Below are 65346 nucleotides of genomic sequence, written 5' to 3' on the forward strand. Positions count from 1 at the left end.
TAGGGGTAAGTGGCTTCTGGAGGCAAAGGTGCATAAGCCACCTCCCCCATTGCAGAAACCAGCTGTGGCACCATGAAGGTGAAGGCAGGTTCCCTGGGTTGCAGACTGGCAGCTCTTAATCAGAAGCACTTTGACTACTGGAAACAGCACAAGATGCCAACTGGAATACGACGTGGCTTTGCTTCCCTGGCATTATAAACATTTCTAAGAGAATATTGAAACACACAATGAATATGTCCTTTCCCTAGGGGAAATTGTACTTCATCAGGATGTGGCTTGAATAAATAATCTTTTATTTAAAAATCTGGGTAGATACATAATGTCCCCTTAGAACAGGAAAAATAACAGAATTGGCAGCTCCATTTTCCTCATGAAATGTTAAGTGGTCCTACATAATGTCTTGTTTTGTTAGGCAGATAAATAGACAGCTTATCATGGAACAGGGGTAATGGACAGGGAAAGTTAAACATTATGAGCACTGGCCTTTTCTAGAATAGTCTAGAAACTTCTGCCTACTTCTGCCTACTTCTATTATTTTCATGCCCTAAAAACTGCATTGTTTAGTGTTGGTCTGGAGGGCTTTTAAGACATTACTTAGAAGCAAGTGCTTACAATTTCAAAAAGATTTAAGATCTCTTCCAGTTCTGCAACTCTTGGTCCTTGATATTTTCAGCAAGTAGAGTTGGAGGCAAACTTTTCAGAAACCTGACAATAGGTATCTAACTGATGGTTAGTAACATCCTGATGATATGTTTCATTGAAGGTTGGCATGGATCATGAAAGCTGTAGGTGATAGACAAAGATGACTAATCTTTCTTCTCATCCCCAAGGGATGTGCTGATGGAGACTTGGGTAACTACTGCTACATGGTCAAGTAATACGCAGTCATTATGGTACAGGAAATGAGTCCTTAGTTTCCTTCTGATTCTCAAAAGGATCCACAATCCTGAAAGAATTCAGATCCATTGTGCTTGACTGAACGAGAACTCTGCTCCCTAGGCTGCTCTTAAGAGATGGATCCTCTTTAGTTGTTCATAGCTTTGAGTTGTATTTCAGAGTGGCAGGAAAGAGGAGCTTCCATTACAACATGAATGCACAATTCTCAGACTGCAAGATTAATGGATTTAATCAGAAGATTTCTCAGTGACAGTGGTGAATGTTAATTTTAATTGGTGAAGGCAGATTATAATGAGCATGTCCTTATTTCTCTAGCTATTAAACTAGAGAAATTGACATTATTATTATTATTATTATTATTAACCTTTATTTATAAAGCGCTGTAAATTTACACAGCGCTGTACATACAATCTTTTTAATTAGACGGTTCCCTGCCCTCAGGCTTACAATCTAAAAAGACATGACATAAAAGGAGAAGGGAAAGGTGGTGGGGCTAGTAGGCTAATACATATAAAGTACATAGCAATACAAGAAATGGTTCGATAAAACAGGCATCAAAAGAACATCAAATAGCAAGCGACAATTATGCAATGCCTTTCCTTCTAATACATAGTGGTGACAGTTGTCTATTAAGATGGAAATAATCTTATACTGTTTCTAGTCTATCAGGACAATATGGAGAATTTGACAATAAGCAATTTGACTTTAAATTCAGCTGATTTATTTATTTTCTGATTAATCAGTGATTTATTGATCTGTTGATAATCCTGTATAAAGGATACTGTATGCTTATTATTTCAACATGCCTCAATGATAGCCCAGATGCCTAGAACTGAAATATCAACTCAGATTGACTGCAGTGGTGCAGTAGGCATAATGCTTGTCCTTGATTCGTGCAACCTTGTTTTGCTGCCTTAATGTTGGTTAACACATAAGGAAATAGAACTAGTTCAGAAACAAAATTTACAAGAACGGTCAAATGAATCCACAAAAATGTCTTGAATTATATCTGGTTTATGTAGGCTTGCCATATCCCGCCTGTGGGCGGGACTTTCCCGGTTTTGGGCGGGTCCACACGGTCCCGCCCTGGGTTGGCCCCGCCCCCGGGATTTCCCCCGCCCCCGGGCTTTGTTGCAAAGTGTGCAACAGTGGTGGCGGGGGAAAGAGAGAGGCCTCTGTAGGCCTCTCTCCTTTGGTGGGGGGGGGGCTTCCCTCCCCTCTTTAGCTTCGCTGGAGCCGAGGGAGGGAAAGAAGCCTCGCCTGCCGAGGCCAGACTTCTTTCCCTGCCTGAGCTCCGCCAGCAAAAACGGAGCCCAGGCGGGGAAAAGAAAGCCTCCCTGGGTGCGGAGAAGGAATCCTCCCCTCAGCGAGGATTCTTTTCCCCCTGGGCTCCATTGGCAAAAACGGAGCCCAGGGGGAAAAGAAAGCCTCCCTGGGGGAGGATTCCTTCTCCGCCTGTGCTGCGTCCAACGGAGCCCAGACGGAGAAGGAATCCTCCTCTCAGCGAGGCTCTTTTTCAAATGTAGGACCAAAAACAAAAAGTCCTACATTTGAAAATTTTGTCCTACATTTGTCCCGGTTTGGAGGTCCTGACTAATGGTAACCCTAGGTTTATGGCAAATATAAAGTGAACCTGCCACGGGGTTTTCTTAGCAAGATTTATGCATCAGAGGTTTACCATTGTCTTCCTCTGAGGCTGAGAGAGTGTGACATTCCCAAGATGACCCAGTGGGTTTCCATGTTTGAACAGAGATTCCATGGCTGAACATAACTATGAACCTTGCTTAAAGGAAATAAATTACCATTAAATTTTATTTTAGTACGACCTCCTCGATTTTGTACAATCACCACTGAATATTTTGAATTTGACATATGATACATGAAATTATGCCCTTGGCACACAATGTCAATATAATACATTGAGCCCTTGGTATCTACTGGTATTTGGTTCCAGGACTCCCTGTGGATACCAAACTCCATGGATGGGAAAATGGTGTTGCTTATATAAAATGGCAAAAGCAAGGCTTGCTTTTTAGAATTTATGTATTTTTGAACATTTTCAAGCTATGGATGCTTGAATCTGGGGATAAAGAATCCATGGATACAGAGGGCCAACTGTAATATTATTGGTGACTAAGCTAAGATTCCAAATATTGGCTGATTTGGCAGCACACAAGGCTTTGATTTATTCCTTAAGATAAGCAACATTCAATTCTTTCTTTCCCATTTACTGACTCGCCATGTTAGCCAAGTGGGCTTTGGAAAACTATTATATATTTCCCAGCTTGTAGTTTTTGCCTTGTCAGGATCAAAGATGGCAAGTTTTGCAGAAAGATTTTAAATCACATTATTTAAACATAATTGCAGCTATATTTAATAAGTGGCTGCTTCAGAAAGAACAGTGATCCATCTGCCTAGTGTATTCCCTCTCTCTCCCAAATCTGCTACATGTAGTTGAGAAAGACTCTGGGGTATATTTCCAAGTCAGTAGGGGCACAGGGAAAAGTAGAGAGAAAAAGAAAATTCTCTTTCATGAGTAGAAGTCTGCTTTTGCTAGGGAGTAAGCTGTTTTCTGATGGTCAGTTTGCAACTGAGGTCCAAAACACATTGCAGAAATAATCCAGCTTGAGATAGCTTTAACTGCCCTGGCTCAGTGCTATGGGAACTGTAGTTTTGTGAGACATTTAGCCTTCTCTGTCAGAGAGCTCTGGTGCCACAATAAACTATAATGCCCAGGATTCCCTATATTACCCAAAATGCTGGGGTGCTGGGAGGGCACCCATAAATTAATATGTTCAAGGGGAATTTTAATAGCTCAAAGAAGATTATATTTTGGGTGGGGCAACAGTCAGCATTGGCCTCAATCCTATTTATATCAGTTCCAAATCAAACAGAACTCCAGAGGCAATTCCAAATAGGTTGTCTGTAGTTTTATTAAGGAGATGATCAGCACACACACAAGCATACACTCATGTACACACACAAGAACTAACAAATCAAAGGTGGGAGAAGGTGAATAGTGGAGGCCTTGCTAATGGTAATATGTTACCACTTTTGAAGCGTGGTTCAAATCGATGGACGTCCGGAACAGAGAAAGCTCAGTAGCTGCTGAGGCAAGTGGGATGGGTGGCTTATTGAAGTGCCTAGTAGCACCATAGAGTATCTGCCTGGTTACAAACTGGACCAAAACACTAGAGTGCAGGCACTGGTATCAAAATCATATCTTGGGTAAGTAATCAAGGAATGAATGGATTAACTCACTGCTAGTTGGTTTTCCAGAAGAGAAGAATGGTTAAAAGAGCGATGGAAATGTTCAGGTGATTTGTGTGAATATCTCAGACAATGGAAAACCCCTTGATGCTGGAGAAGCATCTTTTGTCTGTCTATGTACAGTCGCCTTCTTTGGCCAGAATCCCATCATTGCCCTCCGTAGACAAAAGAGATTATGCTGAGGTCTTTGGGAGATCTCATTATGATGAGTGCCTGTGCTTACTCCCTTGGTAGAGTCAACTGGATTTCCAAATATGGTATGGCCATGCTTTCACAGTGGAGTTACCTTTCCCAATTACTCACCTCAGCATCCATTTTGATATTAAATTGATATCAAATAGGAGGGTTGATCAGAGGCCTGGTCTTGGGGTAACACCTAGCACTGAGACAGGGCAGTTAAAGTGGTCTCAAACTAGATTATTTCTGCAGTGTGTTTTGGATCTGGGTTTTGTATTGGACATGTAAATCAGATAATCTTGACAGCATAAACTAGAGGTGACAATATAATATCATTTTTGATATGTTTTATTTTAAACATCAGATTGGTACAATGCATATTCAATAAAAAATGTATAAGACAAAATACTTAATAATATATAAAATGAGAACTATATGTGGCTTGAATCCTATTGGTAGTTCTAAATAAAGTAGACCCATTGAATCCATGGGATTTACCTATGTGTTGACTCACTATTCAACAATTTATTCAGTGAGTTTACTCTAGTTATGTCTAACCAATAGGCATCGGGCCAATATCTTAATACATTTTAATAAAACACTGCATTTTTTCAATAAATGTACATGAGTATTAATTTTGTATTGAGATTCAGACTGCAATGGGCCCTTAGTATCTGCTTGAGTTTGGTTCCAGGTCTCCCCATGGATACCATAATCCATGGATGCTCAAGTCCTTTTATATACAGTGGTGTAGTAAAATGGCATACCTTATATAAAATGTCAAAATCAAAGTTTGTCTTTTGGGGTAGACTTTTTTAAAAAAAAAAAAAATTATTTGAATCCATGGATGGTGGAATCCATGGATGCAGAATCTGTGGATATAGGGAGTCATACTTAAAAAGGCAATGGACAAATTAGGATTAAGTTACATCCCTTTGATTTAATAGAATCTTAGATTTTAAAGAGGCCACAAGGGCTTTTAGTCCAACCCCCTGCCATGCAGAAATAGATAATTACAGCATTCCCCAAAGATGCCATTCAACCTCTGTTTAAAGACCTCCAGAGAAGAATAGTCCACCACCCACCAAGTCGGGGGATCATTAGGGGTGCAAGAGCTGCAGGCTTCACCAGGTGACATCACTATTCCCCTGACAGTTGCCTTTTAGCAGAAACCGGCTGTGGCATTCATCTGCATCCCTTTTTACCACTGAAGAGATGGTGTGAGTGGGGCAAGGCCCAGTGAGAGGAGAAAGAAGAGGCCCTCCTTTCAAAAAAGAAAAAAAGCTACATAATAAAATTGGATTTTCTTTAAAAACATTAAATTTTTAATTTTTCAATTTATTTTTAATTGTTTATTATTTTAAAATTTCCTTTAAAAACCTCTCATCTTACAAAATTTTCACTTTAACCTCATGAAACTATATACATATAAATACATTTAGGCTGTGCATATGATATTGTAATTGAAAGACATAATTTTAATATTGCTAGTTGTCTATGTCACAACTATTACCATAACATTCATGGATCTACAGGACTTACAATTTATGAGTAACATTAGCACAAAAAACATTACTAAAGATTTTGTATGGTGTGGTATGGGAGGAAGTCAATGGGTGGGTGGGTAGTGACACCATGAGTTACTGCACTGGATGATGCCAACCCCAGTGATGGCACTGCAAGGTAGTCTATTGTAGTCTTAAACAGCTCTTATAGTAAAAACATTCTTCCAAACGTTTATGTGAAATCTCTTTTCTTGTAATGTGGGTCTGTTCTAAGGACACTTTCACACAAGGCACTTACCGTGCTGGAATCGTTCAGAACTTCAGAGGTTGGATAGCCGATCGAGCTTCTAAGGCATCCCGCTCTTCTCACATTGATGAATCGTTCACGGAGCAGCCATTTTGTAATAACGGAAGTTCTCATTATTACAGAAATGGTTGCTCCGCAAAGGATTTGGCGATGGAAGAAGAGCGGGATGCACTTCAGTGACGATTCAGAAGGATGACCGGCTATCCCATCACTGCGCTTCTGAAGCGTTTGGTCAACGATTCCAGCGTGGTAAGTGCCTCGTGTGATAATCCCCTTTAGTCTGAAGGGACTACAGATCTAGCCCAATGAATTATGTATAAAGAACAAGCCTCTCAATATATTTATTTAGTTTTGTTTACAGTGTATCCCCCTTTTCTTTTGACATAGGACTCAAGGCAGCTTTGTTGTTGTTATGTCCCTTCGGGTTGACTCTGACCTGTGGCAACCCTATCATTGGGTACTTTTGACAGTTTACAATTTTTAAAAAAATGTAAAATCTCATTAATATAATCAAAACAAAACCACAAACTAACAATTCCTGCCCCAACTCCTCTCAAACAAGCTTACCAACAGATGGAGGTCCACCAGCTGATGATGAGGGCACAGGAGGAGGATGTTTCCAGCTGCTCCCACCAGGAAGAAAAGCTGTGACAACATGGAAACAAAATTGTGGTATTACAGCACTTTAAACTGAAGAGGTTTGAAAAGGAGATTGACAAACTGGAATGTGTCCAGAGAAGGGCAGCCAAGATCATAAAATGTTTGGAAACCAAACTTTATGAGGAATGACTTGGGGAGATGGGTATGTTTAGCTTGGGGAAGAGAAGAGTGAGAAGTGACATGATAGTCTTTGCTGCTCCAAGAGACCAGAAAAATGAACCAGTATATGCAAATTACAAGAAACGAAATACCAGCTAAACATTAGAAAGAATTTCTTTAGTATAAGAGCTCTTCAACAGTGAAATGGTCTGCATTGGAGGTCCTCACTGGAGGTCCTCAAACGGAATTTGAATGGGCAACTTTCAGGAATGTTTTAGTTGTATATTTCTGTGTGATGGCAGTTAGACTAGGTGGCCCTTCTGATCACTTCCAGTTCTATGATTCTAGGTTCCTTTCATTTGTTGTTGTTGTGTGCCTTCGAGTCATTTCTGCCATGCGGTTCTCTTGGCAAGATTTGTTAAGAGGGGAGTTTGCCCTTGCCTTCCCCTGTGGCTGAGAAAGTGTGGTTCACACAGTGGGTTTCCATGTCTAAGCGGGGATTCAAACACTGGTCTCTGGAGTCATAATCCAATGCTGGACCTCTTCCTTTCATTTGGTGAGTCATACATCCTAGAATGCTTTTCCGCAACACAATGTTCTACTCTTCCCCCACCCTTCTTGGTTAGGAATTTCCTGCAGGATGGAATGTAAAATAAAATGTTGTTTCCTCAAAAATAAAAAAATAAAAACCAGCAGCTATGCAGGAACAGTGATTGGGTAAGTTACTTCTTTAGACTACAGCTTTAAGTGACCCCAGCCAACGTGGTCAGTTCTGTGAGTTACTTTTACAAACTATGCCAAGGTTATAGTGTGAAACAACAACAACAACAACAATAATAGGATTTATTTATATGCCGCCCAATCACTGGGAATCCGGGCAGCTTACAACAGAGGGGATAATAGAGGGTTCCCTGCCCGCAGGCTTACAATCTAAAAAGACACGACACAAAAGGAGAAGGGAATGATGAGGGAGGGAGGGGATCAGGTCCAGCATTCTTCTCTCCCTCAGAGGCCTGGACCAAGGCAGATGGACTGGAGGGAGGGCTCTTTTTCTTAATCAAGGCCGGGCCCGATGGCATTGGGCCTGTCCTTTCGCTCCTTCCCAGGCCAGAAGATGACAGTTGGCAAGGAGGGAGGGCCTTCTTCTTCAGGCCTGATGGCGTTGGGCCTGTCCTTTCGCTCACTCTAAGGCCAGAAGATGACAGTTGGAAAGAGGGAGGGCCTTCTTCTTCAGGCCCGATGGCATTGGGCCTGTCCTTTCACTCCCCCCCGGACCAGAAGATGACAGTTGGAGGGACTGATAGTGGGACGATAATATGAATGGCTTTTAAAGTAAAGAAAAGGAGTACATGTTTGTGATGTTTTGCCAAATCCAAAGAAGTTTCTTCAGACAGGGTTGCCATTGCCATCCTCTGAGGTTGAGAGCATGTGACTTGCCCAAGGTCACCCAGTGTGTTTCATGGCTGAGCTGGGAGTCGAACCCTGTTCTCCAGAGTCTTAGTCCATACTCAAACCACTATGCCATGCTGGCTCTCTTGCAAGCAAATTAGCAATGGGGGAAAATTCACTCCCCAGTCTGTTCCCATCCTTTAATACAGGCCCTATCAGGCTGCTAGATGGAATTTGGAAATACTACCTTTTGGGGACTACAGATCCCTAGAATGTTCTGTTCATTATGCTTGCTATGATGTGGTCAATCCTCCCACAACCTTTTCCAAGTTTTGATGCTGGGACTCTGGCAGCTGCCCCAGGATGCCAGGTGGTGACACCTGCTGTGATCACATGTTGAGGGTGAAAGGAGAGATGAATGATAGGGATTTCCATGCTGCATGCATATCTTCAACTGCTGGCTTCCAGGCTGGTTCTTCTTTGTTTCCAGGACAATTGGCAAATCTAGCTATTCCACTCATTTCATTGGGACTGTGGGAAGTTCCCACCCTAAGATAATTTGCAATAGAAACATGAGCTTTGTAACAATATATGCTGGCATGTCTTCTCCCCCTTCTGATTTCCAAGTAGCATTTAACTATTCTCCCTGCTTCTAAAAGCAAGCATCCATTGCATTTCATTCAAATGAATTTCAACAGTACATCAAATATATTTTCATAGGTCACCCAGAGTGAATATTTTCTCTATGATTTAAATCATGACTAGGTATGCTGTGTCTAAGAACTAAATCAAGTCAAGATAGTCTTAAGAGATTCCCTAATTTAAAGGACTCTATGGAGAGCCAGCCTGGTGTAGTGGTTTGGGCATCTGACTATGACTCTGGAGACCAGGGTTCAAATCCTGGCTTAGCCATCAAACCCACTGTGTGACCCTGGGCAAGTCACACTCTGTCAGTCTCAGAGGATGGCAATGGCAAATCCTCTCTGAAGAAACTTGTCAAGAAAACCCTATGATAGGTCCCTCTTAGGACTGCCTTGAAAGCAAACAGCAACAACAAGTTGAGATGTAATGATTCTTGACAGGCAGAAAACCTAACATAGTTTGATTTGTCCTTTCGATAGGTGGAAATAAATAGGTGTTACCTCATGCTTAGATTCATCTCTTCTTTTCATGTTTTGCCCTCAACCAAAGAAAAGGTCAGTTCTGAAAGCTTGAGCTATCTGTCTTACACAGCAGATATTTTTCACTTTTTCACTCTGTGCCCCATTTCTGTGGTTACTTAAAGGAACGGCACTTTTCACAAGCAAATTATAAATGAATAATAATCCAGGGGAAAAAAGGCTTTGTTTCTAAGAAACCAAGTCCAGAGTCCCCAAGATAATTGTTAGGACTGAACATGGCTGCTAAACAATTGTGAACAAGCTCTGAGGTTTCCAGACATGTAGGCGCGGTACACATGGGCAGCGAAACACTGTTCCTCTTTGCTGCAGAACTGTGCAGCAGCAGCCACATGCTGCTGCACAGATGCATACTCATTTGCGGCACCATACGCACCCCTATGATGCTGCTTCTATCTGTACACAGCGCCCCAGCTGCGCAGCTGTGCTGGCTGCCGTGTGGACGGGTGCTCACACCTGTGATGTCACTAGGACTGGGTGCATCTGGACGCCCAGCCCCAACGAGCCCTAATAGTGCTGCAATGTGCCCGTCTGTACCGGGCCTTAGAGACCCTGGGTGGTTTCTCATTTGCATTTGCTGAGTCCTAATTTTGCTGTTTTTCAGGACTCGTAGCCAAATTTATTCACTCTAAGGGTTTCTTCTTTCCTGTTGAAGTTGTCCAGGTGTTTGTGGATTGCAATGGCTTTTCTGTACATTCTGACCAGATAGTTGTTGGCATGGTCCAGAATTTCAATGTTTTCAAACAGCATTTTGTGCCCAGGATACAACTGATTTTTCTGGCTGACAATGGGGCTATACATACAGGTGGTGAGACGCCTCCCCTTTTGGCCTCAGATGGAGGCCATGGCAACTGCACATCACAACCTCCAGAGGGAGCAAAAAGAAGCCTTGAAAGGGTTTTGTTTTTGTTTTTGTTTTTTTGCATTCTGCTGGCGCACCATGATGGCACCCCTTCCACACTGTCCCATTTGGGCACTGCACTTGGCATCATGGTGCACGCCATATGGATGAGTGTGTGCCAAAATGGGGCCCGGGTGGCACATTAAGGGCTTCAAGTGTGTGGATGTTCAGCCCTCAACACGTGTACAGGCCAGCACAAAGTTTTGGTTTGTACAGCCCCTCAGTCTGCAATGTCTCTCATGTTACTTGATTTGTATTTGAATACTGCATTTGGTGGTCCCTATGTAGGCTTGTCCGCAGCTGCATGGCAACCATAATAGCAATATCCTATGGAATCCTGGGATTTGTAGTTTGGTGAGGCTGTAGAGTTCTGAGTGCAAATTCTAATTGAAATAATGTGCTATATTTGTGTAGTGTGAATGAGCCCCTGTTCTCGCTCTGGCACTTTTTTCTGGTGCTAGTCTCATCAGTATCTGAAATAGTATCAGACAACCAAAACAACAATATTGTCAGATCCAAGAGTATCTGACAACCAACATTTATTTGTTTTCTCAACAGAGGTTATTACACACAGATTTTATATTTTTTGAAGAGGGAAAGATGAGTCTTCATTTCCTTCAGGTCTCACAGAGGAGTTTTTGCATGGAGGAGTCTTTGCAATTCCTTTATTCAATATATTTTCTCCCCCTTTCCAAATAATATTTATTACATTTAAAACATGACAAAGACACAAAGAAAAAACAGTAAACACACACACACATATAATCACACAACACCAACACAACCAAACATAATATTATATAAAACAACAAATGAAACAAGAGATCTAATTTTCTATATGTAATCTTCTGAGTTTGTCTTGCAATCTTCTATGTGAACAGGAAATTAATCTGATTTCCACCAAGTAGCAGCACTAAGAAAAAATACTGGGCTGGGGGCAGAGTGCATGGATGTACGAGGGAAGACTTTGCCTCACATGTTCCGTTTCTTAAAATTAGGGAAAGGAGGGAGGAAAAATTCCAGTCGCAAGATTTTTTAAAAATGCATTTAGCATCATCTGAAGTTTGAACTTCTGATAATTTGGGGCATACAAGTGTCTTCTTTTTGGACTAATGGGCTGTTTGGGAATTAAGCATAAGATGATTCCAGACTTCATGTAACACTAGTTTGTGGCCCTGGCAGCACTCCTTAAAAATGTCAATAACATTCCTAGAGTTCCAGCAAAAATTCCTCAAATTTGTGAGGGGAGGACGATAGGTAATGCAAAGCTGGCCATAGATATTTAGCTGTCTGAAACAGAATATAAATGATGCCTACAGGTGCTCCTTAAAGGGTGTACAATACCCAAAGGTGACCATATTATTTTGGCACCTAAAACAGTAAATCCCACAAGGTCCTTTCCCTAGAAATAAAAATGCATCATCGTCATCAACAACAATAACAACATAATGATTAATATCAAATACCCTTGCATCACCCAACAAGAGGAATTCAAAGAGAGAGCTGTGTTAGTCTGTACAATTAGTATGTAGAGAGATCTTGTAGCACCTTTGAGACTAACTAAAAGAAAGAAGTAGGCAGCATGAGCTTTCATAGACTTAGGTCTACTTCCTCAGTCTACAAAAGCTCATGCTGCCAACTTCTTCCTTTCAGTTAGGCTCAAAGGCCCAACAAGAGGAAATGCATAATCAAAAAGCAAGACACAGATTTGCATATGCTAATTTAAATTTGTAGATTAAAATCTGGAAATAATGTCTATAATTTACATACAAATACAGTACAGTGGGCCCTTGGGATTGGTTCCAGGACATCTCTATGGATACCAACCTCTGTGAATGCTCAAGTCCCATTGTATATGATGGTGTAGTAAATAGCAAAATCAAGGTTTGCTTTGAGGATTTATTTGTTTGTTTGTTTTGGAGGGGGTATATTTTCAAGATGTGGATAGTTGAATGTGTGGATGTAAAATACATGGATATCGAGGGCAGAATGTACATATTAACATAGTGCTGAAGTTTGAGACCATGGGCCCTTTTCACATTTAATAATTATACCACCATGATTATGCCATGGCTGCATGCTATGGATTCCTAGGCTGTGTAGTTTGGTGAGTGATCTATGCCAGAACTCAATGTAGTTCTAGGACTCCCCAAGAGTTCCTTTGGTGCTGAACACTGACAAATGTTACTGCTATAGCTTAAGCGTTATTGGCAATAAATGATGCAGCAGATGGTAAACAGAAGAGAAGCATTCCAGGTCTTTCGTTGATGTGGGTCAACATCTTTTTACAACCAATGGTGGAACATGCCACTAAGACACAAATACATGCCACTAAATCACAAATTTGACCCAGATTACCTTTGGCTGGCAATCCAATAGTCTCCATAGCTGGCTATAAAATGCCTCTGGGCTGGGCTGTTGTTCAAGGGTAATGGGTGAGGCAATGGAAGATAGGCTCAGGAGGGTTGTTTAGTGCAGAAACAAACAAGGTCAAAACATTCAAGCATAACTCATCTCCCCACACCCCAAACAGCTATGAGAACTGTATAAGCAGCTGAGCAACAGAGGAAAATTCACTTCCCCAATCGATTCCTAGATTTCCTATCTTTTTGCAGTCCCAAACTGTCAAGCTAATGCAAGAGTATTTCACAAGGGCTGCATCTACGCTGCAGAATTAATGCAGTTTGACATCACTAACTGCCATGGCTCAATGCTATGGAATATTGGGATTTGTAGTTTTGTAAGATATTTAGCCTTCTCTGTCAGAGAGCTATGGTGCCACAACAAGCTACAAATCCCCAGATTCCGTAGGATAGAGCCATGACAGTTAAAGCAGTGTTAAACTGCATTAATTCAGCCAAGGTCACTAATACTACAAATGGTTCCTTCTGTGTCACTGGACAGCCCTGATACAAACATGGACTCCAAACCCCATCTTCCTGGTGGCAGAAGCTCAGTTTAGTACAGTAAGGCACTAGAACTCCCCAGATGTGAATTCAAAATAGCCCTCTGTCTACTGCAAATCCTGTTTCATAGAATGTAGCCATGGCAGTCAAAATGGAATCATAGTTGTGCACTGTGAAAGGGCCCCAGATGGTTTATATGACTGCTCAGTAAGGAGCTAACTCTGCCTTGGCAATTTCAAATCTCCTCTGCTTTCTTTTTATGGTTCTTTGGTTTGGAACTGGACTTGGACTGGACACTCCAAGTAAAGGGCTGTTCTCTGTAAACCAGAGCACCCAAAGTTTACTGTCTGGTGGGGGTGAGGAAGGTGTGGCTATCAAGTAGCAAATGGCACTCCAGCCCCATTTTTGTCGTCTCTGAGGATCCCTGCCAGTTGCCTAACAACCGCTGAACTCTCAAATGTGTTTTTAAAAATTGGCATTGCTTTTGGGGGGAAGTGAGATTTTCACCTGAAAACCATGCTAAAAGACAAGAAAAAACCAGCAAACATCTGAAATTGTCCCTGTGAATTGCACTGGTGATTGAATTGTTTCATCTCTGGCTTGGAATACTGATATCCGCTGTTTTCATTAAGCTATTACCCATGCGTTTTGTATCTTCCAGTGATTACATGCTCTGTTGTTTTTAATTTGCAACCAAAAGTCTTTGATAAAGGGGAAAACAGGAAATAATCTTCTGAATAAACAAAAGATGCACAATAGAGTGGATCCCTAGGTTGCTGTAAATGAAAACTTTCCTTTTGGAAAATGTCAGTGTTATATTTATAGGTTCTGTTTCTTCCCCAGGAGAAAGAGAGGTGTGTCCATATCTGCTGCATTTCAAATTCCATTTGGACAAAGAGCTCAGTCATGACCCAGACAAAAGAACCATGCCCTACACTTCAACTCCCTCAGTTCCCCTGAAGAAATAAAGTACCTTATTTTTGAAAGGCATAATACCAGAAATAGATACTGCTCCCTTGCCTCCTTCCCATGTGCTTTATAGTCACCCATCAGCAAATCAAACAAGCTCTTGGCCAGATGCTTTGTGAACTTTGTTTTATGAAGCTGAGAAATGTAACTTTTTTGTTAAAACAAAAAAGGGAAACTGAACACTAAAGAATCCACCCTTTTCAGATATTGCCTGAAAAGCTAACACTTGATTGTATCACAGCCTAACGTATGCCTATGTAAGCACTGTTAAATGGTGTCTTCTAGCACAGGGGTGGGGAAAGTGACTCCTTCCAGATGTTACTGAATTACAACTTCTATCACCCCTTTATAGCTAGGGCTGTTGAGAGCTGCAGTCCAACATCTCTTTACCCACCATCTCTGCCCTAGCAAATGCATTTTGAGTCCTCAGATCTGGATCTGGGGTTGCCATTTGTCCTGGAAAATCTGGAAAATCCTGGATTGAAGGAACTAAAAAATGTCCTGGCCATCAGAGCCAGTTGAAGCAGTAAATCCCAAATATCTCCTTCGTTGTATGCTGATGGCTTGGTTAAAATGTGGCAGTGATGATGAAGCAGGAAATCTTGCTCTGGTGCTGGCACCATTCTCATTCTGGCACTGGCAGTGGCACTAGCGGGAGCCTTATCCTAGCACTGGCACTGGCAGGAGTCTCATCCTGGCACTGGCACTGGCACTGGTGGGAGCTACATCTGCCCTGCAGACTCTGGTTGCTACTGCACAGGCTAAGGACTTTATCACATGGAGAAATTCGGGGGATTAAACAGCAATTATCCCGTGAAAATTGCACAATTGCAATTAACATTTTCACACACATCGCAATTAAAGACCCATTATCCAGGGAATAAACAGGCAATAAACAGACAATAAATAGCAACAAATTATTCATGGGATTTCCCTGTGAATGATTTGTTGCTGTTTATTGCCTGTTTATTCCCGGGATAAAGGCATTTTAATAGTGACATTGTGTGAAAATATTAATCACGATTGCATGATTTTCATGGGATAATCGCTGTTTAAACCCCTGATTTTTCCAGTGTGATAAATTCCATAGCATTGCCACCTTGTTCTTCCATTCCCTTCCCCCTTCCCTCAAAAGGCCCAGAAGATGGGAAAGGAGAGAAGAAATGACCTTGTATTGTGTGGTGATTGAGCCAATAGGTTGAGCCTATATCTAGGCAGCATGGTGGCACTTCACTTCCGAACAGCCTTGAGAGAGCAAAGGGGGTTCCTTACTCTTTGGGGCTGCTTGGAAGCCTCCCTCTATTCACACCAAGTAGGATGAAAAAGAAGAAAGGGTGCTGAAAAGGCAAAAGGTTTATACGATTTGAAGAGAAACCAAAGTTCTTAGCTTGGTACTGGTATAGAGACTGAAACATAATGGTAGAATAAGTTCAATGTTTAATGTGTTGAATTTGCATAATCAAAATGCAAATTAATAATATACATAATTATAATAATTTGGATAATATTCAAATTAGATGCCTGGAAATGAGGAACTGGAATATGGCAAACCTAAGACTGGATCTCTATGGATGAGCTGGAGTTAAGCTAAACCACATTTCAGAGGGAAGGACTGGGAGCTGACTATGTAATTTACCAGTTTGAACTATTCTGCCTGCACTGGTCCCTCTTCAAGGATCACAGTTCCCATAAATATGAGTGCAGCCATTTGAGTAGAAATACATACTGGACAATTAGGATATCATCTCCATATATATATGGGGGGGGGGGTGATGAAGGTTGTGGAACAACAACTCTTGAGTGTGGCCTTGCTGCTGAAAAGACAGGTGTCAATTTTGGAACAGACATTGCAAGACATGTCTTTGAATAAGAAACAACCATCTTGAAGTTTGGTTGGCCGAGTCTATTGAAGCAGGCAAAATAAGCATGCAAGCTGGGCTTCTAGCTTATTTATTCATTTAGCTTTATTTATATAGCGCTGTAGATTTGCTCAGCGCTGTACATACAAACAATAAAACAGATAAGAGTAAACCTGCCCATGGCATACAATTTAAGAAATAATAGCATAATACATATAAATAATACATAACATTTATTCCCTTTTCCAGTGGCAGAGCTTGGGAGAGTGAATCAGCTCTGAGTTTTAGGCTACATCTGGACTGCAGAATTAATGCAATTTGGCACTGCTTTAACTTGCTTGGCTCCATCCTATGGAATCCTGGAATCTTTTGTTTGTTGTGGCGCTAGAGGTCTCTGGGAGAGAAGGCTAAATACCTCACAAAACTACAAATCCCAGAATTTGATAGCATTGAGCCATGGCAGTTAAAGTAGGAATGAACTGCGTTATTTCTGCAGTGCAGATGCAGCCATGGTCTAAATTTTAAATGTCCAAGGTGCTGCTATCTCCTACTCCCAAAATTCTTTTAGTATTTTTTGTATCATTTTTAAAGTTCAGATGAAAACCCAGAGTGAATTCACACAACCATGGAATCCTCCAGTTACCACTGCCCTGCTCTACAACTGGCATGAGGTTGCTAATGAAGACCACTTCCACCCCTTCTTGTCTGGTGCCAGACAGCCAGACATAATCTGACTGGTAATTTTATGGTTGTGGGGAGAATTTATCTTGCCTTAAAGAATTCACATGATGGATGATGTGCGCTGTCCATTGATGGATAGCTTTCAAGGGTCAGTGACTACTATAGTGAAGAATGTCATTGTAATTTGTTTCGCTTTGGTTTCCACCTGTTAGAATTCACTAAATCTTTGTCAGTTTGATCAACGTGGTAGCTCTTAATACCCAATGGTGGTCACAAATGCCTCTGGGACCTGATGCAAGGTCCTCTGTAGTCAAGTGGCACTAGTCCAGTGGATTTTAATAGGATTTGGATCAAGGCTATAAATATTCAAAACCATGTTTGGGGAAAATACAGATTCAGAAGAGTTCTAAGAAGGGAAAACGCCTGCTGGAAATTGTCAGATTAGTGGTAGGATTTATGAAAGTATGTCAACAGAAGTTGGTCAGTCACATGCTTTTGGCTTGTGCCTTGTTCATGGAGTGAGCTAACTTGGCTTCAATCTGATTGATAGCATTGCATTAGGCTGACCAATTGTCTAACTTGGCATGAGGGTGGCTCTGGAGTACTTGAATGTGAGTCATAATAATTGGAGAATGTGTTGTGCGGCTTTAATGAGAGGAACTCTGTTGAATTCTCAGACTCTAGAGAGCTAGAAAAATGTTGTTGCTAACATTGGCAGAGAGAAGCGCACACACTGGTTCTGGTTTGTTGAGATAGAGATTTTAGGGGGTAAATACTATAGAGGTAACAAGTGTTGCATTCCAAGTAGGGGAGTTTCAAGATCTACAGGAGCATCATGAAGAAGCTGACCATGTCTGCAGCAGCCAGGGTTGACATTTTTGTCACGCGGAGGTTGGATTACGTGGCTCACAGGCAGCATATCCCACAACCCCTTGCTTCTTGGCTGCCTCCTTTCAGTTTTCTCTTGGGTCCAAGGTCTCCACCCAGGATGGAACCAGTCTTGCCTGCAAATGGACAAGTTCTTTTCCAAAACAAAAAACTGCTTTTATGAAGCCAAATCGCCTTAGCAAAGACAAGGCATGGGAGGAAGCCACACCTCACTGCCATCTCCTCTCTGTTCTCCACACCCCGTTGCCAAGCTGCAAACTGAAAAAGAAAAGGGCAAGGCAAGGAGGATGCAGAGGGAGTTGTGAGCCTGCTGGCGCCAGGCAGCTTCTGTCTTTCTCTGTATTAGTGCACTGGCTCTGACCACCGGCTCTCACAGAACAGCCAGCGCTTGTCATTCAGGGAGCAGCTGCTGCTCTGGGCAGAGAAGGAGGATGCTGCCTTTCAGTTCTTTGAGTGATTTGGGTTCTCAACGAAATGAGGAAACTTGACTTGTCTAATCTGGAACCAGCTTTTTCAGAACATAGGCAGGAAACTTAAACCTCATTCCCACTTACAAATAAATCAGTGTACGATCCAAATCAATGGATTAATTCGACATTGGTTCACACTACATTTGCCCCAATCACATTTGCTTGCTGCAAAATAAAATAAAATAACCCACTTGTGTTTCACATTGACGAATGAATCAATTCAAAATGGACCCACTCCAGCTGGCCAAAGGGGCAAATTTAAATCAATTCCGATCTGCATCTGGTTCACACTTGCGCAGAATCAATTTAGCCAAAAAGACATGGGGAAAAAACAGCACCAAAAAGATGTGGGTTAAATGGGTCTAGCGCACAGTCCCCCTCTCCGATTTGCTTCAGTGAATCGATTCAAGTGGAAACCAGGATCATTTGGACCAGTTCAAACCAATTTGCAATCCGGTTTAAAAGGTAGTAGGAATCAGGCCTTAGTGACTTATGCTGATATAAGTACTGGTCATGGCAATGTAACTGTGGATAATGCCAATGTAAGAGCTTTTCTGAGACACTGCAAAGGAGGTATCCACTTCCACCTTGCACATTGCTTTATCGCTGGCTGGGAAATGGCAGCAGGGTGATGCCTGTGCCCAGGTCTGTTTTGCCTAACAAAACAGTTCCAGATTGGCTGTGTGTGTGCACGCACTTCAATATTACTGGAAAAGGTGTGCTTTTTGCCATCCCAGCCCCCCTCCCCCCGTCCCAGCATAAAAAGTTCACTGTGGAGCTTTATGTTCTGCCTCTGTCAAACAGGATCTCAGCCAACATCTTCAAGACAGGTTATGACAGACAGGACAGGACTATATTCTAGTTTTTTAAAACTTGCTCTCAGATGTACACTTGTTCCCTTTGTGTAACTTCTCGTAAGGGTTTTACCACATTATTAATGCTGACCGTTCACTACTACTACTACTACTACTACTACTACTACTTGTTATGGCACCAAAGCTCTGACATAGAAGGCTAAATATTTCACAAAACTGTGAATCCCAGAATTGTATAGCATTCCAAACTGACCTGTGTATACTGATCTCATTTTGTTAAGAGTGGGATGATAGCATGTTGGCAAAATTCTCTCTTGGCATGTACTGGTCTTTACTGCTGTTTTGAGTTCAGGCAGTGTATTCAACTAATGAATCTCTTCTGACAGGTCATTCCATAATCTCGGGGCAGCCAGAGAAAATGTCCTCTGGGTAACAGTTGTCAGCCTAATTCTGGCTGATTAAAATAAACATCCTTCAGAGAAACTGAGTGTATGGGGTGGATTATATGGGCAAAGGCGATCCTGTAGATAACCTGGAACCAAACTATATAAGGGTTTAAAAATAAAAACCAATAGTTTGTACCTTAACCAGAAACAAATTGGCAACCAGTGGAATGATTTTAATATTAATGTAATATAATCATTCCTAGATGTGCCAATAACTAATTTGGCTACTGTGTTTTGAACTAAATGAAGTTTCCAAACTTCATACAGAGGTAGCCCAATGTACAATGCATTGCAGAAATCCAGTCTTGAGGTTACCAATGCATGTACTACCATCTTTAGATGTTGATGAACTACCACTCTCATAAGTCCTAGTAGCCACCATAACCAGTGGTGGTGAGTAATGGGTGTTGCATTCTACTAACAACATCTGGCTGGCCAAAACTTTCTCATCCTCATTTAAATTTTAAATTGAGAGGTTGAAAGGATTGACCTTCCTGAAAGTTAAGCCTAGTCTGATCCACGAAAGCTATTTATCTGACTTGTATAGAGGACAGCACACATTCCTCTGGGGAATGGAAAGCATTCTGCACATGGTCAATGAAATAGTCCCATCTGATTCTCTCTTATCATAGGGTCAAACAGGAAAATAGGCAGCAGTGTTGATTCCAGTTTCCACGTTCTGCATGTAACTCTTGGAACCTTAGAAGGTGCTGAAGTTGAGCTGAACCACTTTTAAATGTTATTATTGAATGATCAACAAAGAATTTGACTTTTAAAAGGTCAATGGGCTGTCAAGAGCAAAGGCTCTGAATAGCTGTGACAGAGATAAAAAGAAGGGTGGTGTCACAAGTGCACTTAGGCCAGAAGCGAGGAAAGAAAAAAGAGTTCAAAGAAAGCTGTTAACTATCCTACACAAAGATAGACTCTTGAAGCCAACTCATACTTTGGGGGAGTTAAGTTTTGGAATAAAGCCTTCAGAATTCCCCAGCCTGCAGGAGTAACAAATGTCACTCCTTATAGGAAAAGGGACCAGCGTTACCAGTCGTCACATTATTTTTTTAAAATAATTGCCAGTATTCTACATCAGCTACTTAAGTAAACTCTCCTGGCCCTGGGCCCCCAAACTTAACATAAGCACCATTCACCCATGCTCCAATCATGGGCAGAACAGACCTCCTTGTCCCTATGCAGCTGATGTTTAATGAAGTAATAATAATAATAATAATAATAATAATACTGTTTATTTATAGCCCGCTTTTCCAAGGAGATCAAAGCGGGTTACAACAGAGGTACTAAACAATGTACAATTTGCAACAGTATCTACATTATAAAATTTCAAACAAATACATCAAATTTTTTAAAAACAAGATAAAAATTACAAACATTAAAAACCACAACAATAACTAGCTTAAAAGTGCTAGTGTAACAGGGAAAGAGCAGATATCACAACGCCTAGGGGAAAGCCTGTTGGAAGAGGTAGGTCTTCAGCTTCTTCCTGAACAGGTCAAGGGAGGTAACCGAGTGGAGCTCGCTGGGAAGAGAGTTCCAAAGCTGCGGGGCAGAGTTGGAAAACGCCCTCTGTGCAGTCACGGTGTACTTCATATCAGGAACCCTCAACAATTGCTTCCCGGCCGATCTGAGAGCGTGGGGCGGATTATATGGAGAGAGGCGGTCCTCCAAGTACCCTGGGCCCAAGCCATTTAGGGCTTTATAGGTAATAACCAACACCTTGTATTGGGCTCGGAAGCAAATGGGCAGCCAATGAAGATCTTGCAGAATAGGTGTTATGTGGCTAGTCCTGGGGCATCCAGTGACTAGCCTTGCTGCCATATTCTGCACTAATTGAAGCTTCTGGGTTTGGTACAAGGGTTGCCCCATGTAGAGCGCATTACAGAAATCCAACCGAGAGGTCACCAGAGCATGTACCACCGTTTCAAGGTCTCCCCGGCCCAGGAAGAGTCACAGCTGGCATATCAGCCGAAGCTGATAACAAGTGCTCCTGACTGTCACATCCACCTGAGATGTAAGGTGGAGCGACGAGTCCAGAAGCACCCCCAGACTGCGAACTGAGTCCTTCAGGGGAAGCATGACCTCATTCAGGACAGGTGGACAAATCTCCATCCCTGGGCCAGGGGAGCCTATCACAAGTACTTTCATTTTCTCTGGATTCAAGCTGTTTTCCCTCATCTAGCCCATTACTGACTCCAGACAGGCATCTAGAGGAGAGATGCCATCCCTGGTCACTGCATCAGTCGGAGACACAGAGAAACATATTTGGGTGTCATCAGCGTACTGATAACACCGCGCCCCGTGTCTCCAGATGATCTCTCCCAGCGGTTTCATGTAAATGTTAAATAGCATAGGTTTGTATGTAGGTTTGGGGAGGGCAGTTATGATCATAGCAATAGGGTGCTAAGGCCCTGTCTGCATGGGCTAAATAAAACATCTTTCTCCCATCCTCTCAGCAGAGAATCTGGATTATGCAGGGCCCAGACTGAGGATCTAGTGCAGACAGTTTCCAGCCTGTTTAGCACTAGACCAGGATATACCTCTCCCTTATAATGTATTTTTGTTCCAGATCCAGATCTTCCTGGAAAATCCAGAGCCTTCAATTTTGGTATCAGGCAGCTGGTCACACATGTGTCCTGCTGTGCCATCTGGCACTGTAGCTGCTGTGGCACATCATTCCCTCTGATGTCAGAACCAGACTCCCAGCCACATAATCGACACTGGGTGCCTCATTCTGATCTTATTCTGGGTGCCTCATTATGGCACAGTAGCAGCTATGTAGTGGGACACACATGCAAACAGATGACAGGTGCCACAACAAAGGGCCTTGTAACAGGAGGATGTCAGGGCAGCTCTGGGACCAAAATATTCCATGCTTCCCCCAGAGTATTCTGGCCTCTGCAGACAGGGTCCAAGTAATGATTGTGAATACAGAACAGTTACCTAAATTTACTCATCCATAACTGTTCAATATTCATGATCACTACTTAATCTCAACTGGGCCACTCTTGTATTGGAACTCCTCCCAACCTACTTTATTGCAATCCGCTGCATGGGGAAAACGTGATCCATTCTGGGGATGATTGGAGCTCCAGAAAATGGTGTTTCCATCAGGTTTGGGGAGGTCAAACCAAGGAAGGTTACAGTATTTAGTTGAATACTTAGAGAAATATACTTAGCTCAGTAGCTGATATAGAATATTGGTGAATGTTGCTACGCCTGCATTACCCCAAAGGTAACACATTACAGGAAACAGCATTGTTTGTAATATTTTATTTATTAGCTCTGCTGTTTATGATAGATAGTTTAGCTGGTAACGTGTTTCTTTCCTACAAGGAAAAGGATATTATAATTCCTATTGTGTACATGCTGTATACTAGTTTTATGGGACAAAGAAATTATTTTACAGCCAGATCTTTCACTGTGTTTCTCCCAGCCGTTGGGACCAGGAATTCTAGCTGCTTCAGCTCCAGATGATTACACTGGAACAAGAAATGGCTTCTGTCAATTGAACTGACGGAGCTATGGTTGTTCATTAATGTCGACAATGTACTGCTGGAAGCAATATTACATTGTTATGTAAACCTGTCTTCAGGTGGATTTGTTTGGATGCGTGTAACTCCTGTGAATTATTGGTCTGGCCCAGAGAATGGAGAAACCTTGAAAAAGAGGCTAGAGGAAGAGACAAAAGTCCATATAGTAGAATTTCTATTATGTATTTGTACCTTTTTGAGATATTTTTATTTAAGGCTATCATTTTATTTTGGACTTGTGTTGCCATTGTATTTGCAACATTCTTTTATAATTGGCCCCACAGAACCCAAAAAGAGGTAAACAATTGGAAAGTAAAGCCACAAAAATTTAAAACAACAACCACTGTAAAACAAATTGCATACTAAACTAAATACAAACCCAGTGCTCCAAAGTATCTTGCATCCAATGAAATGCCAGTGCAGGTTTGGTTGCAGGGTTCTTTTATATATGATGCTCAGTGGTACTGCAACCTTGAGCCCCTAAATAAAGTTTACAAAATAGGTTCAAATGCATAATAGAAATTTCACCATAGTGGGCCCTAGGTATCCACAGGGGGTTGGCTGAAGGACCCCCCGTGGGTACAAAATCTGTGAATGTTCAAGTCTCTTTATATACAGTGAAGTAGTAAAATGACGCCCCTTATATAAAATAGCAAAATCAAGGTTTGTTTTTTGAATTTTAAAAATACAGTTTGCCCTCCATATTTACGGCTTGTGGTTTTGATTCATATGTCCTCTCTAGTTTTCTCTAGGTCCTCCAGCACAATTCTGCTGGAAGTTGACTATAGAGTTGTTCTGGAGAACCTAGAAGTTCCTAGTGAAAACACTTCTCTAGGCATTTGTAAGTCCTCCAATATGATTCTGTGGTCAACTTCTGGCAGATGCTGACCATAGAGGAGCACTGGAGGACCTGGAGATTCCTAAAGAGGTGTTCTCTGAGGTAAAAACAATAGTGTTTTTTTTATTTGCGGTTTTTCCACATTCACAGGGCTCCTTCACCCCTAACCCCAGCAAATGTGGAGGTACTGCTGGGTATATATTTTCAGGCCATGAATGGTGGAATCAATGGATGCAGAATCTGTGGAGATGTAGCCTTTTGTCTCTGTGGAATTTATCGTTTTGTCTCCTCCTTAAAGCATAACCACCTTATTCAAGTCTAATCCTTAACCCTTACAGTCAAAGCTGTTTTCCACTTCAGCTTTCTGTCTCTGGACTGGTCAGAACAGTCCCCTCTTAATGGTCTTCCCAACCACTGGGCTAAACCAATAATTCATAGGGATTACACGCACATAATCAGAAGAATCCTTGGGAGCAGGGATCTCTGGCATGTAAGCATCATCTGACATATCAAGTTACCATACCCTCCAACTAATTCAGTTTGTCTGGGACAATTCCAATTAACCCTCTGTCAAACTATAAATCCCAAGATTCCACAGTGTTGAGACATGGCAGTTAAAGTGGTATCAAATGCCTTTATTTTTGGAGTGTGGCAGCAGCCTATGATTCAGCTGTCATTATGGTTGACCTCTATGTGAAATGGAGAAAGTATCCCCTCCTGCATTTGCTTAGGCAGTCTTGAGTCAACCTGGCCTCTGCTTCCGCTGAAGGCAGTGGACTAGTTTTGCAGGTAGAAGGCAAGCAACTGTATCCTCCAGCAGCAAGGAATCATTCAGGAGAAATGGTGGGGAGATTTCCCAGTGTTGCCCCACAGTGTTTGCTACCTGAGATAGTTGTGATCTTCTGCCTAATGATAAGCCTGACCCTGATCATGCCTCCATCCTCCAAAACAGATGAAACAAGACAAAGGCTTCAAGGAAAGACAACACTACCAATCTTCCCAACAGTCAGATTCAGACAGGGTTATTCAGACAGTGAAAATAATCCCAGTAGAATGTGGGTTGAATCTTTGTTGTTCCCATGCATTTCTAATACATCCGATTAAGTTTTTTGAGGGGTTGCCAAAACAAACAAACAAACAAACAAACAAACAAACACTTTGGAGGGCTATCAAAAAATTGGATAATTGAGCTTGGTTTTTCCCCCTGAGTTTTCCTGAAAGATCCACATTGTCAGCCGTGTGAATAACCAATGCGAATAGACCTGAGATAAACCGGGATAAAATTGTGCATGCCTTGAACGTGCTTTGAATACATTCACATCATTGAGTCCATCCTTATTTGCATTGCTGATATGTGTGAACAACAGAACTCACAGAGATGCGTGTAGAGTTCAATAACAAAAAATTAGTGCAAACACAAATACCAGAATGTGTTAGTGAAATTATTCAGATAGTTGCACTAAAAACAACAATGTCTGAATAGGGCCTAAGATGAACATTCCTTAGAGGTTCATGTAAATGTATCCCCCTAAAATCCTTCCAGTGGAAATGTTAATGGGTGAAAACATTGGTCCAAACACTGATTTATAATGTGCAGAACACACACATGCATCCTCCTGCCTGTTTCACTGTGATCTTTACAGCAGGAAGCAAGCTGGGAGACCGGTCTCTGTTTACAAGCCAGAAGGGTCCAGACAGACAAAAGAGACCAATTTTTCATGTGGCAGTTATAGCAAAAACTCATCTTCGTTAATTGCCTATATTCCAGATTCCTTCACAACCCTTGCCTTGCTGCCAGTCGATAGTCCAATTAATTCTTCCATCGCTACTTGGTAACCTAGGTGATCTGAAAATTACATTTCTAGGTGAGGTTACTATAATAGTTCCGTTTCATTTCTCTGCTGAAAATACATCTTAGAATCATTTCATACCAAGGCTATGAGTTTATTGCTGCTTCACTGTTGCTTGGTTGGGAATGCTAATTTTAATGGCCTGGAAAGGAAGCAAGGACAAACAGCTTTCCAGAAAGAAAGAAGCAAACAAAAGAGGAGGCTTTTGCATTTATGTTCACATGAAGTTGCTCAGTGGCAGAATGCACATATCAGAGCTTGGAAAATGTACTTTTTGGGATTACAGTTCCCAGAAACACAGACTCAGGCCAGCATGGCCAATGGCCAGTGGCATGCCAGCTTTTGATTATCTCATCCTCACATACAAGGAAGAATAATTACTGCAGTTTTCTCTCTGATGCAGAAGAAAATGAATATTTCTGCACAATATTCTTTCCATATTACATATTACATCAGGGACTGCCTGAAGGAAGAGGCCCCTCCCTCCTCAACTGTCATCTCGGCCTCAGAGGGAGCCATCAGGCAGACCAGCAACATCTTGGACTGCCTGAAAGAAGAGGCCCCTCCCTCCTCAACTGTCATCTCGGCCTCAGAGGGAGCCATCAGGCAGACCCAGCAACATCAGGGACTGCCTGAAGGAAGAGGCCCCTCCCTCCTCAACTGTCATCTCGGCCTCAGAGGGAGCCATCAGGCAGACCCAGCAACATCAGGGACTGCCTGAAGGAAGAGGCCCCTCCCTCCTCAACTGTCATCTCGGCCTCAGAGGGAGCCATCAGGCAGACCAGCAACATCTTGGACTGCCTGAAGGAAGAGGCCCCTCCCTCCTCAACTGTCATCTCGGCCTCGGAGGGAGCCATCAGGCAGACCAGCAACATCAGGGACTGCCTGAAGGAAGAGGCCCCTCCCTCCTCAACTGTCATCTCGGCCTCGGAGGGAGCCATCAGGCAGACCAGCAACATCAGGGACTGCCTGAAGGAAGAGGCCCCTCCCTCCTCAACTGTCATCTCGGCCTCAGAGGGAGCCATCAGGCAGACCAGCAACATCAGGGACTGCCTGAAGGAAGAGGCCCCTCCCTCCTCAACTGTCATCTCGGCCTCAGAGGGAGCCATCAGGCAGACCCAGCAACATCAGGGACTGCCTGAAGGAAGAGGCCCCTCCCTCCTCAACTGTCATCTCGGCCTCAGAGGGAGCCATCAGGCAGACCCAGCAACATCAGGGACTGCCTGAAGGAAGAGGCCCCTCCCTCCTCAACTGTCATCTCGGCCTCAGAGGGAGCCATCAGGCAGACCCAGCAACATCAGGGACTGCCTGAAGGAAGAGGCCCCTCCCTCCTCAACTGTCATCTCGGCCTCAGAGGGAGCCATCAGGCAGACCCAGCAACATCAGGGACTGCCTGAAGGAAGAGGCCCCTCCCTCCTCAACTGTCATCTCGGCCTCAGAGGGAGCCATCAGGCAGACCCAGCAACATCAGGGACTGCCTGAAGGAAGAGGCCCCTCCCTCCTCAACTGTCATCTCGGCCTCAGAGGGAGCCATCAGGCAGACCCAGCAACATCAGGGACTGCCTGAAGGAAGAGGCCCCTCCCTCCTCAACTGTCATCTCGGCCTCGGAGGGAGCCATCAGGCAGACCAGCAACATCAGGGACTGCCTGAAGGAAGAGGCCCCTCCCTCCTCAACTGTCATCTCGGCCTCAGAGGGAGCCATCAGGCAGACCAGCAACATCAGGGACTGCCTGAAGGAAGAGGCCCCTCCCTCCTCAACTGTCATCTCGGCCTCAGAGGGAGCCATCAGGCAGACCCAGCAACATCAGGGACTGCCTGAAGGAAGAGGCCCCTCCCTCCTCAACTGTCATCTCGGCCTCAGAGGGAGCCATCAGGCAGACCCAGCAACATCAGGGACTGCCTGAAGGAAGAGGCCCCTCCCTCCTCAACTGTCATCTCGGCCTCAGAGGGAGCCATCAGGCAGACCAGCAACATCAGGGACTGCCTGAAGGAAGAGGCCCCTCCCTCCTCAACTGTCATCTCGGCCTCAGAGGGAGCCATCAGGCAGACCAGCAACATCAGGGACTGCCTGAAGGAAGAGGCCCCTCCCTCCTTTAACTGTCATCTCGGCCTCAGAGGGAGCCATCAGGCAGACCAGCAACATCTTGGACTGCCTGAAGGACGAGACTTCTCCCTCCTTTAACTGTATTTTGTATTGTATTACGTTTTTACTGTACACCACTATGATCATCGCGGAATAGCGGTCTATAAATAAAACATATTATTATTATTATTATTATTATTATTATTATATTTGACAAGGTTCCCCATGACATTCTTGCAAACAAGCTGATAAAATGTGGGCTAGACAAGATAACTGTTACATGGATTTGTAATTGGTTGACTGGCTGCAACTAAAGGGTGCTCAACAATGGCTCCTTTTCATCCTGGAGAGAAGTGGGGTCCCACAGGATTCTGTCTTGGGCCCAGTACTGTTCAACATCTTTATTAATGACTTGGATGACAGAATAAGGGGCATACATATCAAATTGCAGATGACACCAAATTAGGAGGAGTAGCTAATACTCCAGAGGACAGGATGAAAATTCAAAATGACCAGAATAGATTAGAAAGTTGGGCCAAAGCTAACAAAATGAAATTCAATATGGAGAAATGTAAGGTACTGCACTTAGTGCGGAAAAATGAAATACACAGAAACAGGAAGGGGGACACCAGGTTGAATGAAACTATGTGTGAAAGGGATCTAGAAGTCCAAGTAGTCCACAAGTTGAACATGAGTCACCAGTGCGATGCAGCAGCTAAAAAGACCAATGCAACTTTAGGCTGCATCAATAAATGTATAGTGTCTAGATCAAGGGAAGTAATAGCGCCACTATATTCTGCTTTGGTCAGGCCCCACCTGGAATACTGTGTCCAGTTCTGGGCACCACAATTCAAAAAGGACATTGAGAAACTGGAGCATGTCCAAAGGAGGGAGACTAAAATGGTGAAGGGTCTGGAAACCATGTCCTATGAGGAACAACTTAGGGAGCTGGGGATGTTTAGCCTGGAGAAGAGAAGGTTAAGAGGTGATATGATAGCCCTGTTTAAATACTTGAAGGGATGTTATGTTGAGGAGGGAGCTAACTTGTTTTCTGCTGCTCCAGAGAACAGGACCTGGAACAATGGATTTGATAATTTTCAGTTTTTTTAAAAAAAAAGTCTCTGTTTCCTTCTCTGCTCAAAATCACCTAAATAGTAATTTGCTTATTATTTTAACAGAGAGAAGAAACACACTCTGAATACTACAAACTACTAGCCTGTAATATAAATCATTATCCTCCCATTTATTTCATTTCATTTCATTTTTATGCCACCTTTCTTCCAGAAAGGGACCCAAAGTGGATCACAAGATAAATATAATTAATTAAATAAAAATGCTTAACACTCAAAACAGAGCACAAGGCACAGCATGAGCCAACGTCTGAAATGCCTTGCCTACCTTCAGTGAAACCATTATGTGACTATTAAAAGTAATTTAAAAATTACAGAGACACTGTAAAAGAACTGATGTTTAGTTACAGTTATAATGGAATAAAAAATTACATTGTTAGCCAAGAGTCTAGATCAGCTACTTTGTCAAGTAGAGATTGTGAATATGTGTTAATTATAGATGCACAACTCTTGGTTGTTCATTCATAACCATGATCATGAATTCCAGCTATTTTTTTAAAAAAAAAACTTATTACAGATACCTGATTTATTGTAACTAATAACTTCCAGGCTCTGTTACACCCTCTGGGAATAATTTTAGGATCCTCTGTCTTGGGGTAATGATGTTTGAAGCCTCCAACCTTCAATCTCTTGGGTTCCTCACTGATCACAAGATGTTCCTTGTCAGAACTATGTACTTTCTATCCACTTAGGACAACAATGCTCCTACTTATACCAGATGAAAGAGAAGTGGGTCCAAAACTTGTCACATTGTCCAGGAATCAATGACTTCCTCTTGTCTTGCTACAAGATTTACCTCTGAAGTGAATCCAGGGGTTATTTGCCTGCAATAAATGACTGTAAGATGTAAACGCAATGCCTGCTTTCTTTGGGTTAGAAGTGACTAAGAGGTGTATAGATGTAAAGAATGCTTGGACTCCAGTACAGTGAGCATTCTTAGGGTGCACATAAAGTTGTATTAAGATATATGTCAGTGTCAGAATAGGGAAAAGGGAAGGGAAGGAGGCCATTGCCTCCCCCATTGACCTGTGAGAATATAATGTCTTCTTTTATCTTCTCCTTGCTGCTTTGAAAAGTTTTAGTTCACACAGATCAATGACCCAGCTGGAGAGTTTACTCAGCTGTTTCTGAGGTAATGCCTCTTGCCTGGGTTGCTGACAATGCTTTCGAAATGTTAAGAAAAAGTCACTGCACATCTTGGAGAAGGACATGCAGATTCCAAATATCTGGTGCTGGGGAGACCAGCAGGGCTTTAGTTTCCAAACTCTACAAATGCCAAGGTATTACTTAAAGTGATTTTGTTATGGTTCAAAAAACTTCTGGTGAAAAGCACTATCATTGCTTGGATCAAATGCCTAGCAGTAAAAATCTCTGCAGCTGGGAGGTCTCTCTATGTTCTATATGTGGATTTAGCGAGAAGCATTATACATACCCTCCAACTGTCTTGATTTGGCAGGGAAAGTACTAATGATTAATCCTCTGTCATCCTGATTTTTCAGCTGCTTTTAAAATGTTCTGGTTTCTCTTTTCTCCGCCCACCTTCTCCCTTTCTTCTTAGCTTACTTCAGTCATTGCTGAGTTCAAAGTGCAAAATAAATTTGTACTCAATTAAACCAGAAGTGGGAAGAAGAGAGGGTGGAATCTTGTCCTTCCCAGTAGTCTCAGACAAAAGCAAACTACTGCAGGCTTTACTAGCTTATGGCCTGTTACAGACTGCCAAAATAAAGCTGCTTCGGGTCTCTTTGGAGGTATGCTATTTAAATGATGCATGCATCCTAAGAATCCGGAAGCTGCACCAAAGCTGCACTCCAGTGCTTAGGAATGGAACATGGCTTTGGCGCGACCTCCGGACTCTTAGGACCCATGCATCATTTAAATAGCATACCTCCAAAGAGACCTGAAGCAGCTTTATTTTGGCAGTCTGTAACAGGCCTTTGTGTCCCTTCTCCTTAATAACTTTTGCCATCTTGACCACACTCTGATATTGCTTAGCCACACATGTCTCAGTTGTTATATCTGAAATGTATGGTTTTGGTTTTTTTGTGGAACATCCCAAAGTGCTAGATGATGTACAATAAACTGGAGAGGAAGAAATCCATAGCACTCAAAATCTCACATCGGGGTTGTGTTGCATTCATTGCTGCATGCAGATTGAGCTATTCATCCCTTTGCTGAATGGTAACGTTGAGCAACTGAACAAAGGCACCAAATGTGCAACTGAGTACACAATATACACAATGCACACTGACTTGCAATGTGCATGTATGCACAGTGCACAATACACATCTATGCACAATACAGTACATAATGTCCAAGCATGCACAGAGACACTACATACGCAACACCATTTCTGCAACCATGAACTGAATGTGTGCATTCTGCAAAGTACAAAATGTTGAAAGGAGATGTATTTTCTGTAGTTTATGTTTGTGAGCTTCTGCTGTTTTCTTTTTCCGGACAAATGGTTGCAGCTGCATTGGTTGAGATATTCCATTGCACAGTTACTTTAATTTCATCAAGCTGGTTGTTTATGTAATTAATTTTTCCCAGTAGATCACAGGCCATGCCTGGCTTCTTCAGAGCTGAGTCACTGCCTAAGGAGAGTGGTGGTCTTTGTTCAAAGGCTACTTGACATAATTGGGGTTCAAGGGTCTCATAAAGAGAAGCCTCAGAATTTAGGAATAACCAGTGAAATGCATTTGTCACCCATTAATTCTGTAACATATTCAGCAACACATCTGAAATGCATTATTAATAACCACCAGAAGTTTAAAATGTACAGATTATAAAGACTAATGCCGTGTTATTTTAAATGGTTGCTAACATAACATTGTTAGAAATGACTACTGTAATGCATTTATTTTTATCATTCCATTGCAACACTAGCTATTTATATCAAAAGCCTTATCTAGATGCACATCAGCTCAGAATATTTATACCTTCAGCCCAGTACTGAATATTCTTGCTACCAGTATCATCATCACCATCATCATCATGTTGCCTTTTTCCCCATCTGGGACTCAAAATAGCTTACAACTGTTTAAAAAACACATACACAAAATGCAAACATTAAAAAGTGATTAAACTATAAAAAGCCGTTAAACATAAATCAATAAACACATAAACATACAGACTTGGGGATGACAAACAGAAAAAGCCAACACATTGATTAGGTGGGACAGGCTCCCCAGTAAGCTCTCTAGAGCAGTTTGGGAAAATTACTTTTTGGGACCATAAAATCCCAGAAGTCCCTAAAGAATGTGGCCACTTTCCCATTAGCTGCTATGTGGTCCTTTTAACTAGAAATCCTGGGAAATACCAAGAGTACGGACGCTAAGTGTCCGCTATGTCAAAATGGCGGCGCTTAGCATCTACACATCTTGGCACCATTGTGATGCCGCAAGTGCGCCAATGGTGCCTTGCGGCATCATAATGGCATCGCAAAAAGAAGCCGCTTTTTGCAGCTTCTTTTTGCTGCGCAGAGGAGTTGCGTGGTTTGGGCACTGAGGCTCCTCCGTGCAGCAAATGAAGGCGCCGGAAAGGATGCCCCTTTCTAACCTAGTACGTGCCGAGCATGTACTTTTGGTGCGTGTGGAACGTGCCTTAGACAGCCATGTAGAAAATTTTGGATTTTGGAGTATTTTGGAATTCTGGATAAGTGATACTCAGCCTATATAGTGCTCTGGACCAATGTGGCCATGTGGACAGGCTGTTCCAAAGAAGAAGGAAGGAAGGAAGGAAGGAAGGAAGGAAGGAAGGAAGGAAGGAAGGAAGGGGCTGAATGATGTTAAAAGTGAAACTGAAAGAGAGGGGGGAAACATCAAAAGGAATAGAGAATAGAGTTGCCAGGCTGGTGCTGAAAACTTTATAGGCATATGTTCAGAGAAAAGGATGAGTCTCTAGACCAGTGGTTCCCAACCTTTCTAATGCCGCAACCCTTTAATACAGTTCCTTATGTTGTGGCGACCCCCAAGCATACAATTATTTTCATTGCTACATGGAAATATGTGTTTTCCGATGGTCTTAGGCGACCCCTGTGAAAGGGTCGTTCGACCCCCAAAGGGGTCTCGATCCACAGGTTGGGAACCACTGCTCTAGACCATTGATTACATAAGAAATTGATAGAATTTCTGGTGTATGAGCACTTACAACTGAGTATTTGGGGGATTTGAGCAGCGAAGCCATTTTCACCGGAAATAGTGGTGCCTGTTCACTGAAGAACATTCATACACTTTTGAATTTGTTATGTGCCATAATACTGGCATTTGTCTGTGAATGAAGACCTCCAAGACCTTAACGGCCTGGTTCTGGTCTTGAAACTGAGGACCATAGCTTCCTTTATTGAATCAATCTATTGATAATGTACTATTCCTCTTTTTCTATTTAACTGTCTCCCACTTTACTGAGCATTATTATCGTTTTGAATGAGTCATGTTGTCTCATGATATATCTAAAGTAAGCTAGCCTCAGTTTAATCATTTTGTCTTCAAGGGAAAGTTCAGGCTTGATTTGCTCTTACATCCATTTATTGGTTGTTTTGGTAGTCCACAGTATCCATAGAACTCACCTCCAGCACCTCACTTTAGATTAGTTGATTTCCCCCCACTCAGCCCTATGTAGCCTTACTTTTAGGCTCAGGACGGCACAAAGTGCCAGTCTGTTTAGGGCCTTAGAATTTGTGTAGATCCTCTGTGGCCATTATTTTTGTTTTCTTAATGTTCAACAGTATGCTTGGCTTTGCACTTTCTTCTGTGACTTTCCTCAGTAACTGTTCTAAGTATTTTATTTTCTGACGGTTTCATCTGCATATCTTAGGTTGTTGATATTCCTTCCTTCGATCTTCACTCCTCCTTCCTACAAGTCTAAGCTTACTCTGCATATGTTTTCTCTATGCCCATCTTAACAGTTTGTTTTCAACAGGATTGTCAAAAAGTGACAAATCCATACAAAGTACACATTCAACACAGGGCTCAATCAAGACAGTTCACCATCTATGGCAAATTTATTTTATTTTTATTTATTTAGGTATTTATATCCCGCCCTTCAGCCCTAATGGCTCTCAGGGCGGCTTACATTTATTATTATTTTTAACCAGACAGTTCCCTGCCCGCAGGCTTACAATCTAAAAGACACGACACAAAAGGAGAAGGGAATGGTGAGGGGGCAGGGGATCAGGTCCAGCATTCTTCTCTCCCTCTGAGGCCTGGACCAAGGCAGATGGACCGGAGGGAGGGCTCTGCTTCTTTCAGGCAGGCCTGGTGGAGCTCGCCTGCCTCTCTCCCCTTCAAGATGGTGGCTGAAGGGAGGGCTGGTCCTCTTTGAGGAAGGCAGTTGGAGCTCGCCTGCCTCTCTCTCCCAGATGGTGGCTGAAGGGAGGGCTGGTCCTCTTCGAGGAAGGCAGTTGGAGCTCGCCTGCCTCTCTCTCCCAGATGGTGGCTGAAGGGAGGGCTGGTCATCTTCGAGGAAGGCAGTTGGAGCTCGCCTGCCTCTCTCTCCCAGATGGTGGCTGAAGGGAGGGCTGGTCCTCTTTGAGGAAGGCAGTTGGAGCTCGCCTGCCTCTCTCTCCCAGATGGTGGCTGAAGGGAGGGCTGGTCATCTTCGAGGAAGGCAGTTGGAGCTCGCCTGCCTCTCTCCCTTTCAAGATGGTGGCTGAAGGGAGGGCTGGTCCTCTTCGAGGAAGGCAGTTGGAGCTCGCCTGCCTCTCTCTCCCAGGTGGTGGCTGAAGGGAGGGCTGGTCCTCTTTGAGGAAGGCAGTTGGAGCTCGCCTGCCTCTATCTCCCCTTCCAGATGGTGGCTGAAGGGAGGGCTGGTCCTCTTTGAGGAAGGCAGTTGGAGCTCGCCTGCCTCTCTCTCCCAGATGGTGGCTGAAGGGAGGGCTGGTCCTCTTTGAGGAAGGCAGTTGGAGCTCGCCTGCCTCTCTCTCCCAGATGGTGGCTGAAGGGAGGGCTGGTCCTCTTCGAGGAAGGCAGTTGGAGCTCGCCTGCCTCTCTCTCCCAGATGGTGGCTGAAGGGAGGGCTGGTCCTCTTCGAGGAAGGCAGTTGGAGCTCACCTGCCTCTCTCTCCCAGATGGTGGCTGAAGGGAGGGCTGGTCCTCTTTGAGGAAGGCAGTTGGAGCTCGCCTGCCTCTCTCTCCCAGATGGTGGCTGAAGGGAGGGCTGGTCCTCTTCAAGGAAGGCAGTTGGAGCTCGCCTGCCTCTCTCTCCCAGATGGTGGCTGAAGGGAGGGCTGGTCCTCTTTGAGGAAGGCAGTTGGAGCTCGCCTGCCTCTCTCTCCCCTTCCAGATGGTGGCTGAAGGGAGGGCTGGTCCTCTTTGAGGAAGGCAGTTGGAGCTCGCCTGCCTCTCTCTCCCAGATGGTGGCTGAAGGGAGGGCTGGTCCTCTTCGAGGAAGGCAGTTGGAGCTCGCCTGCCTCTCTCTCCCAGATGGTGGCTGAAGGGAGGGCTGGTCCTCTTTGAGGAAGGCAGTTGGAGCTCGCCTGCCTCTCTCTCCCCTTCCAGATGGTGGCTGAAGGGAGGGCTGGTCCTCTTTGAGGAAGGCAGTTGGAGCTCGCCTGCCTCTCTCTCCCAGATGGTGGCTGAAGGGTCCTCTTCGAGGAAGGCAGTTGGAGCTCGCCTGCCTCTCTCTCCCCTTCCAGATGGTGGCTGAAGGGAGGGCTGGTCCTCTTTGAGGAAGGCAGTTGGAGCTCGCCTGCCTCTCTCTCCCCTTCCAGATGGTGGCTGAAGGGAGGGCTGGTCATCTTCAAGGAAGGCAGTTGGAGCTCACCTGCCTCTCTCTCCCAGATGGTGGCTGAAGGGAGGGCTGGTCCTCTTCAAGGAAGGCAGTTGGAGCTCACCTGCCTCTCTCTCCCAGATGGTGGCTGAAGGGAGGGCTGGTCCTCTTCGAGGAAGGCAGTTGGAGCTCGCCTGCCTCTCTCTCCCCTTCCAGATGGTGGCTGAAGGGAGGGCTGGTCCTCTTCAAGGAAGGCAGTTGGAGCTCACCTGCCTCTCTCTCCCAGATGGTGGCTGAAGGGAGGGCTGGTCCTCTTCGAGGAAGGCAGTTGGAGCTCGCCTGCCTCTCTCTCCCCTTCCAGATGGTGGCTGAAGGGAGGGCTGGTCCTCTTCAAGGAAGGCAGTTGGAGCTCACCTGCCTCTCTCTCCCAGATGGTGGCTGAAGGGAGGGCTGGTCCTCTTCGAGGAAGGCAGTTGGAGCTCGCCTGCCTCTCTCTCCCAGATGGTGGCTGAAGGGAGGGCTGGTCCTCTTCAAGGAAGGCAGTTGGAGCTCACCTGCCTCTCTCTCCCAGATGGTGGCTGAAGGGAGGGCTGGTCCTCTTTGAGGAAGGCAGTTGGAGCTCGCCTGCCTCTCTCTCCCAGATGGTGGCTGAAGGGAGGGCTGGTCCTCTTCGAGGAAGGCAGTTGGAGCTCACCTGCCTCTCTCTCCCAGATGGTGGCTGAAGGGAGGGCTGGTCCTCTTCGAGGAAGGCAGTTGGAGCTCACCTGCCTCTCTCTCCCAGATGGTGGCTGAAGGGAGGGCTGGTCCTCTTCGAGGAAGGCAGTTGGAGCTCGCCTGCCTCTCTCTCCCAGATGGTGGCTGAAGGGAGGGCTGGTCCTCTTTGAGGAAGGCAGTTGGAGCTCGCCTGCCTCTCTCTCCCCTTCCAGATGGTGGCTGAAGGGAGGGCTGGTCCTCTTTGAGGAAGGCAGTTGGAGCTCGCCTGCCTCTCTCTACCAGATGGTGGCTGAAGGGTCCTCTTCGAGGAAGGCAGTTGGAGCTCACCTGCCTCTCTCTCCCCTTCCAGATGGTGGCTGAAGGGAGGGCTGGTCCTCTTTGAGGAAGGCAGTTGCTCGCCTGCCTCTCTCTCCCCTTCCAGATGGTGGCTGAAGGGAGGGCTGGTCCTCTTCGAGGAAGGCAGTTGGAGCTCGCCTGCCTCTCTCCCTTTCAAGATGGTGGCTGAAGGGAGGGCTGGTCCTCTTCAAGGAAGGCAGTTGGAGCTCGCCTGCCTCTCTCTCCCAGATGGTGGCTGAAGGGAGGGCTGGTCCTCTTTGAGGAAGGCAGTTGGAGCTCGCCTGCCTCTCTCTCCCCTTCCAGATGGTGGCTGAAGGGAGGGCTGGTCCTCTTTGAGGAAGGCAGTTGGAGCTCGCCTGCCTCTCTCTCCCCTTCCAGATGGTGGCTGAAGGGAGGGCTGGTCCTCTTCGAGGAAGGCAGTTGGAGCTCGCCTGCCTCTCCCCCTTTCAAGATGGTGGCTGAAGGGAGGGCTGGTCCTCTTTGAGGAAGGCAGTTGGAGCTCGCCTGCCTCTCTCTCCCAGATGGTGGCTGAAGGGAGGGCTGGTCCTCTTCGAGGAAGGCAGTTGGAGCTCACCTGCCTCTCTCTCCCCTTCCAGATGGTGGCTGAAGGGAGGGCTGGTCCTCTTTGAGGAAGGCAGTTGGAGCTCGCCTGCCTCTCTCTCCCAGGTGGTGGCTGAAGGGAGGGCTGGTCCTCTTCGAGGAAGGCAGTTGAAGACAGAAATGCCCCTGGTGTTGCATATGCAAAAGATGTGTGATACTGAATCGGGGTTGTATTGAATCTTACACCAGTACTTGGGATGTGATGGCATTCTTCACATCTGAAGGCAACACATCTGGGGAATACCAGTGGGAAAGTCATGTAGCATTTATGGGTCTTTCATCCAACATTGCACTGCTGTTTCTCAACGTCTGCCACCTGAAGCAGCTGCCTAATTTTACATAATGGTAGTACTGGCCCTGATTTCCTATGGTGGCTCTCTAGGGCATAAATCCTATGAGCTGAATCCCAGGGTCATGGATGCAATCCAGAGAGATCAGTTATCTCAGCCACTTTTGGTAATAGAATTCTAGATCAGTGGTTCCCAACCTGTGGGTCGGGACCCTTTTGGGGGTCGAATGACCCTTTCATGGCGGTCGCCTAAGGCCATTGGAAAACATCTATTTAATTACAGTTATGAAGTAGCAACGAAAATAATTTCATGGGTTTGGGTCACCACAACATGAGGAACTGTATTAAAGGGTCGTGGCATTAGGAAGGTTGGGAAACACTGTTCTAGAGGAACTTTTTGGTCTTATCCGGATGGTCTGCTTATGTTCCTAAGGGCTTATATAGTAAGATCATAGGGATATTTTCACAAACATCATACCTAGAGGACTGTGTCGATCTTGTCATGTTGAGTATGGAAAAGTCCCTTTTTCGGACTACAACTCCCAGCAGTCCACCTGCCAGCATAGCCACAGTAAATTTTCAAAGCTCTGATGGCATGACATTGCAACTCTGGAGGGGGGAAAAGAATCCATATACATATTTTAATCTAATCCCAGTCCTGACCTGAGAGCAAACTCATGCCAGGAAAAAATTACTGCAGAAGTGAAGGTTACTGTAAAAGTGTCCTTCCTGCCTGCACTGAGCAATGGAACATAGCTTGCATTCCTACATCCTGAATTGTCCCCTTTACTATCGTCGTTTCCTACAGAAATAATACTAGCCCCTATTCATCACAGGATGACACTTCAGAAAGTCCAGAACTGTATTTCCTATACCTGTTTGCAACAATCTGCAGATCCTGTCAGAATGTGTATTTTAGAGATATCAGAAGCACAATTGCTTTAAAAAGACACAAGCTAATAAAATGATTTAAAGAATTTAAATCACAAAAACTACATATATCAGAACTGCTGTTTCTGCTTACATCAAATGGATAGTGCCCCCTGCAGTATCTGCCTCCTTTGTGGCCTTTAGATTTCAAAAATCTAAAATTTCATTTACACATTCATATTAAAGTTTAACTTTATAGGATAGGCCTGATTTGAAAATTGTAAGACAATACTTCTCATGGAAGGAATGGGTTGACAGTGAGATAAGGAAGGTTAAACCAAGAATGTTTGCCATTTTCACTATTACATTAATTCTTTGCAAAGTATGCCAGTATCCATAATTCCATCTTGTGGTGTTCATGTACAAACCATCAGCTCTGAGTGCTCAATTGCTTCTGCGGTGTACCAACTGCGTCCTCAAGGAAAATAAAACCAGCAAACGTAGTTTACAAATGTTTGTTGGAAAGTACTAAATCTCATGTCAGTGGAATTAGAAATTGTAGAATAGCCAGTTAAGATTATCCTGTGCAAACAAAGCAATAGAAAAGTGTCCTAGCCTCCACATCTAAAATCTTATATTTACATTTGTTTCAGCAAAAAATAATATTTCGGGTATACTGGAGACCATAATTTTTTTAGCCTGCATGTTGTAGTGGTTAGTGTTGGACCAGGTTTCTGGGAGCCCAGGATTTGAATTCCTGTGCAGGCATGAAAACCCACTGGGGACAAGCCACACTCCCTCAGTCTAAGAAGAAGGCAATAGCAAACCACCTTTGAACAAATCTTGCAAGAAAGCCCCATGATATGTTTGCCTTCAGATCAAATTACTTGAAGGAACACACACATACCAAATATCTTTTTAAAAAGAAACTGGCCACTTCAGCAAAATGTTGGTTACTTTTCTAAGGGAAAAAACCTGTTACATGTGTAGATGTGTGCATACTTTTAAATTGTACGAAAAGTAAAGTACAAAATGGTGACTTGGAATGTAACTGACATTCAAAGTGAGTCCATCCTCTTTGCCCTTCTATATATAAAAGACTCATTCTCCAAGGTTGGAAAAAACAGAAATTGGTCAGAAGATTTTGGTGCTTTATCTGTACACAAATAGGTATCCTACAGCTGTCAACTCAAATATAGAAATATGTTCATCCAATGTTCATATCCTATGTATTTTCTCTCCCTCTCTCCCACTGCTTTTCTCCAATACTTGCATTTAGATTTTAAAAACAGTTAAAAATTGATTTTGTTTCTGCATCATTAATTTCTAAACAAACAAAATAAATAGAACTGTGCTATCAATAAACACTATCTAAAAAGAATTAGGATGACATCTTTATTGGAATGCTAAACTATCACTAAGATTACTCTTGCAATGATATTTTAGTGGTCCAATACAAGTACAACCCAACCCTGATATTAATAGTTAATTATGCATTCTTAATATTCTCACTCAACTGGACATCTCTCCCCAGCAAATGGGCAATCCAGATAACATCATATGAGTAAGTAATAACAGGCAAAAGAATAATCTGCATAATTGTTTGGAGAGAAAAGAACATTTCCCTGTGCCAACTGGGGAGTGAGAATAAAAGATCCAGAGTGCCTTTTTTAATAGGCCCCTCATTTTCCAAGAAGCCATCAAAGTAGATTGCAGCTGTTGTTATGTAAAAGTTAAGAGGGTGTTGTCGCCTTGAACAATTTGCTGGTGTCGGCTTGTGTTTGGTGTCACTGAAATTACAACCAGATCAACTCCCCATCAGTTGTACAGTCCTTTTAGGCTGTTTGTCTTTCTCCAACTGGTTGTAAAGGTTGGAGAACAGGAGGTAACAAGCTTTCTGGTCTCTCAGAGGAAACCTTTGCTGGACTGGAAGGCCTCTCGCCAGGAGGACAACTATCATTCCTTTTGTTTGTCTGAGAAATCCCTGAACTCTCTTGTCCTTTCTCAGTGGTTTTGGGGTCTGCCTTGGCTCCTGCACCAATGTCTGGTTTTGATAAGTGAGTGTCAGAGCCTGATGGTGTCTCCTGGGATTCTGGCAAGTGAAGGCAGGCTGAGATCACACCGTTTCCCACTGAGCTTCCTTTCTCTGTTTTTGGCTGTTCCAACAATCTGGATCCCTGAGGAGCACAAGACTGTGTTTTGGTTCCCTCTGGAACCGTCGTCGGTTTTATCTCGGTCCACACAAAAGTGCCGCGTTTCTACAAAGGGAAACAAAATTGATGTTAACCAGGGGTACATAAGCGGTGAGGAGATGCAGCTGCTTTGCACTGAGTTCATTTATTAGCTCAAGTGCTGGCGCAGCATCCCTTTTCCTCTCTCGGCCTCCCCTCTGGCCCACTGCCTACATTTTGATAGCTGAGAATAACAGAAAGAGGCCTGAGCCATCAGCTTTTTCATCCATAAAACGAGGAAGGGCATAAAAACATGGAGAAAGACGCAACAAGTGTAAAGGGGGGAGCTGCAACTCCCACATCGCCTTTCGCTTTCTTGCTCACCAATTCTGGTTTTCAGGGGTTCTCCTACTCACGGCATGCACGCTTGGATCTTATCTCTGCTGACCAAACTCTGATCCCATCAGATTTTATTTCTGCTACCAGAGTTGCTATGGATACCATTCTAAACCATTTTGCTTTTTTCAGGCCAAAAGATTTACGAGCACTTTCCAAATGACTTTGGCCATTAAGGCTGCTGGAGAAGAACAGGGCTACTTTTAAAAAGAGACAAGAAAAATAAGGAGCGCTTTTGGGGGGCGGGAAATAGAAACAACAGAACTTTGTCTCCTCACACCATTTTGCTGATAAGATGGCTCTCTGGAAACATGATTTAAGTTTACTGGAATGATTGGGAACTCTTGAAGCCAACCTGGATGACCATGGTTTCACCTTTCATGGTACTTTATTGATTCTTACACTCCTCCTTAGCCTCAAACTCAAGACTCACTCTTCTCCATATCTATTGTTTATTCTAATTGTAAATTCTTCATCACCACAGAGGCACTTGAGGTTCCTAAATAGCTCCTACCACATGTTGTTGTTGTATATCTCCAAGTCACTTTTTACTTATGGCGACCCTAAAGTGAACCTAACATAGGGTTTTCTTGGCAGGCTTCTTCGAGGGGGTTTGCTATTATTATCTTTGAGGCTGAGAGAGTGTGACTTGGCCAAGGTCAAGAACTGAAACCTGATCTCCAGAGTCATAGTCCAATGCTCAAACCACTACACTAGCTTTCCTACCAGATATTCTCCAACTATTCTGATTTAACAGAGACAATCTTGATTACTCTGTGCTGTTCTACTTGTTCAGCTGCTTTTAAAATGTCCCAGTTTCTCCTTCCTCCTCGCACTTTCCTCCTTGGTCCTCAGCTTATTTTAATCGTTGCAAACTAAGTCCCAAATGTTTCTGTACTCAATTAACTCAGCAATGAAGACAGGAGAAGGCAGTATCTCACTTTTCCCAATAGATTAAGGCAAAAGCAATCTGCTGCAGCCTCTCCTAGCTAGTTTGCTCCTCCTTATTAATAACTTTTCAGGTGTCCAGCTCTTTACTCTTTTGTGTCAGAGAGCTCTGGTGCCACAACAAAGTAAAAATCCCAGGATTCTATAGGATGGAGCCATGACAATTAAAGTGGTGTCAAACTGCATTAATTCTACAGTGTGGCAGGAGCCTAGGACTCTAGGTGACCAGGGTTTGAATCCCTGCTTGGCCATGGAAACCCATGTGGTGCCCTTAGCCAAGTTATACTTTCTCAGCCTCAAGGGAGGAAAATAGTGGCAAATCTTCTCTGAAGAAATCTAGCCAAGAAAACCCTCCAATAAATTAGCCATACATTGGAAAAGACTTGAAGGCACACAACAACAATTATTCCATCCTAGCCACTGCTGTTGCTTCAACCCGAGAAAGACAGAAAGATGTGAGATTTGCTCTCCAGGGTGTGTGTTGATCTTAGCTCATGTTACAGTAGTAGCTGTGTAGTCAGTCTCTTGTATTCTGTTACTTTGTCCTTGTGAAGGCAACGTGCCACACCCAATATTTTCATACCCTCTCTTTCTGGAAATCTGAAGGCCAAGATGACAGCAGGCATGCCATTCGTTAGTATCAAAGGCTGGTAATTCCAATCAGCACGATAACATTCCCCAGTGCTATTAGAACAATGTGTTGGAGGCCGTGGGATAAACATATGTTCCTGGCTTCCTGCTGAACTATAATAGCACCGGATGCACATGGCCTTACCTTTCCTTGATACGGGATACAGGGAGTTGCTCTGGCATTGTAATCATGTTTGAAAGTGAGCTGCTCCTGGAAATGTCTCGGGAGGCTGGCTGGCAGTCGCGGAGAAGTGAGTGGAACTGTGTTACCAAGCAATCAAAACATATTGCAGAATTAGGTATATTGTATTCTGGAATATTGTGTAATTAGGTACACTATATAAATTAGGGGTGCAGAACCTTTTTTAGACCTAAAGGCCATACATACATGTATATGCATACCAGTAGAAGTTAGTGGCTTCCATGCCAGTGCGGTGAGGAAGGTATATTGAATCCACTGTGCGCTTTAGTCCAGACTGTAAATATGTTATCAAAGGTGCAATCCCTGTTTGGAGGTTGGACTTCATTTTGATTCTCATCTCACCATTAAGCATATGTAAATATTCCAAAATCCAAAACAAAAATCTGAAATTCAAAACACTTTTGTTCCCAAGCATTTCACATAAGGGAGGCTTGACCTATACTATTTCATCATGTACTTTGGAGGAGAGATATAATTCATCACTAATTTTCTTCTCAAAGGAAGCAATAAGTAATTTTAGGAATTTTCTTCACGCTAGAAGAAAGACATTTTTGAAGCCTATTCTCAATTTGGGACTCATGCTATATGACACCTGACTATAATATAGTACCAATGGATTCCAGCTGGAACATCTCTAGGTGGCAAAGTTTCCCACCTGGAATCCATGTGCAATAATAGGTCTATTACTGCAGCTTCCAATACTGAAATGAGTTGGGTCTTGGGTTCCTTCCAGGATGAGGCCCATTTCTCCCAGAAAATCAAGATGGCTTGCCCAGCTTCGACACATTCTCTTTTGTTCTTAAAAACAAAACCCCAAACCTTGACATGTTAAGATCTCATCCCATCTTGATCTATTTTACTTTAGCTCCAATCCTTCATGCCTAAAAAATTGTGTCAGAATTGAAAAAATGCCACAAGGAGACTGTTTAAAGAAAATAAATTGTTCTGTTTTCCCTCAGTGCCTTATCCTCAGTAGTAGAAGCTAGTCTACAGCATTCCAACATTATTTGATCCAAATGTTCTGTAAGGAATAAATCTGGCCTGCTTGTATTCTGCTCCAATGTGTACAGAAATGCTTAATCCATGAAACCTAGGTCCTGGTTTGCATGTTATTTTGGGACTACAGTTCCCAGAATCTCCTAGCTACCATAGCCAGTTGGGAATCTTGACAGTTGTAGGCCAGCAAAATAACTTCTTCACGCTTTGATCTCCTAGTGAACATTGCCAACTTCTTTATTACATTTCCAAAGCTCTTAGGAACAACAATTCTGAGGGGTGGGGGGGGGGGAGATTCTTGAATTCACTAAGGCAGTTACAAATGTGTAACCACCTGAGTTACATAACTATGGCTGGTGTCTGATATCATACCCTCAATGTTTAATAGATGCAAACTGGGACATGTGTGATTATGCAATATCACAGTGTGGTCAAGATGGCAAAAGATATTAAGAAGGAAGAACCTGAAGCAGTTTGCTTTTGCCTGAGCCTATTGGGAAGGGGAAGATTCCACCCCTTCATCTGATCTCCCTCCTGCTGAATTAATTGCATGCAAATTCCTTTTTCCCTCTGAAGTCACTTTGCAGTGACTGAACTAATCTGAGGACAAAAGGAGAAAGTGGAAGGACAGAGAAACCAGGGGGGTGTCTACACTGGCCACTTAATCCAGTAACTGTGTCCCAGACTGGCCCTGGACCAACCATGATGGTGTGACCCCACAACATTGTGCACACAGCCAGACAGGTCAACATCACGTCAGCCCATCTTCCTCAGTGCTAGTGTCATTGTTGCCGCCTCACCTGCCAAGCAGCTTCCTGTGAGAGCCTGTCTGGTGTGCCATCACTTCTGCTAAGGTCAGAAAGGGTGTCCTGCCATGTGATCAACAAGGAGGTGGCTACTCTACGCTCTCCATGTTGATCACATAGGCACCCTGTTCTGATCTCATCAGAAGTGATGGTGATAGCCAAGCACTTGCAAGGAATTCCTATCTGCAAGGAAGGGCACCACCAGCCTGTTTTTGGAGCTGCTGCCACTATTTCCTCAGACAAAAGCTTCATGTAAACCTTCCCTCATGTGCTGCTGCTTCTCCTAAAGACAGAAACAGGTGCCCAGACTTGTCATTGATCATATGGCCAGGCAGCCATTTCTGTCCTGAGCAGAAGTGGGCAGATTTTACACTGCAAGGAAGTCATGGCAGCATCTCCAAAAACAGGCCATTACCTTTCCCTGAACTGCTTACTGCAGGGAAAGGGGATGGCATGGCTCTTGGCATGTGGACAATGGATCAAGCCATATTAGACCTGATCCAGCTATCCATATGACAAAATAACCCAAGGTCATTTTGGGGTTTCTGGGAAACACTGGGCTTTCCCCCAGCTTTGATTAATTTGGAGCAACATCGGATTAAGGACCAAAACTCACAGTATCTCCCTGAAGTAGCTGTACGTCATGAGGACTGCCAGCACTGAGTGCAGGATGAGTTTGGAGATTTCCCCAGGATAGACAAGCCCCAGGACATTTTAAAAACAGGTGAAAAAGTAGAGTGTTGCTGCCAAATTAGAACAGTTGGAGGATGTTACATAGAATCATAGAGTTGGAAGAAACCACAAGGGCCATCCAGTTGCCATGCAGGAACTCTCAATCAAAGCATCCCTGACAGATGGCCATCCAGCCTCTGCTTAAAGACCTCTAAGGAAGGAGACTCCACTACACTCCAAGGGAGTGCGTTCCACTGTCAAACAGCCCTTACTGTCAGGAAGTTCCTCTTAATGTTGAGTTGGAATCTCTTTCCCTGTAGCTTGCATCCATTGTTCCGGGTCCTCTTCTCTGGAGCAGCAGAAAACAAACTTGCTCCCTCCTCAATATGACATTCCTCCAAATATTTAAACAGGGCTATCGTATCATCTCTTAACCTCTTCTCCCACTAAACATCCCCAGCTCCCTAAGTCTTTCCTCATAAGGCATGGTTTCGAGACCCTTCACCATTTTAGTCACCCTCCTTTGGACACACTCCAGTTTCTCAACATCCTTTTTGAATTGTGTTGTCCAGAACTGGACACAGTATTCCAAGTGAGGCCTGAGCAAAGCAGAAGAGAGTGGCACTATTACTTCTAGACACTATACTTCTATCAATACCTAAAATCATATTGGCCTTTTTAGCTGCCACATTGCACTGTTGACTCATGTTCAACTTGTGGACTCCTTTGGACTCATAGATCCTTTTCACATGCAGTCTCCTTTAGTTCTGGTGAATGCATTGAACTGCTTCTCACACCTAAATCTTTTGCCTCTGAAAAAAATGGCCCAGATTCCACTTTCTCTTTAATAATTTGGCTGCACAGACCAAATGGGCAAGTTGTGAATACTGATGGTCCTTTGTAGTCTAGCTACATTTGTACTGATGGGGAAAAGCTGGGGGAGAATACCATAGATAATGCACTTATGAAGCTGACCCTTAAGTCAGACCATTAGGCACCGTATACTGTTATATTATAAGGTGCCAACTCTTTCATTTCTTTGCCCAAGCTTTTGGCAGCAAAATGGTTTTTAGTCATGATTTACTTCCAAGTATTGTTTTTAATTGGATGCTGTTTCTGTTTTGGTGGTTTTTTTTATTGCAATACATATTAGTTTTAACTATTTGTTGTAAACTGCATGGAAGTGGAATGGGAAACAGTGTTCATGGATGGGGAAAGGGCTGGGTGTAACAGGCTTACATTTTTTATTTTTATGTTTAGGTCCAGTGCAGAACTGCATATTCATCTTGGCAACAGCCCTCTAGCATTGTGGCTAAAGGCATCTTTTCTATAAAGTTATCTTTCCCATCCCTGTTCAAATGGTAGATTCCAGGGACCGGGTACAATGTTGGGAATTGTGTGGCCCTCCAGATGTTGCTGAACTGCAGTTCCCAACAGCCCTGACCAGCAAAGTTGATGGAGAGGAATGCTGGAGATTTCAGCTCAACATCTGGAGGAGCACACAGTTTCCTCTCTGTGGCCTGTTACAGACTGCCAAAATAAAGCTGCTTCAGGTCTCTTTGGAGGTATGCTATTTAAATGATGCAGAGTCCGGAGGTCGCGCCAAAGCCACACTCCATTCCTAAGCGCTGGAGTGCAGCTTTGGTGCAGCTTCCGGATTCTTAGGATGCATGCATCATTTAAACAGCATACCTCCAAAGAGACCCGAAGCAGCTTTATTTTTGCAGTCTGTAACAGGCCAGAGTTAGAAACAAAAACACTGTGCTTGTCTACACTAAGGGCAAAAGTCCAAATGGACTACTTGACCTGTTCTACCCTGAAACCGCCTCAGAGCTACCTCACTACCTAGTTCTCCACAGCAAAATTGGGTAGATGTCTACACATTTCCCTGCACTCGGATGAATACAGGATGCAAAACATTAAGATTATGTAAATCCCTATTCAATAATTTTAATTTCAGCTTTCTTTCACATATGATATAATGCTGCTGCATACTTGAAGAATCCCTACCATCACAGCATTTCTGGGCAGAACCCTGAGGAAAAACTCCATCTTTCCAAACTACTCAGACACAATTTCTTTTGTGGCTCAGGAGGTCAAAGTGAGGTTGGATAAACGATTGTCAGGAGTGGCTTAGGAGCCAGACTAGTGAATCTGACTACAATGCATTCACAAGAGGTTCAGTGACCCAGGATGTCCTTTTTAGCCTCTGCGAAGCTACACTAATGCTTAGAAACAAAGACATTCTGTGTTGGATAAGCGGTAAACTGGTGGTGACATTGTTGTTTTTTTAAAAAGCATGTACCAAAATATTACCCTACACCTCCAAAACATCATTTCCAACTCTTGCAAAAGTCTCAACTGCCTGCTGCTATTGTTGGGACCCTGGCTAAATACTGTGTATCACAACTAGGAAAGGTTATTTTTTGGATTACAACTTTCCAAACACCCTAGCCAGCATAGGCCTGAAACATGCTGAAAATATATCTAGGTATGCATGGAACATGCTGCCTGAGTAATTCGGAGAGTTGCACACTGTCCAACTGTCCTGCTTTTCAGCTGCTTTTAAAAGATCCTGGCTTCTCTCTCCTCCTCCCAACTTCCCCCTTTGCCCTCAGCTTACTTCAATTGGTGCAAAGTGAGTTCAAAAATAGTTTGAACTCAATTGCGTCAGCAGGGCAGAGAAGAGAGGACATGGTGGAGTCTTGTTCATCCCCGTAGGGCCAGGCAAAAGCAAGCTGCTGCAACTTCGACTAACTGGTGTTTAATAACCTCATTAATAACTTCTGCCATCATGACCAAACTCTGATGTTGCTTGGCCACACCTGTCCTTGTTATCATTTGTGAAATGTTGGTGGGTATGAAGTTGTAGACTGAAAAGTAACTTTCTTATCCGTGCTTCAAGTTCCCTCATAAACAATATCTCTGCAAAGCCCAACATCTCCAAAGCAACCACATATCCACAGAAGAGTTCCAATCTTGGCTCAGCCATGTAAATCCACTGGGTGACCTTGGACTAGTCACTCTCCCAGCCTCAGAAGATGGCACTGGCAAACCCCGTCTGAAGAAACTTGCCAAGAAACCCCTATGATAGGTTCACATTAGGGTTACCATAAATTGAAAACTACTTGAAGGCACACAACAACAACAACAAAAACGGGTCCTTGGTATCTGCTGGGGTTTAGTTCCAGGACTACCTCTTCCCCCCACAAATACCAAAATCTGGATGCTCAAGTCCAGTTAAATACAATACTGTTGTAAAATGGTGTCCCTTATATAAAACGACAAAATCAAGGTTTGCTTTTTGGAGATACACACACACACACACACACACAGAGCGCCCTTCCCTTAAGTGGGAGATCTGCATAAGGAAAATTCCGTGAATGCTCGAGCCCCATTGAAAACAATGTGGCATGTGCACGCAGAACATTGCGGGCGCCATGGGTGCGCATGCCATTGCCTTTTCCGGTGTGCAGGTTTCAGCATAAGCTGAAAGCCGTGTATAGTGTGCCCATGTATGATGTGGCTGCACTGTATGTGTGTGTGTATATTCAATATATATTTTCATGCCTGTTTCTGGAGTTCTTTGGGTTTGGAACTGGTATACAAAGGCTTCAGATCCCAGCTTTAGGTTACCAAAGCCTTCTCATTATTTCCTATTGAGCTAAATAAAATACCCCAATGAATGCAATTTGTGGGTACCCTATCGGGACCCCCTCTGCAATAAATTGTAAACATTTGGTAACAAATTTTCTGTTGAAGATGCTATGACCTCAAACACAGATCCTTTGTTAACTCAGGCATACCAGTGCAGACATTGTAGCTGTACAATCCAAACTGACTAGATCTGTCAGTGTCTCATTCTGGCTTAAACAGAGGTGCTTGGGGAGAAAGAAGATGTCTTACCTATTCCACGGGAAGGCTGCTGCTTGCTGTTGTATTTAATGGGCCGAACCAATATACAGCTTGGCTTCTGGAAATCACTTCTTTGAGTGCTCTGCTTGTCATAAGGTGCCTTCGGACGCTGCATAAAAGCTCCATCGGTTGGCCACCAGTGACCCTTTATAGATAACATGAAAAATCAATCCATTAATCGGTTTATTTATACTTCACCCTTTTCCCCCAAGGAAAAAAGTACAGTTTGACACCATTTTACCTGCTGTGGCTCCATTCTACAGAATCTCACCATTTGTGGTTTGTAAGGCACCAGCATTCTTTGGCACAGAAGACAACAGATCTTGTAAAACTACCAATCCCAGGATCCCATAGGATGGAGCTGCAACATTTACATTGGTGTCAAACTGCATTATTTCTACAATGTAGATGTACCTTGGGACTCAAAACAGCTTATGAATAAAAATATAAGTAACCAGACACAAAATAATAAGATTAAAATCATATTAAGCTCTGAAGTATTAAAGCCATTCAAAGCTTTAAAAACATAGGGGAAAAGTTGTACAGGATATTAAAACAAAAAAGTCCTCTACAAAACCTACCACCCTGCACTGTCATAGCACTCTGATTTCATTTAAGTATTATGGCAACATCTTATGGAATCCTGGGATTTGCAGTTTAGGGGGGGGGGGTTAGAATTATCAGTCGGAGACCCCTTGGTTCTCCACTAAACTACAAAACCCAGAAGCCCACAGAATGTTGCTGTGGTAGGTAAAGTGGAATATTGTGCTATAACGGTGTAGTGTGATAGGGTGAACTATTTCCAAATATGTGTGTGTTTGTGTGTGTGTGCCTTCCAGTTGTCTGTCAACTTAGGAAGACCTCATGTATTTCATTGGGGATACACAAGGGATACTCAGGAGTTCATCACACTGGGGCTAATTTCAGCATTAAAGAGAAATTAAAGTGCATTTAAAGCATCCCACAAATAAAGCAAAAATGGTAATTACACAAATTATTATCACATGTAATTGCGTAAATAAAATCATATCAGAAATGCATTATCGCTGAAATCCTGAAAGTAAAAAGATGTGCGTTAATGCTTCTTTGTGATCACTTTAATGGCGGTTTTTGTGCGATGTCATGTGAAATCGTTTTGTGTAATTACGCGGATTTTCCGGGATATTCACAGGATAAACTCCCGATCTCTTTCGTGTGACAAACTCCTCAGTTTTTCCAGTTCCTTCTTCTGAAATACAGCCTAAGCACCTGCTATTCATTGGTGGTCTCCCATCCAAGTACTAACCAGGGCTGATCTTCTTAGCTTCCAAGATCAAACAGGATCTGGTGCCTTTGGAGTATTTAGGCTCTACCACTAAATACCTCCTGGAATAAAAAGGTCTTCACTCGCTGATGGAGTGCAAAAAGGTAGCCTTCCCAGGAAGGGAATGAGAGTCTGTGAGCACCTACAGAGAAGGCCCTCTCTCCTGTGTTCCCAGCAAACATTAGGATTGCAAAGAATATTCTAAAATATTCTCCAAAAATGGTGGAAACAAAGTGTTTCCCAAGTGTCTGGAAAGCCTGTCAAGGAGAATCTTCAACTGATGTTGCAGTTCAGTAGGACTTTGAAGTTTAGGAGTCTGTGCCAAATTCAAACATGCGTTTTTGACACAGGAAACATCACTTTCTATGTGGGAAAGCAATCATACTTCTGTGAAGAAATATGATTTTTCTCTCCAGGACATGATGTTTTCTGGACAGAAAGTACAGTTTTCTGTGCAAAAACAAAAACAAAACAAAGGGCTTACATGCAATTTTTTGTGCAGAATAAGTCCTGATCTGTAAATTGCACCTATTTCCCATAGCTGGAAGGAAATGACTGAAATTATTCATTGGTTCTTTAAGAGAGGTCACACCTATCCCATTTTCACCTATGTTAGATTTTGGTAAGCTGTGACCTCACTTCCAATTTATATTGCATATTATAAATATACCTTCTCACCTGCTTTGTTTTGGTGTCCTCTGTCTCCATGTAAAGTACTGGCTCATTTAAAAATTTGGGGTTTGTCTTAATGAATTTAGCATGTATAGGATGAGGATTATTGCGCCACTCCAGTGTGTATCGGGGCTTTGGTTTCACTGGTGGAAATCTGTCTGGCATCTTCTCTAGTATGTTATTCCTTTGTGGGAACTCAATATTAAATATTCTGAAGGTATCGGGGCTGAAAAATATAAGCAGGCAGACAGTTTTGTGATTACTCAGAAAATAACAGTTTTTTTAAAGGCCAAACAGAGAGAGAGAGAGAGAGAGAAATATATATATATATATATATATATATATATATATAAAATTTGAAATCCCAGTATATTTGCAAATAATGCTAAAAGGCTTTAAGAGCTTCAAATACCTCCCTAAAGTTAAAATAACATATAATTTTTAAAAGGCATGAATTTCATCCTAATATTGTACCATGATTTATAATAAATACAAAATGCATTAGCAATTCAACAAGTGGAAATAAATACAGGGGAGGTAAAACTAAATAAAGTAAGAGTGGAAATGTAGTGCAAATGTAGTGCAAATGAAGCCAATTACATTGGGCTCTTGGTATCCGCTGAGGTTTGGTTCCAGGACCCCCATGGATAACAAAATCTGTAGATGCTCAAGACCCATTGGTGCCCCTTCTATAAAATGGCAAGATCAACTTTTGCTTTAGGGATTTATATATTTTTTTAATATTTTCAATCTGTAGATGCTTGAATCTGCGGATAAAGAATTTCTGGATACAGAGGGCTGACTGAATAAACTCTGGACTAGAGGCCTGAGTTCTAATCTCTGTTGAATCTTGAGACCGAACAAGTCACTTTGGGCTAATCTTTTCTTCCTTTAACCTCTAGCCAGTTTATAATGTTGTTGTTGTTATTTGTACCCTGCTTCCCCCCCCCCCCCCCCACACACACACATTGGGACTCAAAGCAGCTTACAGTTCAAAAACACAGCACAATTAAAAACTTACAAAAGAGACAATTACAAGTGAATTAAACTAGGGTTGTTGTTGTGTGGCAAAAATTACAACTCTTCCCTAATTGCTGCCTTGGTCAACTGAAAGCAAAAACCAAATGCAAATTGACATATATGGCAAGGATTGTCATTTTACGTCACAAGTAGGAAGAAGCCCTTGTCATAAACACCTTGCAAAGTATTGTAACTCTCATAATGCTGTAGGCATGCTGTGCTCAGTCAGAAGCCAGTTCATGGCGGAGTCTCCCAGTTACTTTGCAACACACACTTGGACTGCTGGCTCAGTGGTATGCCAGGTCTGCAACCTCTCAACTGACTGAATATCAAAAATACGCTCCTCTCATTCCTGATAAGCAGCTGTTTAGGAGGCTCTCATTCTAAAATTCATAGGCAGGGCTGTTCCCACTCAACATTCCTCCTTGCCATACCTTGCATTTCTGGGATTAAATCCTATTGCTAGTCCTTATTAGTGTAGACCCATCAAAACACTAGGATTTACATAAGTGTCAGCTTTCCATTCAGCAGTTGATTCAATGGGTCTACTCTAGCCAGCAATAACAATTAGATTTAGGCAGCAGCATCACTAGGCTTGGTGTCATCACAGATTATCACAGAATGGCCAGTTCCATTACAATCGTGCTATTGGAAGATAATGGGACAACAGCACTACAGTGATAGATATTTTTGCACAGTTGCACAATCATGTGATAATGACAATGCAAAAACACAGAGACATGCAATTGCATTCCACATCCATCCATTCTTATATCTTTAATATATAGTTATTTAATGTTTCAGACTTGCGCTGTTTCAGCGCTACTGCGCATGTCTAAAAATCATGGTTCCGTGTCAAACAGAACAAAATAACTTGATATGTTTCACATTATTTCCACACAGTTCAAACAAAAACATGTCCTATACCTCAAAATAAGAGAGAAATCCACTCCAAAAACAATTGTAGCAATGAGAATGAATTGCCTGTACCGAAATTCATTTTCGGAAAATGTCCCGGATTGCTCTGCAATAGTGCAAATAAAACGTTATTGACGTCTGCACTTTCATTTGCACTAGTGGCAAGCCATTAACAGGTTTCCTCGTTAATACGAAGTTACAGGAGCATTCCAAGTTATTGACTGGAGAAGTACGGGATAAGCACAATGTCGTGTGAAAATCTTTGGGCAATCACACTATAATGAAAGGAGCATTCCTTTATTCTCCCATTGTTATCCTGTGTGATAATTTTCAAACAATGCGGTAACTCATGGTGTCACACTCCCATTGGCTTCCTCCCATACCACACTGATACACAATCCTTAGCACTTGTTTTTTGTCCTATTATTTATCAGAAACCATAATTTGCATATATCACTGTGTGCAATGGCAATAGTGGTGACAGGAACAACTAGCAAAATTAAAACTATACCTGTAAATTACAATCTTATACGCGCAGAATAAATGTGTTTGCATATAAAAGCAAACATCTGATTTTTTTAAAAAAATGTAAATTAAAATTTGAAATTTTAATTAAAAAAAACCCTGGGGCCTCTCTTTTCTCCTCCCACTGAGCCTCACCCCATTCACGCCCTCTGTTCAGAATTATAGAGATACAGGCGAATGACACAACTTATTTTTGCCAAAATGCAGATGTTTGGGGAGCAGCGGTGTCACCCCCTCTTAGAGTGTCACCTGGTGCACACCATAACCCCACACTTCCTACTGACACGATTGGATTTAGGGTTGCCTTCGCCATCTTTTGCCTTCCCTGCCTGTCCACTCCTTGCTCCTTCTATGGTCCACTACCTTCCTTCCGTCATCCACAGATAATTCAAGGTGACCTGACACCCTTTTTTCCCCAGACATGTCCTACATTTCAGCTTTCTATCCATGACGAAATTTCAAAATGTCCTCCATTTTGTGCATGACTAAGAAGCATTCACTAACATTTATATAAGTGTCTTTAGCTTTACTTTGGCAATGTCCTACACTTTTCTTGGAGGCCCTACTTTTGCGGTGCCTTGTCTTCCTTTGCGGTTAGGACATTTGGTCACCCTGTCCTTAAAGTCCTGCTGGGAACTCCTTCCAAACACAGAATGGTCTTCTGTCTATTCTTAGCCTTATCATCATCACCCTTTGAAACGTCAGTTCAATGTCTGTCCATCATCTCAGCGGATGTGGTTTGGCTGCATCTCTCTTCTAAGGGCTTTTATCTCTACTTAACCAAGCCAGCCCTCAAACCATTCTCCCATCCCCCTGACTGCATCTTACAAACTGCAGGATGCCCAGCATTTTCTCCCTTTTATACAGTCACAGGCTATTTATTTATTTCATTTGTATGCCGCCTTTCTCCCAGAAGGTACCACAGACAAAAAACATTTTAAAAAATTATAATAAAATTCAAAACAGTTAAGATAATCTAAAAATAGTATGAAATTACATAAAAATATACAAAAGTTAAAAAGCATGACTAAAACACATATACTCCATAAAAACCACCCAAGTAGAATTATATTTCAAACGTCTGATAGATCCAAAACACACTGCAGAAATAATCCAGTTTGAAACCAATTTAACTGTCCTGGCTGAGTGCTTGGGGATGCTGGGAACTGTAGTTTATTGTGACACCAGGGCTCACTGACAGAGAAAGCTAAATGTCTCACAAAAGCCGGAGCAGTTAAAGCGGTCTCAAACTGGATTATTTATGCAGCGTGTTTTGGACCTACATCTGCACTACACAGTTACAGCAATCTGATACTGCTTCATGGCTTTGACTTTTGCAGATTTGGTTATTTGTAGTTTTGATTACTATGTTCTCTCCAGGAATCTCTAAGCCCTCCAGTGCATCTCTGCCAGAATTTGGCCACAGAGTTGTAATGGAGAACCTAGAAGTTCCACTTCTCTAGGCATTTGAAGGACCACCAGTACGATTCTATGACCAGCGTCTGGCAGATCTTGACCACAGAGTTGTACTGGAGGACTTGGAGATTACTAGAGAGGTGATCTCTTATGTATAAAGAATAGCGGGGTTTTTTATTTGTGTTTTTTCCACATTCACGAGGGCCTTCACCCCAACCCCAGTGAATGTGGAGCGACTGCTATTAAATATAAATTCATTTCATATGGCTTATTTATAGCTATATTACCTATACTGTCTTTTATTATGTACTCAGCCATATTTTCTGATGAATGTATCTTTGTTAAAATGTGAAGTCGAAGGCTTTCATGGACAGCATCCATATCTTTTTTGGGTTTTTCAGGCTATGTGGCCATGTTCTATAAGATGCAGGCAAAAAAACATCAGGAATAAACTCTTATAGAGCATGGCCACATAGCCTGAAAAACCCACCAAAAACTTTGCTAAAATGCCTTGTTGGCTTGCGATAAACTTATATAATTCTGCATAAGACAAAGGCTTAAAATTGTACTTTACTAGCAACAAACCCTTGACCGAATCGACATTGAAATTATTCCTTTCATTTATCTGTTGTGTTGAAATTAAGGGGGAAAAACCCTTTCAACATTTGCACTGCACCTTCAAGCAGCCCATTGCCTAACATGTTTGCTGTCTTTTTCTCTTCCAACAAACAAATGCATCCTAGGCTCTGGAGGCAAGTCTTTCCTGAAATTATTAGGAAAAAATAACTTCAGAAGGATCCATCCTATCTGCCTATTTCCATTGAGAACAAGCTGCCAAGCAGATGAATTTCTTGAAGGGGAACAGCAAATATGGTGTTGCTCCATGGGCTTGTTGTTGTTGTGTGCCTTCAAGGCATCTCTGACTCATGACAAACCCTAAGGTGAACCTATCATGGGGTTTTCATGGCAAGATTTGTTCAGAGGAGGTTTGCCATTGCCATCCTTTGGGGCTGAGAGCATGTGACTTATCCAAATACATCCAATGGGTTTCCAGGGCTGAGCTGAGAACTGAACCCTGGTCTCCAGAGTCATAGTTCAACACTCAAACCACTATGCCACGGCTCCCACTATACATAGGCTTCTTAGTCCTGCTCAGAATGGAGGACACTTTGGAATTCCTCCTGGACAGAAGGTTGAAATGTCCTGGAAGAGGATGACACCTGGTTGCCCTGATTTCATGACGTTTCTTCTTAATGCATTTGCAAGGTGCAAGGTCGTCGTTTAATATAGCTTTTTGTAGGGTTTTAAATATACTGTTGCTGTTTTTAATATTGTAAGCTACCCAGAGTCCCCGTTTTGGGAAAAGGGCAGGATATAAAGAAACATAATAAATAACAGAATTCAAAGACAGAGTCATGTCAGTCTGTAGAATCAGTAGGTCGAGAGATCTGGTAGTACCTTTGAGACTAACTGAAATGTCTTCTCTATTTCAACTTTTTTATTTCAGTTAGTCTCGAAGGTGAAGCTGTTGTTGTTAGCTGCCCTCGGGTCGTTTCTGACTCATGGCAACCCTGTGGATGAGACAGCTCCAAGAATCCCTGTCCTCCACTGCCCTGCCCAGATCTTGCAAGCCTTTGCCCATAACCTCCCTGATTGAGTCTATCCATCTGGTTCGTGGTCTTCCTTTCTTTCTTCTACCCTCTACCTTTCCTAGCATTATTGTTTTTTCTAGTGATCCATGCCTTCTCATTATGTGCCCAAAGTCCGATAATCTCAACTTGATCATCATTGCTTCTAAGGAGAGCCCTGGTCTGATCTGTTCAAGAACCCATTTGTTTGTCTTCTTGGCTAGCCATGGTATCCTAAGTACTCTTCTCCAGCACCACATTTCGAATGAGTTGATTTTCTTTCTGTCTGCTTCCTTCATTACCCAGCTCTCACATCTGTACATGGTAACTGGGAATACAATGGCCTGAACGTTTCTGACTTCTGTAGTGCTGTTGTATGTCTTTGCTCTTCAATAGCTTTTCCAGTTCTTCCATAGCTGCCCTTCCCATTCCTAGTCTTCTTCTTATTTCTTAACTGCAGTCTCCATTCTGGTCAATGTTTGATCCTAGACATGGGAATTGTTTAACTATTTAAATTTCCTTGTTGTCTTTGGGGGTCATTGTTTTTGTTTTCTTTATGTTCAGCATCAGACCTGCCTTTGCACTTTCATCTTTGACCTTCCTTATCAACTATTCCAATTCTTGAATATCTTCTGTTAATATTATGGTATCATCTGCATATCTTAGGTTGTTAATGTTGCTTCCTCCTATCTTCACTCCTCCTTTTTCTGATTCTAATTCTGCTTTTCTTATGGTGTTTTCAACATATAAGTTAAGCAGGTAAGGTGATAGGATGCAGCCTTGTATGACTCCTTTGCCTATTGGACAAAAATCGCTAAATAATAATAATGTTTTCCTAATGCAAAATGTGAAGACTTCTTGAGAAATTCCATGTTCTCTAGCTACACAGGAGCCTGTGGCTTCACAAAGGAAGGAAACATGCTGGATTCCAAGGAAACATCTTCTTTGAATTGCAAATGGACACTAAATCTCCTTGAATTTGAAACTCTACCAGTGACCACCAAAAAAAGGAGGAGGTGCCAGCCTACAGATAGCTTTCCCTACCATCTGAACTAAGACCAGAAACAGAAAATGCAGGCCTGTGACAAACATCTTCAATTTCTTCCTCCTGTTTGCCTGATGAAGAAGTCAGTGTGACTTCAAAAGCTTGCAATGTGTAATTGTGCATTTTGGTTAGCCCAAAAAGGTATCATTGGTGGGATACAGACCGCTCAAAAAGGGCGGTCTGCCTGCGCCTTGTTTTGCTGCGTGAGGGAGCCACAGCGGTCAAACCGCGCGGCTCCCTTGCACGGCTGAAAGAACCCGCAAAAAGTGGGTTCTTTCTGCGGTGCCATAAGGACATTGCAGTGCACCAATGGCGCACTCATGACGTCCTTTTGGGGGCGTGATGTGCGGACGCTAAGCGTCCGTTGCATCAAAATCGTGGCGCCCGTGTGTATAGGGCGCTGCCATTTTGACGCCCTCATCACGTGCTAGGGGTGAGGCCAGTTTGGACGGTGCGCCCTCAGCCAACCCCTAGCACGTGACAGGGCGCTGCAAAGGCCCGTCTAGATCGAGCCATTGTTTGGGTGTTACTGGATGTGCTATATGGCCAACACGGCTACCCCTAAATAAATAAATAAATAAATAAATGATATTTGTTCTTGTTTTAAAAAGAGAGCTGCTTCCAAATGGTCAACACTGCTGCGTTGTCACGACTTCTGACGTTCCCTTATTGCTATTTGGATCAGAGGTCCTCGCCACAAAGAAGGACATCCCAGACAAATAGAGGCCATGACCAAACAAAACACTCCTCTACGTATGAAAGCGCCTTGAGTCCCTGAACTGGGAGGAAGGTGGGATATAAATAAACATAATAAACATAATAATAATAATAATAATAATAAATGCATGCTTCTCAGTCATGCTCAAAATAGAAGACCTTTTGGGATCCCTCCAGGCTTCAAATGTAGGATGTGTCCTGGAATATGGAGTATGTCTGGGTCTCTGGAAGAATAGGTAGAGACAGGGCCTGGAGAAAGAACCACTAGTGCCCCAAGAGACTAGCATCCTCAAGAAGCCCCTAGCATGGAGCCATAGCAGTCCACAAGTGGTATCAAACCGGATTATTCCTCCAGTGCAGATGCAGAGCCAGAGGCTGCTAAAGAGTCAGGAAAAGGAGGAGGAGGAGGCCAAGGCGGGACTTACACCTGTTGTGGGAGTACCCTCCTCCGCCGCCCCATCTCCACAATCTGGAACATGGCGATGATGGTGGTACCCAAAGGAGCCAAGGGAGGAGAGCTGCTTGCAGGGAGGCTGCCTGGGGCTTTGGAACGTTGAGACAGGGCAGCGCTTTGCTGATGAATGGTTGCTAAGCGACCGGAGGCGGGGATAGAAGGCGCTGGGTGGGTGGCCTTTGATCCTGGAGCTGGCTGGCTCACTTGCCTCTTCCTCCTCCTCCTCCTCCTCCTCCTCCTCCTCCAGCCCAGCAAGAAGATGGAGGACGCCCCAGGGGGAAATAGAGGACAGGATCCAGGAAAAGCTCCAAATGCTCTACTACAAATAGAAAAATCAGACTTGCTAGTCAGGCTCTCAGAAAAAAAAGGAGGACCTTTTTGGTTTTTGAGCTTTTTCTTGACCCAAGAAAAAGCTCAAAAGCACTCTCATAGGAATAGAAAATGCATGCTTCTTAGTCAGGCTCCAAATGGAGGACGTTCAAGGAAAAAAGAGAGGACCTGAGCCAAGCTCAAAAGACTCCTAGGAATAGAAAATGCATGCTTCTTAATAAGGATCCAAATGGAGGACACTCAAAGAAAAATGGAGGACCTGAGCCAAGCTCAAAAGATTCCTAGGAATAGAAAATGCATGCTTCTTAGTTAGATTCAAAAGGGAGGATGTTCAAGGAAAAAATAGAGGATGTGGCCCAAGAAAAAGCTCAAAAGATTCCTAGGAATATGAAATGCATGCTTTTTAGTCAGACTCCAAAGGGAGGACCTTGAAGAAAAAATGGAGGACATGACCCAAGATTTGTCAAGGGGCCCCTGGCACTAAACCCATTTAAACCAGTTCTTCTGGATCCGCGGCATACTCTGCTTCTTTTGCAATGAATCAGTTTGGCACTAGTGTGAATGGGCTGCGGATCTGAATCGGTTCTTGACCCCTGTCAGGCGACTTCATGTTGAATCAATCCATTGCTGAATGTGAATGTGAAGTGGATTTAATTGAAATGGGTAGGTTTAATCATGGCTTGAATAGTGTGAACGTCTATTCGGCGCTAAATTGCTTCATCAATTCGATTAAAAAAATCATTTATTTTGTAGTGGGAATGATGCCCTCAAATGTTTCATAAATGGAGGTTCAATTCAGAAATATGGTTGTCCCTCCACATTCACTGGAGTTAGGGGCACAGGACCCCCGTGAAAGTGGGAGAATCCACAAATAAAAAACATTATGTTTTACAGGAGAGAACACCTCTCTAAGAATCTCTAGATCCTCCAGTGCAACTCTGTGGTCAACATCTGCCAGGGGTTGACCATAGAATCATGCTAGAGGGCCTACAAATGCCTAGAGAAGTGTTTTCTCTAGGAATCATCAATTCCTCCAGTGCAAATCTGTGGTTAATTTCCAGCAGAGTTGCGCTGGAGGACCTAGAAATTCCTAGAGAGAATCAAATCTGCATATAACCAAATCCACAAAAGTCAAAGCTGTAAATGTGGCAGGTGGACTATACATCAAATATCTACATGCACATAGGAAACTGAGACAAGGAGAGCTGGGTAATTCAGGATTTTCAGATGATACAATTAATGGCAGGAGAATGGGAGACCGGTGGATTTGACCCAATCTTCCTGTGCAAACCCCATGGAAACTTCCCCATGGATTGCGCTGCAAGTTAATTAATCAAAAACTCCTATATTTTTCTCTCTTGGCCTCAGGCGACTCAATCCCTTGGGTTGACCTTGTCTGCATCTTGCTTTAAGTTTGCATAATTCAGCTGACTGAATCAAAAATACATAATATGCCTTGCTTTCTTTCGGATTTTATAATGATGAATGCTCTTTTCTTTTCTTTTTTAGTGCTGGCGGAGAGGAACAGTCGCATCAGATGAAAAATCCCTAATTTGCTTTCAGAAATGTCATCCCTCGAAATGACACGACATAGCGCTCATCAATAAACATGTATTTTGCAAGCGAAGGTGGCCCCTTCTGTTTTGTTCGTTCACCCTGAAACTCTGTAGTCGCTAACTGCTGACAGACCGCCTCAGTTTTACATAAGAGCCACAGTTGTGGAAATACCGGCTGACATCCAGTGGTGAGGGTGTCGGTACCAGCTTCCCTCTTTAAAGCTGATTTTTAATGGCTTTTTTTCCCCACCAAGCTGCTTTAAAATTGAAAGGATTAAAACCAGAGTATGTAGCCATAACCATTGCTCATAAATATGAGACATAAGGACTCAAGATGGACGTTTTATTTTTGGATTTTTTGAACCACTGGCCATGCAGGCTGGGAGATCTTGGGAGATGTAGCTGAAAAAAGTAACTTTTCCAAGCTCAAGTTAGATATGGTCTCAGTTTTGCCAAGAGTGGGAATAGCTACATGGAGTGAAAATAGGGTTGGCAGATATCCCTTATTTGGTATCTCCCTTATTTGATGGCCAGAAAGCTCGTCTCTTACAAGGTTGTCTTCTTGTTGTTGTGTGATTTCAAATCATTTATGACTTAAGGCAACTCTAAAGCAAACCTACCATGAGGTTGTCACAGCATGATTTGTTCAGAGGGGATTTGCCATTGCCATCCTCTGAGGCTAAGAGCGTGTGACTTGTCCAATGGCCTTGTATGACTGAGTTGGGATTTGAACCCTGGTCTGCAGTCATAGTCCAGCACTCAAACCACTTCCTTAGTATAAGAATTGTCTAGTATAGGAATTGTCCGGTCTTTGAAAGACTGGATGCTTTTTCCTTTTAAATAAGTTGAAAAAGATGCTCCAAAAAATCTTGTATTTAGGGGTGTGTGGCCTTCATAAACACAGCAGTGTGTGCATTGTGAAATTTATGAATGTGGACAATATAGATTTTCCTTTTGTAACAAATCCTCTGACAAAGAAGCTCCGTTTCACAAAGTCTTTAAAACACCCGCCTAGCCTCCCCTTTTCCTTTTTGTCTTCTATTGCTGGACCTTTTTTAAAGAAGCATTGTCATTGGGGGGAAACATAGACTTTCAGTGCTGGATTACAGCTGTGTGTCTGCAGTAAACAATACAATAAAGTTTAAGCCAGGAAAGAACTCTAGCAGATTCTGGTGTAGCTGCATGCGCCTGCCTACAAGAGGCAAGATAAACTGCAGGTGCCTTCCAAATCCTTTGCTGGGAATGCTTGAAAAGCAAAACATAAAGAAAGAGGGAGAGTAGATAAGAAAGCCAGAGTGGTGTAGCGGTTTGAGCATTGGACTATGACCCTGGAAACCAGGTTTCAAATTACTGCTTGGCCATGGAACCCCAATGGTTGACCTTGAGCAAGTCACACTCTCTCAGCCCCAGAGGACAGCAATGGCAAACCCCCTGTGAAGAAATTTGCCAAGAAACCCCCAAGAAACGACTTGAAAGCACACAACAACAACAGATATGTCTGCCTCATCAGTTTCTCCAGCATAAAGATAAGAAAGAAAGATTAAAAAGCATAGATGTAGAAGTCTGGCCAACGAAATGGGAATCATAGGAAAGGATCAACAACAAAAATCCATAGATGCATTTTGGGAAGTAGCTTTTATGTGTTCTGCAAAGCTTATGTGAACTGACCCAGTTGCTTCATTTCACACACCCATATCGTTAGTTTTGTGTATATATATATATATATATATGCATGTGTGTGTATATGTATATGTATGTGTATATATATATATATATACACACACACACACACACAGAGACAGCTGTGTGTGTACACATATAAATACGGCTTCACACTTTTGGCTGTGGCAAGTGTGTTTTTGTATATATATTTGTGTGTATATATATGTGTGTGTGTGTGTGTGTGTGTGTGTGTGTATATATATATATATATATAAACACTCATACAGACAAATGTGTGTGTACACATAAAGGCATCTCACTTTTGGTTGTACCACTATGTGTATATATATAAGTATGTATGTATGTATTTGTGTGTGTGTGTGTGTGTGTATATACACATACACACACACACACACACACACACACACAGATGGTGCATACCCCTTTCGTAAGTGGCTAAAGGCCGCAATTCTCACGATATTAAGCGCTAAACAGTGACCTCATTCTTCACCCCGGAAGTTAAAAATGTTGCCCCCGTTCAGAGCCCCACAGAGCATGCGCAAAGCTGCCGATGCGCATCGACCAATACACATTGTATTGGGCTGGTGTGGTTATCCAATCTGCACTTGCCTCACTTTGCCTGAATATGCATTGGCCAATTCGCAAAACCTCGATGCGGAAGGCCGCCCAGGTGTGAATGAACGATGCGATATGACACGAATACGAATCGGCAAAGCGTATTCAGAGAGCGCGAGTGTGAATGAACGATGTGATATGACGCGAATACGCATCGACCAATGCAAACTGACCCTACTTCTGTGCCCTGTGTGGTAAGGTCCAATGAAAGAACCCACAGTCCTGAGTTTGCAAGACCTGATCAGGGCTGTTGATAACAAGGTGACCTGGAGGTTTCCCATTCATAGAATCACCATTAAGTTGAAGTCAGCTAACAGTAGTTAACAACCACTGTTGTTATTGTGTGCCTTCAAGTTGTTTCCGACTTAAGGCTACCCTAAGAAAAATCTATCTTTTTTTTTTTTTTTTTTGCTAGATTTGTTCATGGGAGGCTTGCCATCACCTTCCCTCGAGGCTGAGAAAGTGTGACTTGCCCAAGTTCACTCAGTGGTTTACATGGCTGAGCTGGGACTCGAATCTTGGTCTTCAGAGTCATGGCCCAATACGCAAACCACTACACCATGCTGTCTCTCAAACAACCATTACCATCCTATTTTGCCCATGCAATCACATTATTACAACATAAACCCATTACAGTACAAGGCAAATTGTGTTATACCCACTGTTTTTAACCCAAATTAATTCCAGGTGCTCCTGTGTTGTAGTGTAGCCTGCACTTCTATTGTCTGGGGTTTCAAAAGAACATTTCCTTTTTTGAAAAAGCTACACAGAATGACCTTAATTTTAATGAACACATCTACGTATATTTCTTGGGAGGGCATCCCACTGAAAAGGACAACTTGACCAATAAGTTAAACCCTGTTTCACTGTTGAGCCTCAGTACTGTTTCCTACCAAGCGGCTGTTTATTTTTCTTGGCTAGCCAGCCTCTTCCACGTTTCTGCATGCCTGGTTATGGGGATTCCCTGTGGCATTGTGCTGTCAAGGAACATCTTTACAATATACCCAGTGGAGTGTGTGCTCACAAAATACAGGAAATCCACAGTGAAACTCTCTCTGCATTCAGCAGAGGTATGGGGGCTATTATCTGTGATTCTTAAAACACTAAATAGCACCCTGGCCAGGAGAAAAAAAAAGGAGACCTGCACCAAAATAAAACAAGGGGAGGTGTTCTGTCTGAGCGGCCTTAAAATGGAAAGATCTGTGCTCATCCTGCAAAAACCTGATGTAAAATTCAGATAGCTCCCAGAGGGCAATCGAAGCTCAGCAAAGGTTTCTGGGAGTTTTCAAGCTATAAAATGCTCACTGACCTCATACTCGAGAGAGAGAGAGAGAGGCCGGCCTCAGGAGCCTTTGGGGAAAGTGGATGTCATACTTGGATTAAAACAAGACTGTATGTGGATATCTTAATTCATGCCGTTTAGCCACAATTGCCAAGCAAACAAGGATTTAGCTTTTGTTACGAGAGTAATTGACATTTTCATTATGTGTTCATCACAACTGTACAAGGTGTATTGAGTTACACGCGCTTTGTTTTAATGCAGGATAAGTAATTTCTTTTCTTTTTTTAACTAAAGCTTGCATTCGCACCAAGTATCCTAGTTTGGCAGGGATAGTCCTGATTAATCTTCCCTCATCCCACTTTTTAAGCAGCTTTTAAAATGTCCCAGTTTCTGTCTTCTCCTCCCACATTCCCCTCTTTAATTGCTAAAAAAAATATATTGAGCAACTGGAGCGTGTCCAAAGGAGGGTGACTTAAACAGTGAAGGTTCTGGAAACCATGTCCTATGAGCAATGACTTAGGGAGCTGGGGATGTTTAGCCTGGAGAAGAGAAGGTTAAGAGGTGATATGATAGCCCAGTTTAAATAGTTGAAGGGATGTCACTTTGAGGAGGGAGCAAGCGTGTTTTCTGCTGCTCCAGAGAACAGGACCCAGAACAAGGGATGCAAGCTACAGGGAAAGAGATTCCAACTCAACATTAGGAGGAACTTCCTGACAGTAAGGGCTGTTCGACAGTGGAACGCACTCCCTTGGAGTGTAGTGGAGTCTCCTTCCTTAGAGGTCTTTAAACAGAAGCCCTTATCAGATGAGTCTGGAACTGGGGGTCTTCAGCACTGGGCGGTTCGAATTCACGTTATTTCGCACAATACCATCATACCAGCATTCGAATGGCCCAATCCGAACTCACGTGAATGCGCAAGATGCCGAACTGAATGCGTACTGGCTCCTCTTTTTGGAGCATGTTGGCCAGTGCGCTGATAAGGGGATTGGCAATATCCTGGATTGGGGCTCTGTTCGATCTCAGTGCGAATGGCTCTGGTGTGACTACCCAATCCTGAATTCCATCGCA

At 43.1% G+C, this 65346-nt stretch overlaps 1 protein-coding gene across 1 annotated transcript; it reads right to left on the bottom strand.

Moving 5' to 3' along the window:
* Positions 1-39812: 39812 nt before the first annotated feature.
* On the bottom strand, positions 39813-58844 carry CIMIP6 (ciliary microtubule inner protein 6). Its single transcript, XM_089528288.1, has 5 exons — positions 58784-58844; positions 51096-51315; positions 49106-49259; positions 42669-42784; positions 39813-40636 (listed from the first exon to the last, which is right to left on the bottom strand). Exons 1-5 carry the CDS (start codon positions 58834-58836, stop codon positions 40214-40216), a joined length of 966 nt encoding a protein of 321 aa, XP_089384414.1. The 5' UTR covers positions 58837-58844; the 3' UTR covers positions 39813-40213.
* Positions 58845-65346: the final 6502 nt, after the last annotated feature.

Source organism: Sceloporus occidentalis, unplaced genomic scaffold (assembly GCF_023333645.1).
Source record: "Sceloporus occidentalis isolate IW3139 unplaced genomic scaffold, rSceOcc1.0.p SCAF_6, whole genome shotgun sequence".
NCBI lineage: Eukaryota > Metazoa > Chordata > Lepidosauria > Squamata > Phrynosomatidae > Sceloporus > Sceloporus occidentalis.

Coding starts and splice junctions, on each gene's coding strand:
- CIMIP6 (XM_089528288.1), bottom strand. CDS start 58,836: ATGTTCCAGATTGTGGAGATGGGGCGGCGGAGGAGGGTACTCCCACAA. Junction 51,316..58,783: donor AGGGTACTCCCACAACAGGT/GTAAGTCCCGCC, acceptor TATATTTTTCAG/CCCCGATACCTTCAGAATAT. Junction 40,637..42,668: donor GTATCCCGTATCAAGGAAAG/GTAAGGCCATGT, acceptor TTCCCTTTGTAG/AAACGCGGCACTTTTGTGTG.